This window comes from Lampris incognitus, chromosome 21, assembly GCF_029633865.1.
Source record: "Lampris incognitus isolate fLamInc1 chromosome 21, fLamInc1.hap2, whole genome shotgun sequence".
In the NCBI taxonomy this organism is placed as follows: Eukaryota; Metazoa; Chordata; class Actinopteri; order Lampriformes; family Lampridae; genus Lampris; species Lampris incognitus.
In genome coordinates, this window is record NC_079231.1 from 14625278 (window position 1) to 14697366 (window position 72089).

General features: G+C 45.7%; 1 protein-coding gene across 1 annotated transcript; it reads right to left on the bottom strand.

The window, feature by feature from the left end:
• Nucleotides 1-7069: 7069 nt before the first annotated feature.
• Nucleotides 7070-46177, bottom strand: pudp (pseudouridine 5'-phosphatase). Its single transcript, XM_056301381.1, has 5 exons — nucleotides 45882-46177; nucleotides 44344-44562; nucleotides 43338-43567; nucleotides 10020-10267; nucleotides 7070-7657 (listed from the first exon to the last, which is right to left on the bottom strand). The coding sequence occupies exons 1-4, from the start codon at nucleotides 45949-45951 to the stop codon at nucleotides 10091-10093; spliced, it is 696 nt and encodes a 231-aa protein (XP_056157356.1). The 5' UTR covers nucleotides 45952-46177; the 3' UTR covers nucleotides 7070-7657; nucleotides 10020-10090.
• Between the last annotated feature and the right edge of the window lie 25912 nt (nucleotides 46178-72089).

Genomic DNA, 72089 nt, shown 5'->3' on the forward strand with positions numbered 1-72089 from the left:
CTTTTCCCGGATACTCAGCAAAAGCCCTGACATGCAGATTTGGCTTGGAAAAGACAAGGGGCATCCCTCACTGTCCGTTAGATACCCCCCCCCTCCCCCATCAACGGGCCATGGAGCTCCGGTTGTTAAATGCTTCTGTTCAAAGATATAAAACAGGGTCTTTTAATCACATGGACCTTCTGCTGGTCAGGAGGAGAAGTCACGGATTCAACGACTCGTCATTAATCCTATTGTAGTTAAACGGGTGGGTGTTTGGGAGCCGAGATGGAAATAATATGTGTACAGTAACCTGATCATGTTTACGGCGGCTTGTGTTTAATTACCCCTGAAGGTTACTCCTACGTCACCACCCCAGTCAGGAAGAAGCGTCTTCCCCTGTACGATTCATCAGGACTGTTAGCATGGTTCTCCGTTGACTGGGAGCAGCATGGTGGCCCAGTGGCTAGCACTGTCGCCTCACAGCAAGACGGTCCTGGGTTCGAACCCCAGTCCGTCCCAGATCCTTTCTGTGTGGAGTTTGCATGTTCACCCCGTGTCTGCGTGGGTGTCCTCCGGGTGCTCCGGTTTCCTCCCACAGTCCGAAGACATGCATGTTAGGGTTAATACTCCTGCCTGTGCCCCCGAGCAAGGCAGTGGAAAGAAGAAGTGGAGTTGGTCCCCGTGCGCTGCAGCTACCCACTGCTCCTACACAATAGGACGGGTTACATGCACACGACACATTCACTGCAACTGTACCACGGCAAAATAAAGCTGCTCTCTTCTTCTTCTTCTTCTTCTTCTTCTTCTTCTTCTTCTTCTGCTTCATCCTCTTATATCTGCTCATTGTTATTTCGTGTCTGATTATTAGTGTGAGCGACTGAAATGTCACGTGCTTTCCATCTGCATAATTGTCATGGCGACAGGAAGTTGCGCTTCATCCCTCATGGATGCTACACGTACTCAAAGCGGCACCAGGTAATTACATTCAGTAATGCACCAGATCTGACGTTACATCCCTCGTGCTGGCGTTCAGGGGGCCCACACAAACCAAAATGCAACACTGACGTCACTACCAAACTAAATTCATCGCATTTATTTGGGTTGCGTACTGCGATGACTATGGGGGGGGGGGGGATGACAACCGACCTTGTTTTCACTGCGCATTTTGTCTCGCCGGACATGAAACACCACAGGAAATACAGGGATGGTTTTAACACACAGCCATTTTCCTTCCCCCGCCTGCGAGCATCGCTCCTCTTCCTCTATGCAACTCTTTGGCGCCATGTCTCAGAATTAAAGGCTCCCATCTCGTCTCGTTGCCATGGTGTAAGGCTGTCTTCGTGACATTTGATGTGAAAAAGACATCGCCAAGATCCAGAAGGTTACCTGGTGCCGGTCTAAGCAGCACGTCTACCGAGTCTGGGCTGCCTGAGCATCAATTTCTACCTTTACAAATTTTTTGGGGGGGGGGGGAATTTCACAATGGCGCGAGACTGTGGAAGAAAAGGGGGAGCGTGCGCGCGCGCGCGTATTGTCGGATGGGAGAGTTGCTCCTGGCAACTCCAGCTCGGGTCCATACATAATGCAGAGAATCAGAGGCACCCGGCTCTCCTGTCACTCTTCACAAGGCCAGGCAGGGGCCACTTCTGCGGAGGCCCCTGGAGCCGTTACGGCGGGTAAACGCGTTCGTTTTTGTCCACCTCCCTTCATCACAGCTCGGAATAGGGAAGGCGTCTTTAACGCTGGCTGGCAACGTGTCTGCGAGTGTTCTCATTCATCCAGGTCACGGTTCTCCAAAGGAGTTGGATCAAGTGCAACCGGACTTGGTATATATCCGTCAAGTCCAGCTGCACTTGCTTCAGCTCCTTTGGATGGACGGCAAAATGTGGCCCAGCTCTCTTTTCGGTGCTCGAGAAATTCGAGGTGTTCTTTTGTTTTCTCTACAAAAGCCCGCTTGTCTGTATCTTAAGTGTCCCCGGAGTAAGAAAACAGATAGAGATGAAGAGAAAGAGAAAATGCTGTGATGACTACAGAGGAGCCATATTAAAGCTATGCTCGCGGTTTAGGCATTGTTCTGGTTGACGAGAGAGTCTCGGAGGCAGTCGCGGGTTCATGAATACTTTACATTTTCCCTTTCTCCTCGGATCACTACAGAAGAGAATATTCTTTATTAGCCAGTTTGTACATACACGCAAATTAAAGTTATTCTCATCCTCCTATTGTGCAGGAGCAGAGGGCGGCTGCAGCACCCCGGGCACCAACTCCAGTTCTTCTTTCAATTACCTTGCTCAGGGGCACAGGCAGCAGTATTAACCCTAACATGCATGTCTTTTTGATGGTGGGAGGAAACCGGAGCACCCGGCCCAGACAGGAAAATTGCTGTGGCCCAGACCCGTCCCACACCCGACACTCTATCCGGCCCACATAGCGCGTGGAATGATGGCACTTGGGCGGTCCGCTCCTGTTTGCCAGATCTGGGCCAGAACCAAGCCATAGCAATGCCGCACGTGCTCAGAAGTGTAAAAACCAGGTCCAGGAAGTAAAAGTCCAAACCATGTATTTGCTCCACTCATGCACTACACCAGCAGGTTCTAGTCAACACCACTCCTCAACTGGGTAGGGGAAACTAGCTAATGAAATCAGCTGGTTTAGTGACATGGTTGGAGCAAATACATTTACTTTCTGGACCTGGTTTTTACAACTCTGCATGTGCCACATAGTATTTGCCAAAGGTGGCCCATATTTGTTTTGTGATATTTGGGCCATATTCACCGTTTACCACACGGGCCACTTCAGGGTCACATCCAGATGACATGTTGCCGAGACCACCGCATCTTTGCCAAAAAAAGGCCCACATTTGATTTGGCATATTTGGGCCATGTGGGCCGCTTCAGACTCACATCCTTGTTGTCAGGGCCAGAAGAAGGCCATCAGTGCCGCATCACTGCCCAAATCCGGACACACATCCGGATGCTGTCTGGGGGAGGGAACCCACGCAGACACGGGGAGAACATGCAAACTCCGCACAGAAAGGATCTGGGACGTCCCGGGGTTCGAACCCACGACCTTCTTGCTGTGAGGCGACAGTGCTGACCACTGGGCCACCGTGCCGCCCATTGACTCCACCAGTGTCGGAGTGAGCAATACGACGGCACCAGCGGGTGCATCTGATCCCTTCCTGCAATAGCTGCCGTGTAGTAAACATGGCCGGACTGATCCAAATCTCAATTCAATTCAAATTTAATCCAGCAGCGCGCATTATGTATTATTCATTAGACCGGTGCAGGCTTAAATTAAGTACACGCGGCTATATTAAATGTTGATAGTGTGATACAGAGAACGGTGTGGGCACGTGTAAAAGTAAACGCCACCGCTCCATGATCTCAAACTCCCCAAACAGGAGAAGACAAGAGACGTCGTTTTTTTCCTGTAATTTCACGAAGCGTTATTGCAAAAACATGTTGTTCTTTCTCAACTGCGCATCAAAGCCCTTCTCGCACGCACGGATGGGCCTGCACACGCCCTCCTCTACTGCACCTGCGACTGTAATCGAATTTACCCTCATCACTATGAACCTGAATAAAACATGAAGTCCTCTGACGGGGTCTCGAGTCTTGCAGCGGGGGGCAACACGCCCCGTCTCAGCACCGCATTGCGTAACGGATAAGATGCTCCTCGCGGTCAGCGCGGGCCGTCTATTCCGTTGCCCACCAACGCGGGGATCGCCGGTTCGAATCCCCGCGTTACCTCCGGCTCGGTCTGGCGTCCCTACAGACACAATTGGCCGTGTCTGCAGGTGGGAAGCCGGATGTGGGTATGTGTCCTGGTCGCTGCACTAGCGCCTCCTCTGGTCAGTCGGGGCGCCTGGAACTGGGGGAATAGCGTGATCCTCCCACGCGCTACGTCCCCCTGGCGAAACTCCTCACTGTCAGGTGAAAAGAGACAGCTGGTGACTCCACATGTATCGGAGGAAGCATGTTGTAGTCCACAGCGCCCCCCGCCCCCCCCCCCCCCCGGATGGGCAGAGGGGCTGGAGCAGCGACCGGGACGACTCGGAAGAGTGGGGTAATTGGCAGGGACAAAGGGGGAGGGGCGGCACGGTGGTGCAGTGGTTAGCGCGGTCGCCTCACAGCAAGAAGGTCCTGGGTTCGAACCCAGGGGTTGTCAAACCTTGGGGGTCATCCCACAGTCCAAAGACATGTAGGTCAGGTGAATGTGTGTGTGTGTGTGTGTGTGTGTGTGTGTGTGTGTGTGTGGGCCCTGTGATGGCCTGGCACCCTGTCCAGGGTGTCTCCCCGCCTGCCACCCAATGACCGCTGGGATAGGCTCCAGCATCCCCGTGACCCTAATTAGGAAAAGCGGCTTGGATAATGGATGGATGGACAAGTGGGGAGAAAAAAGGGGGAAAATAAATCCCAAAAAAAGAAAAAGCTTCTTTATCTTCATCTCCACGAGACCCTTTTTCTTTCGGTGAGTCAAGGCTGCGAACGTTGGCAGCGGAATCTGCAGCAAGTTCTGCAGTCAGACCCGGGTGCTGTTCTGTGGCTTTGCCCTCCCTGCTAACGCAGACGCAGCCTGTGTCTGGGAGATAGGCTGGCTCCAGACGTCCTTCCCTCCGCCTCGTCTTGCAAGACGGCGAAATCTGCCTTTAAGTTCCTCCACCTTGCACACACACAGACCGGCCATTTGTTTTGCTTAAGTCCACACCGAGCGCAAACAAAGAGGCTTTCGTTAAGACTATTTACAATCTACCAAAGAACTTGGCGGAGACGGGAAGGGGGAGGGGGAGGGGGGGGTTGTCCAACGCACACTTTTGGGAGTTGGGCAGCCGCTGTTTTCAAATGTCTTTTTTTTTTTTAATGGCTAATCACCATCGTTTCGATCCTTCCGGAAAGTAAAAACACACGAGTTTTGCTTAATTCCTCGTTTCCTGCACCGAGGTGTCGTTTTCTCTCACGCGAGACTTATAAATCCCCAAACGCCAACCCCCCAACCCCCCCCCCTTAAAACTGATCCCTGTCTTCTCAAAGATATGACACTGGATCGATACCTTTCCATAAAACCCATCTGAATGTCATGGGAATCATGATGGAAATGCAAAAGAAGAAAAGGGGGGGGAGGGAGGGGGGGGCTGCCTCTGTCATTATGTTATCTGATGAGCGCCCTGGCTCCACAGTCATGGCAGGGATGGCTCGGCAGCCCCTTAAGACGACCGGAGTGGGGAAAAAAGGCTTTAATGTCTGAATTGAGGTCACTCATACAATGTCTCTCCCTCTTACCCAGCGTGTTTTTTTAAAACTTCGCCTGTAGAGCACCGGCTTGTCTGGGCGCTGATAAAATCTGGATATAAAACCTGACGTTGAAGATGAATGGGTCCCACAGCCATTCCTGCCTATCAGTCCTGAGCACAAGCGAGGGACCGAGGCCCGGGAAACATGTTGCAGAGCTATCTCCTCTCTCGCTCTTTGGCAGAATTGGAGTTGAATAGGTTTGCAAGAAGGATAAAAGAGAAGGATGACTGGCAGAGATTGAAGAGAATACTAATTTCTTTTTCTCTTTTTGATTTGAAAAGATTGACAGGTTGCAGGGTTTAGCCATACGGCGCTCATGGGAACTCGTGTATAACAGGGGTGTTTATAAGAGCGATGTCTTTTTTCGCATCTGGTGTGGGAAGATGGTGGTGCGAACTCAGGTTTGCGGCGGCCTCACCCAGTACCGGCAATGCAGCGTCTTTGTCCACGTCTGCGTCTAAGTTTGTGTCTTCGTTTGATGGCTGGGAGAGCTGGCGCTGGATCGGCCTGGAGAGCTTGGTCTGCTGTGTCCTGTGGGCCCAGGGACCACGGCCCTGCCTGGAGCTGCGCCTGAAGAGGAAGCACTGAGGGTGGTCTGACAGGACGCAGAAGTGGGGCAGGCTATGCTAACTGCTAGCCTATGCAGACCGGCAGTTCCGATAACACCGAGGGCGGTCTGGTGGCAGCCTCGCCTGGCGTTGACTGTGATTTTGGTGTTGTCGTGTGGAGTGCGGGGAGGTGTGTCGAGGGTGTCTGGCTTGGACAGCTGGCGTTGGATCGGCTGAGGGAGCTTAGTCTGCTGCGTCCGGTGGGCCCAAGGACCACGGCCCTGCCCAGAGCTGTACCCGAAGAGGAAGCACCGAGGGCGGTCTGACAGGACACGGAAGCGGGGCAGGCTAAGCTAACTGCTAGCCCATGCAGACCGGCAGTTCCGACTGTCATTCTAGCTGGTGTTCGCTCTCTTGGACAGTCAATATATATATATATATATATATATTTGTTATGTTGGATGTATGTGTTTTTGTAGTTTGGATTGTGTTTTTGTCTTTGTGTTGCACTGCTGTGGGCTGGGGGAGAAATGAAATGACAAATAAATGTTCCTAGTTCCTGATGAGGTTTGAAGCGATGGGCCGGTTTGGTGGTGGGTACTGTGCAAGCTATATGCTGGTCACCGTCACAGAGCTAGCCGCCGGCCCGCCTATTGGCCAAATCCACATGTCCTGACAGCTATTTGAAGAATTCCAACAATCTAGATGGTGGGAAAACAACATTTGGTGCAGAACCAGTGTCTCTCAACAGGCCTGAGATTGCAGGAATAAGAGGACACGGGAGGCTCTGCAGCATCTTCATAAGCTGCATTTTAATTTCAGATGCATGCCAGAAAATTCAAGCAGCATGACCTTAGTGACGCTTTCGTAGGCGACGCAACTCGTTTTAAACCCCTACAGGGAATCCAAGCAGCAGGGTAAAAAGTTCAAATACTGTGGCAAAATTACTCTAGCACAAGAGAAAGTATCAGTCACATATTTTGCTTGAGTAAAAGTATCTAAGTACTTTCAAATGTACTTAAAACATCAGAAGTAAAAGTACTTGTCATATTCACTGCACAGATATGACGGAGTTGAGTGTCAACTGCACAGATATGACGGCATTGACAGGGTCCGGCTAAAACTATGCCGACCGTACCTCTTTTTCTGCAGATGAGTGCCAATGCATACCCCAGTTATAACTTGCACAAAATAGTATACCAGTACAACATATACACCATAAATTACAAGGATAGAGACACGGTGGTTCACTGAATGAGCAAGGCTAAATCAGCAGTCACTTCAGATATTTAATAAATCCAGGCCCTGATCTTGTTCACCCAATGTGAGCCAGATATAATAAAACAAAAATCAAATTTCCACTTGTGAACACTGAAGATTGGATTAATCAGATTGGGGCGTTTTTCAAACTGATGCGAACAGTGAATTGCAGTCAAGCGAAAGAGAATATTGCAAACTTAAAAAAACAATGATTCAATTTAAGATTTGATCTTACGTCTCGGCCATTTTAATGAACTGATCTGTTCAATGGGTCGGTTCCTCTTGCCTTTGGTATATAAAGAAACCCTGATTTTTATTTTATTTTTTTCCTCTATAAAGTAAGGGTTGTTAGAAAAAGTAGCGAGGTTAAAAAGCATAGATACACGCTTTGAAATTTAGCATCATGAAAATCATGCAGTTTTAATGAAATTAATACACTTAAATGAGTGCAGATACTTGAAAAATGTACTAAGTACATTAATTACTTTCCATCACTACAAAACAGCAGCATGGATGGCAACACGCAAGTCCAACAGCTGAAGAACAGAAACAGTAACAACCATACTGTGATGTTGAAATCTGTTGAAAAAAAAAATCAAAATAATGCTTTAGCTGCAGATAAAACACAAAACTGGAAAACATAAAGTAACCAGCTTACAACTGTACCACGGTTAGTGAGAAAATTACTGAGTCAAACCTTAATTTCCCAAGATCCTTCATTCTTGTGGGGAAAATTAATTATCCTTTTTTTTGTTGATTGTTTTTGGATTCCCCGCCTTTTTCTCCCCAATTGTACTTGACCAATTACCCCACTCTTCAGAGCTGTCCTGGTCGCTGCTCCACCCCCTCTGCCGATCCGGGGAGGGCTGCAGACTACCACATGCCTCCTCCCATACATGTGGATCCAGCCGGGAGGGGGGGGGGGGCGTAGCACGTAGGTTTTTTTGTTTATTGTTTTTGGATTTCCCCCCCTTTTTCTCCCCAATTGTACTTGGCCAATTACCCCACTCTTCGTAGCTGTCTTGGTCGCTGCTCCACCCCCTCTGCCGATCTGGGGAGGGCTGCAGACTACCACATGCCTCCTCCCATACATGTGGATCCAGCCGGGGGGGGGGGGCGTAGCGCGTAGGAGGATCACGCTATTCCCCCCAGTTCCCCCTCCCCCCTGAACAGGTGCCCCGACCGACCAGAGGAGGCACTAGTGCAGCGACCAGGACACATACCCACATCCGGCTTCCCACCCACAGACACAGCCAATTTTGTCTGTAGGGATGCCCAACCAAGCTGGAGGTAACACGGGGATTCGAACTGGTGATCCCCGTGTTGGTGGGCAATGGAATAGACCGCCACGCTACCCGGATGCCCAATTATAGTTTTTGACACTTGTAAAATACTCACACTATTACGGTTATGAAACCCATTACTATTTCTGCTGTCTTCGTTGGCTTCATTAATGCTGCACGATTTCACAGTATCACCTGGTGGGTTTCTCTTCCACCAGGTGGTTCACCTGTTGTCCCAGGTCTCACATCTCTTTCACTGGAGGCAGAAATACCCGGAACAACAGGTGAATGTGATGAACTACCTGGTGGAACAGAAAAGCAGCAGTGCTGGTGATACCTGAGGACCCGATTGAGGACCACAGCTTTAAATTGTTCTTTTCGTGATACCACCACCATACAGTGATTGAGTGTAATTGGCCCCGCTGGTGACTTATAGCCAACTGTTTGTAAAAGGTTGTTAGAGACAAGTCAAATTACGACCAGGACTGGAAAAAAGTACAAGTAACGAGAAAAAGAAAAAAACTTAAAGAAATACAGCAAAAAAGAAAAAGTAAACCTTAATTTGCACAAGAAGGTTGGGCAGCTGACGCAGCCTGCTGATGCAGTGCAGAGATAATTATCTGAAATAAGGTTCCACGCCGACTGTTATTCTTGTAAAAAGGCTTTGCAAAATGAAAGAAAGCTATATTGGCTCACCAAAAAACAAAAAAACCCCAAAAAACAAAAAAAACCTGATGCAAATAACAAAACCAAATGTGTTTTTATTTGATTAAAGTTGTAATCAGACGGAGTAGGTAGACACATTCTGAGGTTTTCATTCAGCGCCATTCTCATGCGGCTTTCAGTACCTAAATCAAAGACACGGCTTTTAACGCACAAATCCCTCACACGGCAACGCAAGTCGGGGAAGCAAACGCATGCACGCAACTGCACATGCATGCAAATGCGCACACGTGCACACGCAAAGACAGGAGACCCACTTTAGGGCAGGGGAGGGTAAATGACACGTAAAAAGGGCGAGTGATGAGCGGGAGCGTGCGAGTGGGATGAGAAGCAGAAAAGACGAGGAGATTACCCCTCCTTGAGGATGAAAGGCCAGGGAGGCATGGAGGGGAAGTGGATGGGAGCGGAGTAAAATCCTATTTCAGCAGCCCGAGGGAGCCACAGCGCGAAGTTTCTCCCCCCTCTCTCTTCCAGTGGGCCCTCTGTTAAAGCCTTTTTTTTTGGTTGCGAGGGGAGGGAATGTGTGAATCCTAGCGAGTGCAGAGGCAGACGTGAGCAGAGATGAAAGGGTGAGGATGACTGGCAACCTCTTTACTGGATTACACTACGTGGCGAGGTAATGTCTTTGGCATTTCAATAGGCCCGCTCATACGCGCAGGGGTAAAACGCGACAGCCGCACTTTCCGAGAGCACACTCCCCTGAACATTAAGACAGAGACACGCGACGAGAGAAGCCCGACAAATGCACCCGCAAGAGTGGATGCTAAAAAGCTCGTCCGAGGGACAAACACTAAAAGGGCTCAACCAGAGATTTGACATCTCATTATGATCCGATATAAACAATTCCCTCTCATTAACTGGTGTGAGTGGAGGCATCAATATCTATTCATGACTTGATCAGGCATCAATTTACACAATCAAACTTATTTTCTCACTGAGGCATCGTAGGAAGGGTTTTCTTTTGCCAAACTCCTGTTTTTCAAAGGCCTGGTTACAGTGTGAGGGCTCAGTCAAAGGCCGGCAAGCCGAAGAGTTGGGGCTGGAAGTCCTCCATGCTCCTCAGCCGCAGCGTGGCCTCCTGGGTGAGTCTGGGGTCCAGGTTGTCGTCGGGAATCATCACCACCTGCATGCCCGCCGCCAGTCCCGCCTTCACCCCATTGGGAGCGTCCTCGAACACCAAACACTGGACAAGGACAACACACAGGAAACAAAACGACATTATCTCATAAGCCTATTAGGCCGACAGGGTTTCACCCCTCTGCAGAGCCCCAAACACTTCCCCGAACAGCACAGACGAAAAGCTGAGAAGAAAAACAAGCAGGCACGGGTGCATGATTTCCATTTTCGATGTCTAGAAGGAGCTTTGGTTTTCCAAGGGGTGCAAGTATTTTCCACTCTCTCTCAAAGCCCTGATCCATAGTCGTGGTTAGGCGCCCCCTGCTGGAATATATTCACCCCAGTATTACTTTGCTTATGCTTTGAATCAGGGGTGAAGAGACATTTTTCGCAACCGCGTGGGCACGCGCCATCTAAATCTCAAGCTGGCACACCCAGCATAACCATAAAAATGTACGATTTAGCTGCAAATGTAAAAAATTAATATTACTTCTTATTATTCGTATTGTTTTTATAGCTTATTATTTCTTACACTATTGAAATTAATTGGGAAAAAATGAAAATGAAAATACTTGTTTCTTGCTTCTCGTTTACCATATGATGATGATGGGTCAGATTTCCCCCCTCCTTCCCCCCCCCAATTGTACTACCCAGCCAATTACCCCGCTCTTCCGAGCCGTCCTGGTCGCTGCTCCACCCCCTCTGCCCATCCGGGGAGGGCTGCAGACTACCACATGCCTCCTCTGATACATGTGGAGTCACCAGCCGCTTCTTTTCACCTGACAGTGAGGAGTTTCTCCAGGGGGATGTAGCGCGTGGGAGGATCACGCTATTCCCCCCCACCCCCCCAACAGGTGTCCCGACCGACCAGAGGAGGCACCAGTGCAGCGACCAGGACACATACCCACATCCGGTTTTCCACCCGCAGACACGGCCAATTGTGTCTGTAGGGACGCCCGACCAAGCCGGAGGTAACATGGGGATTTGAACCGGTGATCCCCGTGTTGGTAGGCAACGGAATAGACCGCCACGCTAGCCGGACGCCCTTTAGGTCAGATTGCGAGCAGCCCACACGCACTGCAGAGAGGAACAGAAGCCTACCTTCCACTAGCTAGCTGCTTTTAATGTAGCTTAAGAAAAACATCATGGCAAAACAAAGCAGTTTGCCTAAAGGAAGAGACCAGCCATCATGCTAAACCCAGACACCTCCTCCTGCGCCACTTACGTGTGGTGGCTAATTCAGCCTTTCCCCATCAGCAGCTGCACCGTTGAAAGACTCTTTTCAACTGTCAGTCGGATAAAAACCGGTATCAGGGCATCAGTGATGACATGAAATACATACTGAACCCTTTGTCCCCGCTCTCCTTTGAAAGAGAACTGACTGAATTGTTGGACTATAATGAAATAATTTCAGTGTTCAACACAGAACTCCGTCGTCTCTTGCTGTAATCCTCAAAAGTAAGCTAATTTACAATTTCCGACTGTAGCAGCCTTTTGCCTAGTTCATAATTATTGTTTAATTATTATGTGTGTGTGTGTGTGTGTGTGTGTGTGTGTGTGTGTGTGTGTGTGTGTGTGTGTGTGTGTGTGTGTGTGTGTGTGTGTGTTGGGCACTACAACCGCGACCTCCACTGTGCTGCTGAAAACAAGCGCGGACTCAGAAAGGAGTAAGTTCCCAGAAAGGCCCAAACCACATCCTCAACCACTTCTTCACACCCTTGCCCACTCTGCCCCAAAATACACGGCTCCAGGATCCGCCTCTACACCCACCCGAAGACCCACAGGGACCTAGAAGGAGGAGAGTCATACTCAACTCCGAGTGACCGCCAGTGATGATGGTGTATGTGTGCATGCCACGTGTGTGTGGTTTATTTTGCCGCCATGCCAGGCTATGTTCAAGTGTCATTTTTAATGTTACTGAGCATGTTGGTGCTGTACGCTTGAGATGGCGCTGTTCCATCTGTCCGCTGTGTGTGTGTGTGTGTGAATATGTAGCCGCCATGCCAGGCTATGCGATACTATGAATGATGTGTGCCTGTAACATTACCTCTAAAGATGTATAAGGCCTGTATGATTAAACTGTGGTGCATTCAAGAAAGAACAGTTGTAATGGTTTATTATGGTTCACATATGCATTTGAGAACCTATTAAAGAGTAACGTCTCCCCCAGGTCTGAGCCTAACTCCACCCACTGCATCATTTTGAAAACTGCTAAAATGTGGGCAAGGTGCTGAGAGGAGGGGCGGGGAGAAGCTGAGGAGGGGGGGGGCACGGATGTGAGGCAGGAGCATCGGCAGGAGCATCGGCAGGAGTAGCTGGGGAGATTCGTGAGAAAGACCCGGCACAAGTCACCGGCTCGCTGCCGTACCCAGTCCCCTCCACTAGCCCGCCTTCCAGCACGGCGTCATTTTTCACCCCTGCAAAGAACCTCCGACCACTGTGATGCAGATGCCCCTCAGATGGAAGGGGGGGGGGCTCTTTCTGTGGCAGAAAGAGGCCGGAGCGAGCCCAGCCCAACCGACCCAGTTGTCCGGGGGTGCTTCTACAGCCGTCAAAAGGACAAGTCTGAACCACTGTGCCAAAATTGAAAATGATGAAATAATATAACTATAATTAACTGTAAATTGAGAGAAATTCAAATGGTTGGTTGAAAATTTAATGAAGGTGCAAGGTTAGCGAGTAAATGCCTGTGAATGATGAGTCTCAATCAGCATATATTTGAAAATGAGCGCGGTTTCACAGACTCATGCGCAAGGGCGGGGGCTGAGGGAGGCGAGTCGCCCATCTCTGACGAGAGGGTGATAACATTCTCTTTTTTATTTCATTACCTGGATAAGTCCCAACCAGTCGACTCTTTGTCAGCATTGGCCTTGCAAAGTTCAGGGCGGATTTAAAGCAGTAGACAGCGTGTTGAGCCATTTTCAACACATGAAATGTTGATTTTTATGAATTTGGTAGGAAAAGTCAATATTAACACCAGCATTGATGTGTTCCATCACCGTACAGTCATATCATCTACTAGTTTACAGCTTCAAAAACAGGCGTAAGTGTGTAGTGCCTCTTTAGGTATGATTGGTCTTGGACGACCTAGGCCCACCTGTTTTCTCTGTGTACAACAACACCGTGATTTCTTTTTTTTTGTGGATATTTCCCTCCTTTTCTCCCCAGTTGTACCCATCCGATTACCCCACTCTTCCGAGCTGTCCCGGTCGCTGCTCCACCCCCTCTGCCGATCTGGGGAGGGCTGCAGATTACCACATGCCTCCTCCGATACATGTGGAGTCGCCAGCCGCTTCTTTTCACCTGACAGGAGTTTCACCAGGGGGACGTAGCACGTGGGAGGATCACGCTATTCCCCCCAGTCCCCCCCCCCGAACAGGCGCCCCAACCGACCAGAGGAGGCGCTAGTGCAGCGACCAAGACACATACCCACATCTAGCTTCCCACCTGCAGACACGGCCAATTACGTCTGTAGGGACACCCGACCAAGCTGGAAGAAACACGGGGATTCAAACCGGCGATCCCCGTGCTGGTAGACAACAGAATAGTCTGCTACACGACGCCCTACACTGTGCTTTCTACATACGCTGTTGATTTTACAATCTAAAATTTTCAATTTTGACAGCTGCTACAACAAAAATTTTAGGGTTTGGATGAAATGAAAAGGTTCATTCACCACAATAATATCTTTACGCTGAAGTGAAACAGAGCTAAAATACACCAGTAATGTTAGAGCATAGTTTCAACGAGGCAAGTCCTTTGAAGAATTTGTGCAAATGTACGTTGACAAAATAACTTCGGTACAGGCGGTTTAAAGAGGTATGCTCCGAATCTGTCTCTCTCTGTACAGCACAAAGTTAGAAGATGCAGATATGTCCAAGGCGTGGGTAAACAGAGTGTCTACAGAGTGGCATGGGGATATGTCTCATTACACCGCCTGAATAAAACACAGACTGGTGCAGTATCACTGTATACCTTTGATCCCAGAGGAGTTGGCCAAAAATTGTATAAGGGTAGTAAAATTTCACAGTTCGCTACGTGTTGGTTTGGTGTGATTTAACCAGGGTTGATGAATTTTGCCAAAGGACAGGATCTGCTCTGAAGTCAAACAATGTGCCTATAGTATGCAATTTCCCTGTGAAGGTGGAATTTTAGTTCAGGAAACCCTCGTCTAACCCCAACACTTCAGCAGAAAAAGATACAATCTAAGAGACTGACTCCCCCCCCCCCTTAAGCGTTAATGAAATGTCCGGGCGACTGAAAATATAAAAATCGTAGCGTGTTAAAATGCTTTACACGACACACATGAACATGAGCATCTCAACAACTGCTGTTAATTAATACTGTTGAACCTTGAACTTGGAGTTAATCATCTGCTAACATGCCATAATCACACACGCCGTTGTGCAGGCACGCCACAGGAAGTGGGGAAGAGAGCAATGACTTGACTCACTGCGTGCAGTTTAGAACAAGTCTGATGCCCTACTTTTTCCGGAAGGAAAGACGGAGTGAGGAAACAAACTGATGTTTACCAAGACATGGGATGCAATGCAATTGTGTGTTGGTAAAAATTTATGTCTCTTTGTGTTTAATGTCCAATGCATCACTCCATCTCAGAGAGACATCAAACACACAGACGTGGAGAGAGAGAGAGAAATGGTTCTTCCCCCGTCATTAATCATACATGGCATTACACTAAGGGAGGGCTTCATAACCTAGATATTCAAATCAGGTACAATTAAGATGTGAACTTTCTAACAGAACACAGAATTTGGCGTGATACTTCTGCGATACCGCGGCTCGTGTTCAGCTCTAGCCTTGTGTGTTCTGAACAGACCTAGTTCACTCAGGTCTAGCTCCTATAGCCAAACTAGTTTCCTCGCCACTTTTAGTGTGGATGCGTGCTACAAAATGGTCTTGAGATAATTCCGGATACATCAGGAAACCACCCAGTCTCCGTCTTAGCTAACTCCCCTCCCCTCCATTAATGCAGAGAAACTATAAAAACAACTTAGCTCTCAAAATTTGACCTAAATCCTCAGATGTTTGTGGGGGGGGGGGGGGGGGAATAGAGCCGAAGAATTAACGCTTTAGCTTTGAGAATACATACTGTACAACTGCAATGTCTTGTATTCCCACCGAGCCAAAGGCCCATCTAGGTCAAGGTCACACTGAGAACACTCAGTTTTTTTTCTTTCTATGATTGAATGGTAAGAAAAGCATCCATCTAAAGGTTTATACCAAGAAGGGAAGCCTGGTCTGCTGCATCCGGTGGGCCCAGGGACCACGGCCCTGCCTGGAGCTGCACCCGAGGAGGAACACCGAGAGCGGTCTGACAGGACACGGAAGCGGGGCAGCCTAGCCCATGCAGACCGGCAGTTCCCACAGTCATCCTGGCGTTTGTTCTCTCGGACAGTGATTTTATTTATTTATTTATTTATTGGCAGTTTGATATATGTGTTCTTGTAGTTTTTAGATGTGTTTTGTCTTTGTGTTGCACTGCTGTGGGCTGGGGGAAAAGATATTTCATAAAGTGTTCCTGATTCCCGATTCTTATATAGGTTTTTGAGAATGCATGTTGGTTTCAAAAAGCTGATCAAAAACCGGACTGCGGTCCGCAGTGGTGTAGCGGTCTAAGCATCGGCTTTGTGTCGATGCAGTTGCCCACTGGGGACCGGGGTACGTACCCCGGTCTCATCAGATCCAACTATGGCCAGACTCGATGAAGCAGCAATAATTGGCAACGCTGTCTTCGGGAGGGGGGTGGAGTCGGCTTGTGTTCGTCACATGAATGCGTCTCTGTGTGTGTCGGAAAAAGCAGTGGTTCGGCCTGGATTCGCGTTGTCACGAAAGTGGCGAGGCATCTCCTTCGAGACTGCCAGCCGGAGAGATGCAGTTGGCAAACGCATGCAGTACGAGGGTGGGTGTTTGAACTAAAATAGGGATCGACTGGCCAGTAAATTGGGAGAAAAAGGGAAAAATCAGAAATAAAATTTAGAAAAAAACTGGACTGCATCAAATCAGATTTAAAAATCAACACTAACTACACTAATAGGCTAAAAAAAAGTCTGACTAGCTGTCTTGAAAAGACACACTCAGCGGGTCAGGTTATCACCTCAGATTAAGAATCAGACCTCATTGAAGCAAGTTAGAGCTATTTACTTGCACCACAACACCGCTATAAGGTTCATCCATGCACATGCTATACCCATTCTAGAAACAGCAAATATGGGGCTGCTGAACTAATACAGACACAGCACTATGAAACAAATATTAGCCAATGCCAACCAGCAATTAACTGCTACCTATTGCTGCAAGTCCTAGCAACCAAGCAAACTTGAACCAAATACAGATATCAAGCTACTAATCTAGTATGTTAATGTATCAGGAAGCACAGTGCTTGCCAAGGAATTGCATAACTCAATTTACTCTTATTTTGATCCCATTCAGTATTATCCATTCTCAACCGCAGCCACTCAACTGTTTCCATGGCAGCCTCTGAAAGAGACTTTACTCCTTGTTTCAAGTTTTGTTCACGATTCCCTACTTCACAGTAGAAATGAAAGTTGGTGAAAAGGTTAATAGAAGGTCTGTGAAGTCTCCTCCTCAGCATCCTCAGCGTGTAACCTGCTCAATGATGGAGTAGTGAAGTGTAGTGATGGGGTGGAAATAGCTGTCCCAAGTGATATGCAACAGGTGATTCCTTTGCCTTCCTGCTAATGGTGCTCTTGTGTTCTCTGACTGGTTTTGAGCAGTCTGCTGGTTTTGCCCAAAAAACCTTGACCAAAAAGACAGATAGGAAGTCACTGACTTGGAGGCTACATAGGTGAGCTGTTGTATGAGAATTGTGTGTCCGTTAAAGAGTGAGAAAAGGCAGAGGTACTTGCGATGAGTGTCGCACTGTGCAAAGCTGAGGCGGGGGAAGCAGTCAGGTGTTGGAGTAAAAAAAGAAGGTAGGGTGTGATAATACTGCAGTATTGCCAGACTGTGTCTGATGTTGCCTCAGCATTTAAATGAAAAGAGTGCTGAGTCATGGAAAGTAGTGCCAAACTGTATACCCATGTACAGGTTGTGTCAATGATGTTTAATGTCAAGAATGATGCTGGAGCAGGGACAGCAGGTGTTGGAGAAAACGACTGAGAATTCATCCATTTTCGTGTTGAGAAAACTAATATTGGCGTTGATCTGTCTCTTATAAAGGGAATGTCAACCGGCTCTGCTGTGTAGGCATTCTGTTTGGCTTGTGGTCTTGTCTTGGGGTAGCACAGTGGCCCAGCGGTTAGCACTGTTGCCTCACAGCAAGAAGGTCCTGGATTCGAACCCCAGGCTGTTCCAGGTCCTTTCTGTGTAGAGTTTGCATGTTCTCCCCATGTCTGCGTGGGTTTCCTCCGGGTGCTCCGGTTTCCTCCCACCATCAAAAAGACATGCATGTTAGGGTTAATACTCCTGCCTGTGCCCCTGAGCACGGCAATGGAAAGAAGAATTGGAGTTGGTCCCTGGGCGCTGCACCGCTGCTGCTATGCAATAATAGGATGGGTTAAATGCAGAAGAAAAATGTCATTGTAACAAACAACTGTACAATGACAAAAATGAAGTGGCTTTCTTGTTTGCAGTTGTAATGTCCACCAGCAGTATCAAACAGAAACGAGAGAGGAGAAGGATTTTGATTTACTCCAGCCAGACTGGGTAGTGATCTAAAAGGTTTTTGTGTCAATCTCTAAATACGGATACATACATCCATCCATTATCCCAACCGCTGATCCTGCTCTCAGGGTTGTGAGGATGCTGGTGCCTATCCCAGCAGTCATTGGGCGGCAGATGGGGAGACACCCTGGACAGTTCGCCAGGCCAACACACACACACACACACACACACACACACACACACACACACACACCTAGGATCAATTTAGTACAGCCGACTCACCTGACGTGCATGTCTTTGGACTGTGGGAGAAAACCGGAGCACCCGGAGAAAACCCACGCAAACATGGGAAGAACATACAAACTCCACACAGAGGACGACCCGCGACAACCCCCAAGGTTGGACTACCCCGGGGCTCGAACCCAGGACCTTCCTGCTGTGAGGCGACCACGCTAACCACTGCGCCACCGTGCCACTGGGATACATATTCCCTCCACATACGGATAGACAAAGCTGACAAGGTAGAAAAACTAGGCTACAAAAAAATCTATCCACAGGGGAATATGAATTAATAATATAGCAGTCATCTCTGGCTGAAAAGCCACATTTTGACTCAGGGGATAAATATGACACATTATTTAACATGTAAAACGTCTTGGTAGTGAGAAATATGGGATGTATTAACATCCACAAGCGTATTTCAACACCTCACTGATCCATGCCAGCCTACAAAAACAGGCCAGCAGCAGGAAGAGCAGACTGAAAAAAAAAATGCTGTGTGTGTCCTGTCCAGCACCCATGTGTCACCCTCACCTTGTGGACAAAACAACACTGGATAAAATGGTTGTGTGTCGGCTTGGACGGACACACACACACACACACACACACACACACACACACACACACACACACACACACACACACACACACATACATATCAAAACTGCTTCCAGTGGACATTGGCCTCTATCCTGGAAACAGCACTGGCCAGCCAAATGCTGGTGATCGCAGCGCTGTTATAACCACTCTGTCTTCACCCCAAATTACACCTCAAAGTTTTGCTCATCACTGCAGAGCCTCCATATACTGCAGATGCCAACTTTGTGAGAGCCCTCCCTTCAAATGCATTGGGTGAAAGCTATTAGCATGTTGAAGTGTTCACTGATGTGTCCTTTCTTAAGAGCACTTACAAATTTTTCTCTGTGTTTTTAACAGGTACATGGAAAAATAACTGACTTTCAATGTAGATGAATGATAGAGATAGGACACAAATTTTCTCTGAACAAATTGCATCAACTCAGCTTTGGTAGATGGTAGATGAGGAATATTTCATTTACGAAGCAGTAGGAGATCATAAAAGCACTGTATCAGTTATTTTTGAGTAAGTGCTACTGCTCAAAACGCTTGGCGCCATTGCAGAGCCCATGGATGTTCCCTGAATCTGGAGGTAGCACTATCCAGTACCCACATTCACTTGGGTCAATGGTATGACGCAAAGCTCAAGGATACTGAGTTTGAACAACTCAAAAAGGATACCGTCACATAAATAGCGTGCATAAAAAAAATTGCTGCCAGGAAAATTCAAGCTGTGGTGCTTAAAGTTTGGCATACGCCCAAGACTCATGTGGCCTTTAACAGTGCATGAAATCCCCATCAACAAAGTGGAAAAGCAGGAAAGAGTGATCAGCACACATGTGAAACAGTAGCTTGGACTTCCGTAATGCTTGAGTCCTGCCGGACTGGACAGGAAGAGCAAATTTGATTACCAATGGCAAGTCTTGTGGAAGAATTCAAATGCATCAAAGCAAGGTTGGTCATGAACTTCACTGAATCTGAAGATATTGTTATTCGAACAGTACAAACATCAGCAGGAAATGTCCACTTTGCACCATTTGTACAAGTAGGCCAGCCTCCAGAGCACCATATGACATCAAGGATGCAAGCATTCTGCAGGCTGCTTGGAATTGGAAAATGGAAATGGACTTTGGGGAAAAAAAGCTTGTGTTTTCCCCAGACATTGAGCCTACAACAGTCTTGCCAGACATGGTCCTGTGGTCCACAACAGCCAAGCTGGCATACATTGTGGAATTGACAGTACCATGGGAAGATGGTGTTGAAGAACCCTACAAAGGGAAAAAGACCAAGTACTCTGAACTGGCAACTGAAGCTGCCTAGAACGGCTGGAAGACCAAGATTTTCCCTGTAGAAGTGGGATGCAGGGGATTCGATGCTAAATCTACAACCAGTCTATTGAAGAAGATGTGGGTCAGGGGTCGGTCCCTCCAACAAGCAATCAAACGCAGCAGAAAAAAGCAACAATTGGCTTTGGACAACAACTTGGCTCAAAGATGAAGACAGGAGGGTATGGAACTGAGGGGGGTGTACCTGGGACGCCAGGAATCCCCGTCGAGCCCTCTGGAGATGTTGTGGGCTTATCAACGGAACGTCAAAGAAGAAGAGTGCCCATCTGATGACCCTGATGACGACTCTACCTCTCTCTTTCACCACTCCAATCCCACTGCCAATATCAAGTGGCAATCCCTATGGTAAATCGTGCTGACTTACCACAGGGATTGAAAAATCAAGTCCTATTAGCTCTACAAGGAAAGTAATTTTAGTTGAAAATCAGCTCTGCACGTTGTTAAATGGGATCTGTGAAGGGGCCTGGATTTTGTCTGTGATTAAGTTAGAACCTACCATTCCTGCGACACAATTTATTTTATTGTGGACCTCCTTCCTTTTTACCTCTTCATCCCTTGTTTTGCCCATTTTCCCTTACATACCACAATCCATGTCTCAATTGTCTCAAGCCTTAAAAATCCTTCTTTAAACCTGTCTTCTCCTCTTCATCTAGACTGATTAAAGTGGCTTTAACAATGGAAATCAACTAGGGATCACTACTTTCATTTGGATCCACCTAGTCAGGTCGGTTTCAGGGAAAGAAAAGAGCAGGCATCCCAAAATGTTTTGTATGCTCAGGGTACATTATCTTTCAAACCTTGATGGTTGATGTTTCATTTGATAGAGAACTTAATTTAATTGTAATTACAACTATTCTAATTATCTGTTAACGTCCCCTCCTATTTCATCCATTTCTATCCGTGGGCATCTCTTGTTTTTCTAAGGTCGACTCCATTCTCCATTGTATGGGCTTGGGATCTTGTGAACGCTGCGCTTTTCTATACTACAGTGACAACATAAATGTCGCGTAGTTGATGATGCTAGTGTATTCTTCTCTTTGTGTTTATTGGTAGACTGCAAACCAACTAGGTGCACACTGCCACCTACTGTTATCGGAGTGTGTCGATACACAAGTGTAGGCGGGTACGGAACAAAATTACTAATGTGAAAGCTAAGTGGCAGGCAATCGTACTCAGGCACGGTATGAAGCAATCGTACCTAAAATGAAAACGCTGCAAGACTCACTCCGTATTGAGTGTTCTGTCAGTGTGATTGTTATTTGGGGTGCTTTAACTGAGCTCTCTCCCTCATGCCTCTCGGCGCATGGAGAGCTGTTTTCTCTCCTACGTTTTGTCAGAGTGATTGTTATTTGGGGTGCTTTAGTAACTGTGCGCTCTCCCTCATGCCTCTCGGCGCATGGAGATCCGTTTTCTCTCCTACTCTGCTTAATGCCGGACTGTTACAGTGCACAACCAGATGTGGAAATAGCAGCAAAATATTCTGTTCTTAGCGTTTCAGTAGAGCAGCAATACGTTCCATTCATTAGCGTGCGATGAATCTGGCATGAGCTGGAACTGCTGCACCAATTCATTTTGAAAGAGCAACGGCCAAAAGGGAAACTCCCAGTTCCATGTTTACCAGTGATGTCATTGGTCAGCCGACCAATCGTGCGACACCTTTTGTCACCTGATCCAGTGGCCCAATCATGTAACTTGATCACTCAGTCACTCTAAACATGATCACTCAGTCATGGACATTCGCGTTTGTAGGGCTGGCCCACTGGTGCGGTCCAGCCAAAGACTCTCAGAGCTAAAGACCAAAGAGGAAATATAAACCACAGAGTTGAAACAAAAGCCCCCAAAGGACTTATACCGTATAGAATAGTAAAAAAAAGAAAAGAAAGAAAGATAAAAACTACTCCCATAGCCAAGACACAGTGAAAGCAAATCAGGAAACTCGCCTAAACGCCTTAAGCAGAATTTCTCATGTTATCACCAAAGGTTTTTTTTTAAGTCCTTAGCAAATTGAAAATAAATGACCTTTTTGAATGTCGGATGAATTAATTCATTCCTTTAGATTTTGGTTCAGATATATCAGTCACCGAGCAGTTTCCCCCTCCCGTCTGCTTTTGAATCTCTCTTCGCTTTAATTCTTTTTTCTTTTTTGACAAAATAGTCCATCAGTAGTGGCCCATACTATCCTTGAATAACTTTCAGTACTGGGTTAAAATGAAGCTTTGATAGGAATAGCAAGGGACTGCAGTACTTCTACAGATCTGAATTGTGCTGTATTACAAACTAAGCCCTTGAGTAAGCCTTAGGAGAGCCTTTGTTCACTTCCAACTCTAATGCTCAGGTAGAACAAAGAGGCCTGCTTGAGTGATCTCCAAACCCTAATTGACTGTTGTGATGTTACTAAGCCTCAAAACAGGGGGTGGCGGACAATAATGTCGGCTATACTGAGAGCCTGCAACAGAGGAGTCCCCGCTAATTCCCTTGATTAGGAGCAAATAAAACTGGTAATTGTCCAATGAGCTGGCGAAGTGACCCTTTAATCGGCTTCAAATACATTGCATTTGAAATGGATGAAAAACACGGCTCACGCTCGGCCGATAGCTCTGGTGGGTGATGAATGGAGGAGGTCACCAATGAGAGAGGAAGTGATTAGTTTTATATGTGCCTTTACCTCGCATGTACATCTGCCTATCCGTGCACAAATCCGCTTCCATCATATAGAGCATGGATTTCTGAGTTCAACATTTTAGACATGCTATTAGGTTGATAACTGAACTTCTGCAAAATAATGACTGACACTGCAATCCACCGATAGGAACTTAGCAATGGTCTGGACTACAGTACCTCCAACATCCGACACTGCTGTGACACCTTTCCTAAGAGCAACAGAGAACACCTTGGATGCAACACATTTGTAAAAAGGCATATCTCAGGTGTCACTGGGGGTAACTATAAATCATATTTATATTATCCCAAGTGAATGAGGGCAATGCATTTTTTAATTCTTTCCCCAAATCCAAATCCGACCACCATGAAGGGATTAGGCATTACATTTTGTGGAAGACCGCACTTTGAAGAATGAAGAAACCTTCAACAGATGCACTTACATCTGCTCAAAGGTAAATTAACTGCTGTTTAGCTAAGATCATCTTGAAAATATTCATTTTTACATATAAGCCACAAGGAAGGGAGGCGGGACTTGGAGAAATTTTGTTGACAGTCATTTTATCCTCATTATACAGAAAAGTACATTTTCAGAGTGGGTGACCCCTGCAGGAAACTGTATTATCCTGATAAAGATTAGTACAGTGAGTTTTGTGGGGAATTGCACAATGCAATTTTCATGCAGACACCATGCCTCTTTCTAATTACAACATATGGATGAAGACCAAGTTTATGGAGACCATGCAAAATAATTATGAGGAAAAATGTAGGGGGAACAAGTCGATGAGAGCCATACAACCAAAAGGTGAATAAACAGAGAAGCTGACTATCAAATTTTAAAGCTCATTCCTGCCGGTGCAGACTGGTCCCGACTCCACCCGCCTGCGGGTATAATGGTGAAAAAGAAACGGCTCCCACCTCAAACGTTGCCATGGAAGATTTACAACCTGTCCTCAGGCATACACCCTAAAACATGCAAAATTCATCAGGGCCAATTGAATCTCGATTCATTGTGTATCCAAGTCTGCGGCGCCAAATAAGATAAGACAAGGGAGGTGTGGTAACACTGCTGTGCATGACCGAGTACTCGCACGCACGCACGCACACATGCACGGTATCATTTGACAGCCTTCTCCTCTTAAATCCCCTCTTTCTTCTCCTATCTCACATAAGAACTCAAAACACACACGCACACACACACAGTACACACCAGCTAACCCTTCATACCCTTTACAGAAGTGTGTTTTGGTGCTTGTATGCTGCCATTTGGATCATATCCAAGCCTTGCTTGGCTGCAGACAACACTGCTTGGCTGAAGACAGCAGTTCAACAAGAGGGCCTCTAAAACGAGAGCCCCCCCCCCCCCATGAGAGGAACCTGATTGAGTGGTGTGTTGCTACATTTGAGCCGCTTTTACAGTCGGTTTGAGCAGATAATCTGTTCATAAGCAAGGACCAGGTGTCCAATTCAGCCCAAAAGGACTGCATTCGTAGTGGGGTCCGATCCAGCTGCACACTGGAGTGTGGTCAGACTATCAAATCGTAGATGAGAATGAAAAGGGGGAGTCCCACTGCTCCAAACCGTTTTTTATTTAGACTATAGTCAGCATGATCAGCCCGACTTTCTCTATGCCGGTCCGTTCTTTGCCATTTATTTCTGTTTGATTTACTGCAAGGGACTGCTGTGTGGATCCATGGCACAGCGTTGGGGGAAATAATACCGATAGCAAATCACCCCCACCCCCCACACAGACACACATCCTCTGGTTCACACCATCAACAACAAGCAGATCCTCCCTGCCTGCCCTAGCCTGCTCCACTTAGTGACTTTGTCAGCATGTGACACGAGGCGGGCGAAAGAGACGTGTCAATGTCTGCCAGTCTGTCCGCCCGACAACGTTAACATGGCTTTGGAATGGATCTGTCACAACACAGCTATTCGCCAGTGCAAACCTTTCCCACATTTTGGGCTGTGCACTAAACAGAACTGATGCCATTTTCTTAACCGATAAAAAAAAAAAAACGGAAGTACGGGCCCCTTGCCATGCACACACGGCCGCCCACCTGCTGTCCCTTTAACGGTTTTCCAAGTTTATGTACTGTACTATGCTGAAATAAATTGAAATGATGGATCGTTAGACATGACTTGAATGCACGGGTTTTATTGACTCCAACACCACGTAGACTTAAACCACTCACAGGCCGCCTTATCAACGCCTCTCTGAATAAATACTAAGAGGTCGTGTCTGACTCCACATGCTACCCGTACTGACAGTGATGTGAGATGAGTATACTATATTGTATATTTCCTGAGCACGCTGCCAATGTCACTAGATGGACACAGATGCTCTATAGTGCACAGCCCCAGAGAATAATATAGCTCCATATGGAAGACAGTCTCTGTGTTGTTCAGGCAGTGACTATATATATATATATATTTATATATTTATATGTATTATATGAAGAAAGAAAGAAGCCATGTCATTATTGTCATTGTACAGGTTGTAATGAATTTGTTCTCTGCACTTAACCTATCCTATTGTACAGGAGCAGTGGGTAGCTGCAGAGCCCGGGAACCAACTCCAGCTCTTCTTTCCATTGCCTTGCTCAGGGGCACGGAAAGGAGTATTAACCCTAACATGCATGTCTTTTTTGATGGTGGGAGGAAAGCGGAGTACCCGGAGGAAACCCATGCAGACATGGGGAGAACATGCAAACTCCACACAGAAAGGACCTGGGGACGGCCTGGGGTTCGAACTCAGGACCTTCTTGCTGTGAGGCAACAGTGCTAACCAGTGGGCCACCATGCTGCCCTGTTGTGTGTGTGTGTGTGTGTGTGTGTGTGTGTGTGTGTGTGTGTGTGTGTGTGTGTGTGTGTGTGTGTGTGTGTGTGTGTGTGTATATATATAATCCAGTTAGTCAAGTAAATTCCTTATGAGACAGTACAAGCCTGTTTCATGCCATAAGCAATCATCAGCTGTCAATCAAATCATCAGATTGACAGCTGATGATTGCTTATGGCATGAAACAAGTTTGTACTGTCTCATAAAGAATTTACTTGACTAACTGGATTTTATATATACTAAATTCAGTAGCACCTATACTTCTTTGTCATTATACCCACAAGAATGGCCCCACACAAACAACAATCTTTCACCCAGTTAAGCTAACATGTACCTGATCACGTATTGTAGAAATCCATCTACTATTCATAAATTAGTTACTTAGTGTGTTAGTGTATCTGTGTATTATCTACAATCACCTTGGTCTTTCAAAAAGTTGCTTTTTTTTCCCCAAACCAAGTTAAGATACGAAATTATGAAACAGCTCATTAAACCAATTATGTATTCATGTAATTATGAGAGGAAAGGTACATTTAATGCAGATTTGATTTTGATAGAAAGCGATCACTGGTAGCGACTCTGGCGATCACATGAGACGTGAAAAGCACATAACTGGCTACTAACGTTTACCTCAGGCAAAATTCACAACAAAAAAAGCAGACTTGCCTCTGCTCTTCTTGATATATTTGCCGTTGTTAGAGCTCGGTAAGGGACGCGGGTTAGACACGTGGGAAGTTTTTGTTTGTAAGTGGGATGAAACAGCCACTAGGACGCATGATGTACCATTTGAGTATACCACAAACGCCCTTTTGATGATAAAATGCTGAATTTCTACACGGGTGTGCAGGATGTTGGTTTGTGGTTTCAGACACAGCCGTCGAGTCGATGCCAGTATTATCTATAGCCACGGCTTGTGTTGCTCTCGGCCCCCTGTGCGTCTACTATATATCAGGTCCCAGCCTCACCGCAGGGAGGAACATGTATAGGGGGTTAATCAGCCACACACACAAGTGCAGCTAGCTGTATGATTGTTAACCCCCTGCATGTGTGTTGCTGATGCCACAGTCTGCGACAGATATGCCACAGCTCTTAGTGCATGTTGAAGCTTTAAATGGCTCAATGATATTTGGACTGATTGCTGCGAAAGAGGATTAGGGTCACCTGCCGGTTGAAAAAAAAATAATATTGGGACTTCTGGGATTAAAATCAGAATTCTGAAATTAATCTCACAGAGTTCTGATTTTATTCTAGAACTCTAATCTCAGAACTCCCAAGTTTTGCACGTGGCCCTAATCCTCTTCCATAGATTGCAAACTGTGAAGCCGAAAATACTTGTATTATGAGCTACAGTCACATGAAAGCTGCAGAGATCATTTAGCAGAGGCAGGTATTTTCTTTCATACAACTGTGTTTGAGAGAGCGTGTGAGCGAGACAGAGAAAGCATGTGCATGTGTGTGTGTGTGCATATATTTTTTTCTATTTTGAGATACTTTACTGTTCCCCGTAGGGAAATTCTACTCTGCATTTAACCCATCCTAGCTGTGCAGCTACGAGCAGCGGGCAGCCGCCGTGCAGCACCCGGGGACCAACTCCAGTTCTTCTTGCCATGCCTCGGTGAGGGGTACCAACCCTAACATGCCTGTCTTTTTGATGGTGGAAGGGAACCGAAGCACCCGCAGAAAACCCTCCGCAGACATGGGGAGAACATGTAAACTCCACAGAGGACGACCTGGGATGACCCCAAGGCTGGACAACCCAGGGGTTCAAACCCAGGACGTTCTTGCTGTGAGGCAACAGCGCTGACCACTGGGCCACTGTGCCGCCCAAATATAAATGAATGTGTGTGTGTGTGTGTGTGTGTGTATGTGTGTGTGTGTGTGTGTGTATTGCACCATAATCAATACAGATTGTAGTTTATGAATTATATTAGTAAAAAAGAGGATTCCATGTTCTTCTCCTTGTGAAACTTGCAGCAGAAATAGGGAATTCACAGACAATTCATACACATACTATACAGTATGTGTACAAAAAAAACAAAAAACCCTCACAGCAAATAGAAGACACGATGGTCCATAAAACATGACCTTTACTTCTGAAGTCGATGCACTGGTAAAGCAGGAAGATACGCGGTTGATAAATGAAATAAGGCCAGGCTGTAACTGCTTGGCAGACAAAAAAACAAAAAACAAAAAAACCCAACAACACATGCACCAGTATGGGTGCATTTATTTCTGTGAGCGTCTGTTCTTGTTACTGTGCAATCGAATGCGCGCCCTGCGCACGAGTGCTTGTGTTACCGCGTGCATTGGCGAGTGAATAAGCGACAGTGACAGATTGCCTGCCACATCTTCAAAGCGATCCCAGGACTCAGGGCAGCTTGAGTGAAGGATGTGTAACGTTTCATCATCTCTGCTATGGAGCTGAGAAGTACCACATATAGACAGACCTATGGAAAGGAGAAGCACGGATTCGGAAGATTCTTTGTGTTGTGGGTGTGCATGTGCGTGTGTGTTACATCATGCAATCCCACACTTCCCACAGTGCATACACACCACATGGTTCCAAGGTCAGTCGTGTGCCCTTACAAGGCCAAAGGTCAGGCTTTAATCTCTGGGCAAGTAAACCACCCAAAGGACATCGGGTGATTGGTGGGTGTGAAGAGGCTCTATAAATGTCAGATGTTAACCTGCTAATGTCTTAAGCCTAACTGTCTCCGAGCCTCGCAAATCAAACAATGGCGTCCATGAGGACTAAAATACAGCAGAAACTGTTTTAATCCTCTATGTGCTAAGATTTAACCTCAGGTCCTCGGCACATCACTAGTTGTTCCTATAGCATGTCCAGGTTAGTGACTCGTGAGTGGCCATTCATCATCAGGATCCCCCAGCTCTTCAAGCCCCCCCTTTTTTAACATAGCCTTTGTTTCCATATGTAGTCATATAGAAGTGAACATACAGTGCTGCTTGAAAGTATGTGAACCCCTTGTGCAGTTTAGATGTTTCTGTTGTTTTACCATGATTTTCTTATTTTATCATCACCAGTTTTTATGTATGAAATGTCGGATATATGTTTATCAATTGCATGTACTCGTTTAGTGGGACTTGTTTAAGTAGCCCAAAAACTACATGAAACATGGAATTAGTGTATGTGCAAAAGTAAGTGAACCCCCAGCTGCATTGGTTAAGTCAAGCAGGTAACAGACTGTGGTGAAACACATTTGGGTGCTTAATTAATCATTTAAGCAGACCAATGAAATGAGACATCCTTGGGAAAGGGTTTGGCCTGCACTAATTAAAAGAGAGAGGAAACCAACCAAACCAATGTGGTCCCATACAAATCAACAATACCGAGAGCAAAGGAGATATCCGAGGACATGAAGAAGAGGGTAGTGACAGCCCATCAGTCTGGGGAGGGCTATAAGACCATCTCCAAAAGATTCCAGCTCCATCCATCCACTGTAAGACAAATAATTTACAAAAGAAGGGCCTTCAACATGACAGCAACTCTGCCTAGAAGTGGACGCCCATCAAAACTATCACCCAGAAGCACCAGAAAAATAATAAATCAGGTAAAGGCCAACCCACACATCACCTCTAGAGAGTTGCAGACCTCTCTGGTAGCATCTGGGACAAATGTGCATGCGTCTACAATCAGACGAAAATTGAATCGCCATGACATTCATGGGAGGGTTGCTAGAAGGAAGCCTCTGCTCTCAAAAAGAACAAAGCTGCCCGTTTCAACTTTGCCAGAGAGCACTTGGACAAACCAGAGGCCTTCTGGAAGTCCATTCTCTGGACAGATGAGTCCAAAATAGAATTATTTGGTCATAATCAAAACCAACAAGTTTGGAGAAAAGCCAACACCGCATATGAAGAAAAGAACCTCCTCCCAACAGTGAAGCATGGTGGTGGAAATGTGAAGGTCTGGGGCTGCTTTTCTGCTTCTGGACGACTCCATATTATCCAAGGAACCATGAATTCTCCGGCATATCAACAAATTCTTGACCAGAATCTCCTGCCATCAGTCAGGGAGTTGAAGCTGGGATGAAAATTGATTATGCAACAAGACAATGGCCCTAAGCATTCCAGCAAAACTACAAAGGAATGGCTTCAGAGAAAGAGGATTCGTACTCTGGATAGGCCCAGTCAAAGTCCGGACCTTAATCCAATTGAAATGTTGTGGCGAGACCTGAAGAAGTTGGTACATACCAGATGTCCCTCCAACCTCTCCCAACTGGCTGAGTTCTGCAAGGAGGATTGGGCAAAAATCCCCATAAGCAGATGCGAGAGACTGGCTAGTAGTTACAGAAGACATTTGGTTGAAGTAATGGCCTCAAAAGCAGGAGCCACAAGCTACTAATACAAGGGTTCACATACTTTTGCACATGTTAAATTTTCAGTTTTTGTGAAATAAACCACCTTCGTTGAACTAAATAATGAAAATATATCTCTTTTTGTGTGTGTGTCCATTATTTGGAAGGTGTGCTTTACAAATTGGGATTTGGATGTATGTGTAATAAGTAGGGCCCTACCAAATTCACGGTACATTTCGCTCAATTTCACGGACCTAGTTTCTCGAAAATCACAGATTTCACGGAATCTATAAGAAAAATGCGACATTTCACGGCAATTATTAAATTACACTTTTTATTCACACAGGGCCTGAATAGCCCAGCCTACTGTACACAGCATAACCGTACTGGTGGTTTAATGTAAGCATTGAGCATCCTGCGATGGTGCTTGGCTTCATGCTCTGTCTCTGCGATGAAAATACTTGTCCATGTTTTGACACGGCCCTCTCCGCGTCCAAAGAGTTCGTCGGGATTGACAGACAGCGCCACGCTACTTTAGCAAGGTGTGGTAGCCTAGATTCGGAGGATTTCCAAAAAGCTAGCGCTAGTAAAGTTGTGTCCACCTCTTGTGCGATGTATTTGTAGTTCGGCAATTCCAGCCTACAGTTTTTGTCAAATCCAGGAATGTCCGTGCGGAGTGAGTTTAAATCCACCGTCAAAATAAGTGTTTGTGCAGGGTCAAAAATGCGCACTGCTTTCAGGAATTCGGCCGCTGGTTGTTTAAATCTACTTTGCGTAATGTTCTCGTTTGACTCGTCTCCGAACCACCTTGTGGTTCTTTTTCGGCAGCCCTCTTTTTGTGGAGATGAGTTTCACTTTCCAAGTGACGCTGAATCGTTGCTCGTCGACTGTGATCTAAGGAGATATTACAACTCGTACAAAATAATTTCCCGCCATCAGCGTGTAAAATATGTTTTCCAAACTCAATTACTCTGTCGTCTGCAGTCGTGTTTTTTGAGGCTTTAGATTTCGACATCTTCAGCACGTTAGGGCCTAAGCTAACATGCTGGCGACAGCTAACTCAAACTATGCTAGTAACAACTATGATCATTGCGACCACCCCGGATGCTCATTTAACCAATCAATGTCTTAGACACGTGAATGCTTTTATTCGCGCATCCAAAATGTCAATCATGTCAGCACAGTATTTTCTCAAACTGGTTGCGCACTTAAATTCTGCATTTCACTGCATTTCACGGCAAATGGTCAATTACACGGGAAGAGGCTGATTTCACGGTCCGTGACGCGATTTTCACGGCCGTGAATTTGGTAGGGCCCTAGTAATAAGCTTATTTTAATGTTTTTTACAAAAACAGTGACCATGTCTGGAGGGTTCACAAACTTTCAAGCAGCACTGTATAGTGTTACCCCCGGCTTGGTCGGGCATCCCTACAGACACAATTGACTGTGTATGTGGGTGGGAAGCTGGATGTGAGTATGTGTCCTGGTCACTGCACTAGCGCCTCCTCTCATCAGTCAGGGTGCCTGTTCAGGGGGGAGGGGGAACTGGGTGAATAGCGGGATCCTCCCACGCGCTACTTCCCCCTGGTGAAACTCCTCACTGTCAGGAGAAAAGAAGCAGCTGGCGACTCCACATGTATTGGAGGAGGCATGTGGTAGTCTGCAGCCCTCCCCGGATCAGCAGAGGGGGTGGAGCAGCAACCAGGACGGTTCAGAAGAGTTGGGTAATTGGCCAAGAGCAACTGGGGTGAAAGGGGGGGGGGGGTCCCAAAATAATAATAATTTAAAAAAAAGAAGTGAACATATAAGCATGATACATGAATCACATATCGAATGTAAGCATCGCATCGACTTATTCATCTTCTGTTCATAGAGGCTTCACAGGCATAGACCCCCAATTAACCTCATTCTGACCAATATGTAATCACCCATATGTTTAAGCATACACTTCTTCATATGCCCATTAGGAAACTCTGGAGCTTAAAGAAGAGAGGGTCAGGAGACATCTCAGTTAGCTTGTCACTGTACCATCACTATATATATGCACCTATACACAATCACATTCACATCTGTATACATGGCTCCAATTACATATAGACTGCACCAGTCGAACTCTTCCGCTCCACTGAGATTACACAGAAGTTCTGTCCTTAATCAGTCTCAGTAGCTGTAGTATTACTGGTGCCCACTTATTGCTGAAAACATCAGTCTTTAGCTGGAATTTGGCTATTGTGCTTTCCATCAAATATACACTTTTTGAACTTTCCGTCCCGTTGGACAGCTGGTGGCTTTACACTTCTCTGCAACACTATAATTATCTTCTTTGCAATCAGCAGCAACACTCCAAGTAAATATGTCTGATTTTTGATATCTATATCTTCTAGAGTCTCTCTCAATATAAAGAATGTTGGCTCTAGAGGTAGGTCTACCCCCATGATTTCCTTAATCTCTGCCTGAAGATCTCTCCAGTATTGATACAATTTGGGACAATCCCAAAAAATTTGGGTATGGCCCCAATCTTCACACATTCTCTCCAGCATAATTCTGAGGTGTCGCTGTATCTCGCTAACAAAAGAGGATTCTTAAATACTCTCATTCTAGTTTTTTAATTAACCCCCCCCCCTCCGGTAAGACTGCTTGTTAGCGTGTGACCATCAAGGAGCATCTTTTTATGGCTTTTTATTTTGACATCAGAATTTTGATATTCATTTGTCAAGAGGGTCGAATGCTACCATAGGGACATCTACCGACAAAGATCAAAATAGAAAAAGCAGTCTCGGCAAAACATTAATTCGCACCGTTTCAATTCTGCCAATTAGTGATAAGGGGAGAATTTCCCATCTGAGCATATCCACCTTTATCTCCTTCAGTAACTTTCCATAGTTGGCTTAAACACAGTTTTGAAGTGGAGGAGTGACGACAATGCCTAAGTATCCAAAGCCCTCCCTGGACCAATGAAACCTGACCTGGTTATCTAGTTGTGGTGGCCAAATACGCGACAGCATCATTTCTTCTGATTTTGAGTCATTCATTTTATAACCAGATATTAGTCCATAATCATGAAATGTTGACAAGTGACCTGCGCTGGACTCAGCTTTACAACTGTGTCTCATCAGGCAACCGAACACAAACATCAGACATGTTTCAAAAAGTCGAATTTTCCCTATTGTATTTGAAAATGAAAAACGAAAAGTTACTGCCCTTTTAACATTCAATATTATCAATGGCCGATCACACTACTACTTCCTGGTCCAACTTGCAGGAACGAACAGCCTATACTTTCTGTAAGTAGTAGGAACCATCCATAAACTACCTGGCCAGCAAAATAGAGAAGTCGTAGATGATGGAAAATCATGTACACAGTCTGAGACACTAGATTTTATTTTTGTCGTTGTTGTTGAGAGGACAAGTTAAAGGCTCATGTTCAGTCGGCCATAAGAAGCCATTGTAAAGTAGACCCGGAGGCTGGTAAGGAAAATAATATCATTACTGATATGCACGATGGCAAAAGCTACAGAAACAAGACACAGGTTGTAAAAACAAATGGAAATTTCCTTTAAGAGTTTAAATCAAGGCTATGCTTGATATACGTACCCTTAAAATACTATGTTGTCTGAGACTGGGTTATCTCAGTTAGTGAGTGAAGAGACAAGTCCTCTTTGGAAAAACAGAGGATATGATAAAGCAGCCTGTTATATAATGTGCAACCACTGCAACAAAGGCAGCCATCACAGACCAAACCACATTTTTATTAGAAGATAACCAACCACTATACCAAGTGTACAGGGACTGCAACTTAGTCAGAAAGAAAAGCTTGCAGACAGCCCAAGGACTAAATAAAAACTACTGTTGAGCCAAAAGGAGTATCTTCAATTCTCACAGCCCACCCTGTTTCCTTTTTCCCCTGCTTGTAATCTGAGGAGAGCCCTACAGTGGGCTCACCCCTGCGCATCTGAAGTCTGTCGATGGAGTATCCAGCAAGGCAAATATAAACAGGCAGGAGAAACAGAGTTGTGTATCCACACGCAGGTCGAGCCAGTCACATGCAACACAAGATCAGGAAAGTGCAAAGAACTGCCGAGAAACGCGCTGGGCACTTTTAAATCTACTCAGCCATCAAAAGCATTCAGCAGCCCCATAATATTTTGTCAGAGTTTACTCCAAAAGCATAACTTCCTGCATATTTCATGGAATATCTTAAAAAAAAAGAAGAAGTCCACTTTCTCATACTCTTAAGTGAGCCTTTCAACCTCATCACCTTTTCAAGCCTCAAGAGACTGTTTCAGAGCAATCCTCTGAGCATTTTAAATGCTTGTACATCCATCTCACAGCTTCTCTACAATGCTGGATGCAATCACCTTCTTATCCGTTCCACCCTCTACATAAGCCACATTCAAGCCACGAAGTACAAATATCTGAAAAGTACTACAGCGAAAGGTGTGCACCTGTTTGTGTGTGTGTGTGTGTGTGGGGGGGGGGGGGCATCCATAGACTACCGTACACACCGCAGAGAAAGAGTGGAACATTCTTGTGCTGGATCAGAGTGGTGCAATTACTCTTTATTATCTGGATTCTTGTTTGTGTGCGGCACAAAATCCTGATCGTTTCTGAGAGCTGAAAGCTAATATAAAAAGGGAAGGGGGGGCTGAATCAGCGTTGCCTTGTTGTTGCAGCATCATTATCTGTGAAGCCAAAGCCCCTGCGGCCGAGAGGGAATTCACTGACTCTATCCAGCCTGAGAGAGAGCCGCTCCCTCTCCATCTCCAGCCTCTGCGCTGTTGTGATGCAGCAGGCTCTCCTTAATGCTTATACCCCTTAACCAGACTGCCTGCCTTCACACAGCAGCATTACGGGGTTATTTCTGCCAATGTTAAATTGCAGAAATTTTTTTTCCCCCTTAGTTGGGCTAATTAACTTCTGCGGATCGCTTCATTTTCGTCTAACTCATTCCTTCTCTGTGAAATGTAACATTAAATAATTGCCTACACTGAATCTGCCCTATAAACGTAAGCTAAATAAGAGCTGCGTAGGCTGGGTCAGCATATAAACTAAGTCTGTGTTTAATGCAGGGCTCCGGCTGGGCATCATCCAGCTGCATCGCAGAATTATTCGGCTAATTTCGTGTTCCGAGAGAAAAGTCCATGTCTTAATTGTACCTGATTCTAACATCTAGGTTATAAAGCCCTACTCTGGTGTAATGCCATGTATGATTAATGATGGAGGAAGGACCATTTCTTTCTCTTGCTCTCCCCCTATCTATGTGAACCCATGCTGCCGCTCTTTCATGTTTCATTAATCTTATTCGGGCTGCCAAGTGCACCTTTAGTAAAATCTTCTCTCTCATCAGTAGAGTTCCTTTGGACCTGGTGAAAAATGTCCCCCGCTCTCAATGGGGGGGAAGGGAGGAGAGAGAGACAGAGAGAGAGAGACAGAGAGAAGCACTTCTCCTTTGTCTTCTGGTTGCCCCGACAGACAGTTGGCTCCACATCACTCACCAGCGAGGGCGCTGAACTGTGCAGCAGTTCACACTTAAGATATGCAAGCCATTCTCTGGTGCACCCCCTGGCATTAGTCATATCATATTAGATCACATCATGCCGTGCATTCCTTTCCTGCACTGCAAATTTAGATTAAAAGAAAAAAAAAGCATCCTAAAGTATCTTAAATACACTATAGAATAATTACACAAGTCTGAGCAGCTTGCCCTCAGCAATACTTTTCATGTATAGTTGAATCTCGGTCCAGATTCGTTTGGGGGGTGGGGGGGGGTCACATCAGTATTCATTTCAAATATGATAAAACAGTTTTTAGGCATAACATTCTGTGACACACACTTATCTACATTTCACCACAGGAAGGAGAAAACGGGGTTGCTGTTGGCTGTACCCAGAGCAGGGAGCTGTTCAAGAACACTCTGATAGGGATGGACAAATTTGCCATGGAGGCAAATGAAACAAGTTTCACAGTTAAAAAAAAAATCTCACCAACAAGTAAATCAGCCAACTCTGGTTATGTTAAACTGTAATCCACCGCACAAGTAATTAACTATGACCTGCATGCAAGCCTGAAAACCTCTGCGTCGGATGATGTGTGTGTAAATGAGTAAAATATTGTTGAGCCCCGAGTCTTTGCATGTACATAAACTCAGCTGTGCACTGCGTCTGTCTGACCGGACCACGCCAAGCCCGGCGTGTGGCTGAAAACAAGCAGGTGAGTGATTTGCACATTCCGCTCATTTAGCACAAGCCCATCAAAGTGAACTCAACTGTGTGACATGGGCTGGTCTCTCTACCCATTTCTGTCACGCATCACAGCGACTAAAATAAATAAATAAATAAATAAAATATATATATATATATATATATGTGTGTATATAAATTAAAAAAATAAAAACCTCAAAAACAACACGCCTGTGAATCATTTAACCCCCGAGTCCTGATTAGAGTATGGAGAGTTGAAAACCGGCACTTGGATGCGTGTTGGATGTGTGTTATTAACACAACCTTGCTATTCCTGTAGACCCCGTTTCTGCTGATTCCCATCTGCCCACCTCTCCACACACACACACACACACACACACACGCTCACCCCACTCTCTCTCTGTCACAGAGCGGGAGCGAGAGTGACGCATCTTCATTCGTTATTCCACTGAACACTCTGTCGATTCCCTCCCTGAGCCGCAGTTTCATATCTCATCAAGAAAAATGCCGGCTCTAACCACTCCTGGCTCCAGATTTAAAAAGAAGAAGAAGAAAAAAGAAATCAGCCGCACCATGCCACAGGCAGACTTAGTATTTGAAGCGGGGATGAAAATGCAGCCTTTAAAAGCAAGAGGGGAGTGAGTACAAATTTTTCAGCTGGACACCTTTGATTTCACTGTTAAATTAGGCTGCGAGTGTCCACGCGTAGTAAAAAAATTGAAAATACCATCATTCCTCACTCCTTGGATCATCCGCTTAAACTGCGTTGTGTTTTTTCTTCTTCTTTACACTTCAGCTAGAGGTGATTTACGACTGCATGGCTCCGTAGTTTAATAATATGATGAAAGGTCCTTTAAACTTTCCATCAAGGTGAGAGGTTATCATAAAGTGACTGCTGACCCACTGCATGCTAAACACTTGCTGTTAGTTACGTAATGAAAGAGGGGGAAAAAAGTAGAAAATCGAAAGCTATCATTTTCAGCACAAAACTTTCTATTCTTACTACCGCACATATTTATTGAAAAATGCAGACCCTTAGTCCCCAGAGCTGCTGCCTGAAATAAGTAACAGAGATTTGTCCCACCGGAGGACGTTTGTGCTGCTTGATTCCCAGAGACAGATGTCTGGAGTTTTAGACAAGGGATTCGAGCTAAATGAGATCCAATCAACATAACAAACAAAGGTACAAAGCTAATGCTACATTCACTTACACCTCTAACAATGACTTAGCTTGCAAACATTTATCCAGATGCGTCCGAGTCTGCAGAATACCGCTATTCTACGGTACCGCTTTGCATTGTGGGACCCCACATTTAAGAACGACATGCATGTGTGCCTCAGTAAGCCTCCAGAGTTAAGAAAATATACTGCTGGATTTTCTGCAAACACTAAAAAATAATTACCTGGGGTGTCCGGGTGGCGTGGTGGTCTATTCCGTTGCCTACCAGCACGGGGACTGCCGGTTTGAATCCCCGTGTTACCTCCAGCTTGGTCAGGTGTCCCTACAGACACAATTGGCCGTGTCTGCGGGTGGGAAGCTGGATGTGGGTACGTGCTCTGGTCACTGCACTAACGCCTTCTCTGGTCGGTCGGGGCACCTGGAACTGGGGGAATAGTGTGATCCTCCCACGTGCTACGTTCCCCTGGTGAAACTCCTCACTGTCAGGTGAAAAGAAGCAGCTGGTGATCCCACGTGTATCGGAGGAGGCATGTGGTAAGTCTGCAGCCCTCCCCGGCTCGGCAGAGGAGGTAAAGCAGCGACCGGGATGGCTCAGAAGACTGGGGTAATTGGCCAAATACAATTGGGGAGAAAAAAGGGGGAAAATCCCCCCCCCCAAAAAAAACTAATAATAATAATTACCTGGCTTGGACAGACAACTGATCAGATCTACTGTCAAAAATCGTGGACGGCAATCACATTGATGCGACTGTTTGTGGATTCTCCTCTCTCCTGGCCTACCTGCACACTCAGGTGAATCAGATTTCCACCATGGAGCTGAAAAAAGCCAACCAAGAGGAGGATTCCTATTCATTATCTATGATCCATTAACTGCTTGATCAGCAGAACTCTTTTTTTTAAAGATGTGATTGAGCAACAGGAAAGAAGCTTCAAAAACCTTGTGGACTCTACTAACCAAAGGATGGATAATATCATGAAAGATGTGCAGGACATTAAGATCAGTTTACAATTCTCACAAAAGGATGTAGATGATCTTATCAATAGACTCTTGACCTTGCCCTCGCACTTGAGAGCATTTCAAGTGAGTCTGCATCTGTCCTAGCTGCTTTTGGCAAACTTTCTGGAAAATCAGGGTGTCTGGTGAGTAAGTCAAAGAGGAACAACACCATCACTGATGGAGTCCCTGAAGAAAGGAGTGAATAATGGCAAGTCACAGAATCCAAAGTCGAACAAAACAACTGCTGGTCGACAAATTGGAGCTTGACGCCAAATTAATCGAGGTTGAATATGTACATCACAAGGGAACATTTACAGAGCAAGCTAATATGCCAAGTTTAATTGTGATGAAGCTGCTCAGATTCAAGGATAAGGAGGAAATCCTAAAGAGAGGAAAAAACTTTAAGCCCCACCAAGATCTTCTTCAATGAAGATTTTACAGACAACGTGAGACAGAAGACAACGGAGCTGCGGCTTAAAGTTGAGGAAGCATGTGACAAGGGACAGACTGCATATCTACGATATGATCACCAACCATGCTCTTCATGAATGATGATCTGGTAATGCTCACACTTTTCCTTAGTAACTATCTCAGTACTCATTCTGTAGTGTTATGAATCAAAATAACACATCATCTCATCTCATCTCACCATTAGCTGCTTCTCCGGGGTCGGGTCGCGGTGGCAGCAAGCTACGTAGGGCACTCAAGACGTCCCTCTCCCCAGCAACGCCCTCCAGCTCCTCCTGGGGGATTCCAAGGCCTTCCCAGGCCAGATTGGACATGTAGTCCCTCCAGCGAGTTCTGGGTCTACCCGGGGTCTCCTCCCAGCTGAACGTGCCCGGAAAACCTCCAAAGGAAGGAGCCCAGGAGGCATCCTAATCAGATGCCTGAACCACCTCAACTGGCTCCTTTCGACATGAAGGAGCAGCGGCTCTACTCCCGAGCTCCCTACGGATGTCCGAGCTCCTCACTAAATCTCTAAGGCTGAGCCCAGACACCCTACGGAAGAAACTCATTTCATCTGCTTGTATCCGCGATCTCACCCTTTCGATCACTACCCAAAGCTCATGACCATAGGTGAGGACTGGAATGAAGACTGACTGGTAAATTGAGAGCTTTGCCTTCCGGCTCACACAACACATCAAACATAGTATATTCCCAAAACATCTACAGTGCATGTAATAAAAGTATAAAAAGTTCAGTACATGAATGTGGTATCTGTAAAAGTGGTTATCACCTTAAAGGTACACCTCTAAATTTTCCAAATGTAGCAGAGTGAGTTGGTAAGATGTACATCAGAGTTTCCTCTCCATGGTCTGGATAATAATTATTCAGTTTTGGTAAAAGAAGGCAAAACACAGTATTGTAACGTGCATGGATAAGTAGACACGTTGGTCCTTGACTAACGGGTCGGACCCTTTAGTCGACTGGTTAACGTTGTCGCTTGCGGAGTGGGAGATACGGGTTCACATCCCGGCTGTGGTGGTACCCGGACTGCCCCCCGAATTCGCTACAGTATGTTAAAGACAGAACTTCTATTTTTTGTCCACTAGAATCAGCGACACAAGTTCTAGATAAAATGAACATGATCCCGATTCGAATTTTCTAACCTTTTTTTGCAGATATTAAAGTCAAATTTCATAGCATTTGCAGGAAGGGGCAGGAGGTATGTTAGGGATTATGCCAGAGTGTCAGTAGATGGAAAAGAAATTTCTGAAAGTCTCTCACACTCGTTTCTTAGGCATTTTAGCTGAGAAATTAAATGGGAAAAAAATTGGTAATTATATTCATAATAAAACTGTGAAGTCATTGGGGATCATCAGCAAACTACGAAGTTTCATAAATGTCTCTTGTTTATTAAACTTTATATCATTCCGTGATGTATGCCTTTTTGACTTGTGGTAGTATTGTTTGGGCAAATACATGCACCTGCAAGATTCATAAACTTTATTTTCTGCGGAAACGATTTGTAAGATTGACAACTTTCTCAAACTCTAACAAGGCCTCTGACTCCCTGTTCAGAAAACTCAACACTGTTTCAGTATATGACACAAATATTCAACAGATATGTGTTTATATATATATAAATATATGTTCTTGCCTTGTTCCCTACCATCATCGTTCAGCAACTTCTTCAAATTTAATTCCCAAATTCATTCATATAATACTAGACGGGGTCAATCGTCTTCACCTTCCTTTATACAAAACCAAACATGGCCAGTGCTCCGTTAGATATCTTGGTACAGATATGGATCACCAAAGTATAAGTCATTTAGAGCTCGTTATCTTTGGAAAATGGTAAAAAGGAAATTTTCATCACATTTAATTCATGATGTCTAATTATTTCTTGACATATGTGTATGTGTGTGTGTGTGTGTATATATATATATATATATATATATATATATATATATATACATACGTATCTCAACATAGATACAGGATTTTTTTTTTTATACATTGCAGCATTATTTTTTTCCTTTATCTGTGTTGATATTCCGCTCCTCATTAGTTGAGCACTTATAACACCATTGACGGTTTCGGGAAAAAACCGATATATATATATATATATATATATATATATATATATATATATATATATAAAATCCAGTGAGTCAAATAAATTCTTTATGAGACTTGACTCAGTGGATTATTTTGCTCCTTATTTGTTGAGCACTTTCCCTACCATTGAGTGTTCCTTTTAATAAAGTTATGTATGTATGTGTGTGTGTGTGTATAAGCGCTATATAAAATGCAACTTGATTGATATATATATTTTTTTCTTCTTCTTCTTTTTCCCTGCATTGATGTTCATGAATTTCTTGCTTTTTTATTGGATTGTTGTCTACTGATTGGTTAGTTTTTCTGCTCATTTTGCGTGCTTCTTGTCATTTATATTTTCGGTCGCATTTTCCTAAATTATGTTAGCTCTGACAGATCTCTTATTTTTTTTCCCATTATTTGGATTCTATGCAGGCTTACATGTGTGCAAATAAATAAATTAATGCATAAATAAATAAACAGTATGGGGCCCGGGGCACACCTGGACCACTGCTTTAACTGGACAAGCAAAACTGTCAATTAAAAACCTACGGCTCGAACCCACACTTTTGAACTTAAAAAAAAAAAAGGCGATTCAGCATCATGATTACCATCACAGCCAGATTTTCAGGATCGATCGATTCACCCCCCCCCCCGAAAAAAAAAAAGCTAGCCAGGAAGGCTTTGATCCAGCACATTTACCCCAATCATGATGAATCTTGTGGGGGAGCCTAATAGGGACTAAATCTGGCCAACGTTTTACTTCTAACATTACTCAGCCTCAATAAGACTAATAACCTCAAAACCACAAAAGATCAATCAGAACTGACCTTGGATAATCTGAACCGTGTGTATATATAGTCTATGTAGGTCTTGGTTTTTTTGGGGGGGATGTCCTTGTGTCCTTTGCGTTAAGACAGAGAGATCCAGAGCACAAGAATTCCATTGTATTCCAATACACATGACATTAAACTTGAACTTTAACTCACCAAACATAGTGGACGGAAACAGGATTTGGATATTTTGGTGCCGACGCATTTCAACAAAATTAAACATTATAGACGAGAACCTGAAGATATAACCGAATTTAGTGTACAGCCCCGGGGGTTTAATGCCAATTATATAGGAGAAAAAGGAGGAGGAAAGGCAACTACAGATCTATTGATTCTGATACATTTCTAACTGTTGGTAGTGCTGACATGATTTGACAGTTGCCTATCAGCACAGACAAACAGGCTATGACACCTGTCCCCTCACCAACTCATTTTCCTATGCTATTGTCTTGAGAGAACTTGAGAGGAGCAAGAGGTAAGACATAAGCATGAACAAGAGGGAGGACAGCAGAATGATGAGGACACAAGGAGTAGAGGTGACGAAGGTGGATGAGTTTAAATGTTTGGGATCAACTAACTAAAGTAACGGGGAGTGCAGAAGAGAGGTGAAGAAGAGAGTGCAGGCTGGGTGGAGTGGGTGGAGAAGAATGTCAGGAGTGATTTGTGACAGAAGGGTACCAGCAAGAGTTAAAGGGAAGGTTTACAAGATGGTTGAGACCAGCTATGTTGTATGGTTTGGAGACAGTGGCACTGATGAAAAGACAAGGAGGCGGAGCTGGAGGTGGCAGAGTTGAAGATGCTAAGATTTTCATTGGGAGTGACAAAGAAGGACAGGATTAGGAACCAGTATATTAGAGGGACAGCTCAGGTTGGACTGTTTGGAGACAAAGCAAGAGAGACACAAGATTGAGATGGTTTGGACATTGTGGAGGAGAGATGCTGGGTATACTGGGAGAAGGATGCTGAAGATGGAGCTGCCAAGGAAGAGGAAAAGAGGAAGGCCAAAGAGGAGGTTTATGGATGTGGTGAGAGAGGAAATGTGGGTGACTGGTGTAACAGAGGAAGATGCAGAGGACAGGAAGAGATGGAAATCCGCTATGGCGACCCCTAATGGGAGCAGCCAAATGTAGTAGCAGTACTAGTAGTAGTAGATAATCTTGAGAGAACTACCAAGCGATTGTTACAGCAATGTCCTTTTCTCGAAGCTTTCAGTTTTAGTCAATGTTGGCTTTCAGCCATGTAAAAGCTAGGGAAATTGCCAATTTTCTATCATAGTGAATAAAAAGGTCACCCCACTCATTAACCTAGTATCGCTACCCAGCATGTATTGCAACAGATCCTGGAATCAGGTCAAAAGCAGGTTAATAAGTGAATACTACAGCATCAGTTCTCCCTTTGATAAAATCCCATGAAAAAAAATTAATCAACTTGATTTACATTTATCATAAACAGAATAATGATCTAACTTAGACAAACAGATTGTATTACCATTCCACACATTACAATACCCCAAACTGATGGTCGAAGTCGACAATTAAAAGCGACTGCTCGGACCTGTATGAGTAGAAATTTCTATTTTGTCTTTCTACGTGCTCATTTTTAAATTGCATTTGCCATATGCTTTTGGTAATCTGTGAAGCACTTTGTGACAAACTTGTTTTTTTCTAAAATCCCTTCATGAATAAATTTGACTTGCCAACTGATGCATCGCTAATCTCCACTTCTTACCATCTCTGGGGAGGCCGGAGGGTCAAACCTACTGGCACAGATCAGGAAAGAGTCCGGCTGGGGCTTGCTGTTCTTCACTTCCGGGTCGTCGCCGAGGACGATGTGGCTGAACAGGTCAAAGAAGGCTTTGTGGCGACCCGTCTTCATTTCGAACATCTGGCCCGCCGAGCTGGTGGCCACTGCCATCGGGACCTTGTGCTTTCGCAGGTGACTGACCAGTTTTTCCACGCCTGGTGGCACACATACGTTGAGGTAACACACACACACACACACACACACACACACACACACACACACACACACACACACACACACACACACACACACATATATATATATTATACCCACCCATAAAAAACACAGACCCAGATGCCGAGGCATAACATAACACATGCATATAATAAACCATTCATCCATCCATTATCCAAGCTGCTTATCCCAATCGGGGTCGCAGGATGCTGGAGCCTATCCCAGCAGTCATTGGGCAGCAGGCCAGGGGACAACCTGGACAGGCTGCCAGTCCATCACAGGGCCGACACATTCACACCTAGGGACAATTTAGTATGGCCCATTCACCTGACCTACACGTCTTTGGCCTGTGGGAATAAACCAGAGCACCCAGAGGAAACCCACGCAGACACGGGGAGAACATGCAAACTCCACACAGAGGATGACCCAGGACAACCCTCAAGGGTGGATAACCTGGGGCTTGAACCCAGGAGCTTCTTGCTGTGAGGCAACAGCGCTAACCACTGTGCCACCCCATAATAAACCCAATGGAAAAAATAAGATTCCCTCAGATGTAACAGGGAACAGCAGGCCTACTAAGGGTGAATACATTCTCATTATTGGAGAACAAACCCAGTCATTAATACAAAAACCATTGACTTGTATAAGCGAGTTTACACGTGCATGAGCAGCATTGTGTTTGTAGGCGTTACCCACAGTTTAGTGAGCCTAACGTGACATTTACAGAAATTAATACACAGAAATCAAGCACACCTACCTGGCATCAGTTCGGCAGAGGGAAATATCCTCTCTTGTATTCGTCTGCTTTCAGCAAGGAGTTCTTCAGCTGTCATTGGTAGCTCAAGGGCGTCACAAATAATCTGGGAAGCCTCTATAGCCTTTTTACCCATCACTGATGACTTCACGTCCCACGTGTATTGTTTTCCGAAGCGGTCACATATTTCCTGAAAGGAAACGGTGTACAGCCGTTCTGTATCTAGAATAAGAAAACACTGTAGGAATTAGAACCTGGAATCAAAAAGGATGCACCCATTAAGCTATCATTTCTGATAAAACAGTGGCTCTCAATCAGGTCTCCAGGTTCCACCAGCACTGTTGGTTTTCTATACTGATGAACCAAAACATTATCACCACTCGCAGGTGGACTGAATAACATGGATCATCTCCAAACAAGGGCACATGTAAAGGTCTGGATAGATGGTATGCGAATAATCAGTTCTCGTAGTCGACGTGTTGGATGCAGGAGAAATGGGCAGGAGTAAAGACCTGAGAGACTTTGACAAGGGCCAAATTGTTATGGCCCGATGACGCGTTCAGAGCATCTCTGAAACAGCAAGGCCGCAAACCAGCGACAGGGTGTTGGGTGTCCAAGGCTCGTGAATGGGTTAAGGCAATGAAGGCTATCCTGTCTGGTCCAGACAGACAGGAGGTCCACTGTGCCACAAGCCACAGAAAATTTTATGGATGGTTACGGGAGGAAATGTGTCACAACACAGAGTGCGTCGCACCCTGCTCCACATGGGGCTATGTAGCTGCAGACCAGTCAAAGTGCCATGATGGCCCCTGTCCACCGTTGAAAGCGCTTACAATGGGCACACCAGCGTCGAAACTGGACCTTGGAGCAGTGGAAGAAGGTCACCTGGTGCCATGAGTCCCGATTCCTTGTATTCTGCCAGGTGGTTCATCACATTCACCTGTTGTTCCGATTATTCCAGCCTCCAATCAGGGAGGTTTAACGCCCGGAACAACAGGTGACTCTAATAAACTACCTGGCAGAACAGAATAACGCCATGTGCTGTCAGTATGGGAGGACCTAAGTGAGAACCACTGTCATTAAGTATTAAAATTACATCTGATCGGAGATTGCAACAAAAATCAAACATGTAAATATTTGATGTACCAAAAAGCAATAGCTTTCATACTACAATAACATCAATGAAATGTTTAAGAAACGACCATTAGCAATGGGCATGCGAGTACCAAGCAGGAAGCGATTTCCTCTTTAACGTTACACCGCTCTCTATAATGCCCCCTATCGGACGGCGCACGCCAACAACCCAAGCCGTTAATTGCAAGTACTTCAATGGACGCCAACATATATTAGAGGCAGACGTGACCCCAAAGTGCACGTCTAATACAAACCACGCGAAACCAGCCGATGACAAAGTTTAGCTGTCGACACCAGTTTGCGCTAGCTAGTAACTGTGACTGACATGACAAACTCGGCTTTTCCAACAAAATCGACAAACGTCAGCTTAGTTGCGGCGATATTTGATGTATAGCGGATGTTATAACCTAATAGTAATCCGTCCATGTCGAAAAGCACATGGCTCACGGGTTGGTGCGTCTTGCTCGGCAGAGACATGTTCACGTTGGTCGCCGGCCGGAGAACTCGCTGCGAATCGGGACAACCAAAAACGAACACCGTCAAATCGGGGGCGCGCCTAAAAGTTACGCTAACGATGTGCGTTATCCGGCGATGTCTACTGATGTTTGAACCGCTTAATATTTCCAGGAAGAATATCCCGTGATTAAGACGGCAGACTCAGTATAAACTAAAGTGAAACGTCTAAAAGGTGCCGCGGGTGAGCTTTTTGGTCGTCCGGTTACACAGGCTCATGGGAAATGAAGTCATTTAGTCCACACACACCGGAGAGACACGAGCTACATGGTCTGAAGTGGCACTGCCGCAAATGTCTGTGCTCTTTATTGTGCACGACACCTTCTGACACCTTGACATACATGCTATATTACCACAAAAGAACAAGATGGGATATGACATGACGTGATTATGTAAACAAGGTATTTTTTCCGCGTGTAGATTGTAATGACCAAATCTGAGACAACGAAATCAGCCACGTCAGCCTAACAAGTGTACACGTCTGTGACATGGCCAGTCTCTCAGTTTGCAAGCCAGAAAAGAAGCCGCCTGGCACACAATGGGTTATGGGCTTATCCTTGAAAATCTTTAGACTTTGTACATGTAGATGTGTGTATAGCCGCCCCTTAAATGGAGTATCTAGAGGGTGTGTGTGTGTGTGTGTGTGTGTGTGTGTGTGTGTGTGTGTGTGTCTGCCCTGTAAATTAAGTATCTAGAAGGCGTGTGTGTGTGTGAGACAGACAGACAGGAAGACAGACAGACAGACAGAGAGAATGAGTTGATGTTTGTGTATATGTGTGTGTCTGTGTGTATATCTGCCCCGTAAATGGAGTATGTAGAAGGTGTGTGTGTGTGTGTGTGTGTGTGTGTGTGTGTGTGTGTGTGTGTGTGTGTGTGTGTGTATCTGCCCCGTAAATGGAGTATCTAGAAGGTGTGTGTGTGTGAGAGAGAGAGACAGACAGACAGACAGACAGAAATAGTTGTGTGTGTGTGTGTGTGTGTGTGTGTGTGTGTGTGTGTGTGTGTGTGTGTGTGTGTGTGTGTGTGTGTGTGTGTGTGTGTGCCCCCTTAAATGGGGCATCTAGAAGGTGCAAGGCACACTGCTTTAAGCTTGTCAGAACCTGCAACGCTGTTGGGTTTTTCCATGGTCAACAAAGCCCCATATTTACCTGCAACAGCAGGCCAGTGGTGCAAAACGTCTCATTGACAGAGAAGGTCAAAGGAGGCTGCTGAATTTTGCGGAACAACAGCAGGTCTACATTTGGTCGTCTGACAGTTCAAATATGACTGCCAGTTTTAGATGACGGCCAAAAGATCCATAAAAGACTAAATGGTAAATGGACTGCATTTATACAGTGCTTTTCTAGTCCGACCACTTAAAGCACTTTACAGCGTATGCCTCACCTTCACCCATTCACACACTGATGGAGGAAGCTGCCATGCAAGGTGCCAGCCTGCTCATCAGGAGCAGTTAAAGGTTCAGTGTCTTGTTCAAGAACACTTCGACACGCTCTCGGCAGGAGCCGGGGATCGAACCAGCGACCTTCCGATTACTAGACAACCCGTGCTACCTCCTCAGCCATGCCGCCCCATGCTGAATAAACAGCACTACTTGTCGCACCTTGACATAAATGGGGTATGGAAGCCAAGGACTTCCTGAATCCCACTTCTTTCAGCCAAAAAAACAAAACAAAAACAAGAAACAAGAAACGGTGGTTGGAGGGAGCCATGCAGCAAAATCACTGACCACTGGAAGAGGAAAAAAGCTGCCTAACCTGATGAATCCCAGTAACTACCATCTTTGATGCTTGATGAGAGCACTGAGGTGTGGAGAAGACACCGTGTACCATCGACCCACCTGTCAACATGACAGGCTGGTGCTGGTGGCGTGATGGTGTGAGGTGGCATTTTCACAGCACACACTGGCTTTGACAGAAGACGAGCGGCATTTTGCATTATGGATGCCATCACTACTGATCAGGCACATCCCTTCATGGCAGCGGTTTATCCACACCCAAACTGACCAGCTGGAAATCTTTGGGACGAGACGAAACGGGTTTTTTCGAGAGCCACTTCCGGTCAAGTCAGCACGACTGCACGAAGCCCTGGAGTCAGCGAGGGCCTCCATCCCCGCGGACCGCTTTAAAAATCTCGCCGCGTTCGCACCCTGAGGAACTGAGGCTGTTCCGACGAAACGAGTTGCAACACCACATCGAGAAGTCGGTCTCGATGTTCTGTCCACTCATTATACTGAGTCGCTGCATTCCCACAGCTTTTCAACATCCTCCCAGGGCTGGGAACTTCCAAAACTAGCGGCCTTACTTATAAGCCCACAAGATAACAAACCTAATTTTTACTATGTTAAAATCCTGTCTGTGTTTCCCGTGTACTCTTGAGCATGTCACTGAGATGGGATGTTGCAAATTATCAACAAAAGACTGCTCAAAACCACTGCTGCCACCGGTGCCTTATTTTTTTTCTTTCTGGAATAATTGGAATCTGGACGTTAACAGAGTTGGTCTTGTTAGTGTGAAAGAGATGTCAGGGGAACGAGCGAGCTCTCCAACCTGGGCGGTTTAATGAGCCTATGGATTTCAGGTTTAATTGGGGGACGGTGAGAGTGAAACACAGGCTTCCAGTACTGTCATGTGCATTGTGCCAAACTGCATTGCTTAGGGAATCGCTCAGACTGCCTGCAACACCAAGTAGAAACAAAAGCCTAATGTCTTTCCTCACCTGCAAAATAGAAGGAAACAAGTCACTGATAGAAGACTTGTTGCAAATTTGTTGTTGTTTTTTTATGCTAAGGAGGGGTGGGAGGGGTTGAGTTCACAAATGTTAAGTATACTCATTTAATTTCACTGAGCTCTTACCCATAGAGGCAGAAAAAAGGCAGGAGCATCATCCTGATGATGCCTCCAATCTCCCAGATAGACACAACGAGCGAAGATGACAGTCTGGGAGGAGTGGTGTGAGGTAGTTGTGAAGCTAGCCTGGAGCGAAACCGGTTAGCGTCAAACACTGTGTCTGCAGATATAAATAATAAAGTGTTCGCATCAGGACCAGAGATGGAGTTTTGCTTTCGGCTCAGAGTCGGGGAAACCACAAAGCTCCCCCGTCAGATCTGAAACGGTGCGAAGTGTTTGGATTTCAAAGCTACAATCCTGAAGATTTACACACAAACAAACGCTAATGTTGATGCTTTCTAATGCTGCCGTATTTAAGATGATGCTTCATGCGCAAATAACCAAATGATGAATGCTTTTGTAGGCGGTAATTGTAGTGATTGTTGACGGGTAAGGACTTTACCGGGAAAAATACATGCGGTGCGAAGCATTTTACAGCTTCAGCATTTCTGTATTTAGCGATGATGCTGACATAAAAGCACTGGCTGGATTGTGTTTAACTGCAAACGGGTTTCTGGGATTTGGAGGGGTCAAACACCAATGTTATTTCTAGTCTCATCGTAGGCAACAATAAATGAAATACAATGGACAGTCTTCAGTACTGAATGATGGGATTAAAGACATTAATATATTAGCTGCAGAACCTTTTTAACAATGGAACCATGATCAAAAATGCCGACATGTTCAAATATATACATTGTGTGTGTGTAGTGTATACATAGATAGATGGCTGGATGGCTGGACAGATTGATAGATAGAAAGATAGATATCAAGTGTACTTAATGCTGTTTCTTGAAGTTTCTTTACTCTGAGATCTTAAAAAATTGTAAAGCAAAGGCAATGAGCCAAAAAAGAAATAAGGAAATACATCCACATTAGGCAATACGACTGATGAGACTGATGACGAGACTGATGATGAGACTGATGACAAGATGGATGACGAAACTAATGATGAAACTGATGATGAAACTAATGATGAGACTGACAAGACTGATGATGAGACTGGTGACGAGACTGACAAGACTGATGACGAGACTGATGACAAGACTGACGGTGAGACTGATGATGAGAGTGATGATGAGCCTGACAATAAGACTGATGATGAGACTGATAATGAGAGTAATGATGAGATTGACGACTGATTGTGAGACTAATGATGAGACAAAATGCAGATTAAGTACTGGAAAATATTGCGTGGGGAATTATACCCCCGTGCACATACATAACAAGGAAGCTTAAGGCAATGCATTTGTGTGATTCATGAAAAAAAAACAGGGTTGTTTTTTATGTTTTATTATTAAAACATGAACAGTATACATTCATATAGACAGGAAACATTCAAGCAGGCTTTTAGGCTATGAAGCCTGTTATTTCTCATAACGTCTAAGAACAGGACAGAGGTATCCCCACCACCACCCCTGGAAAATCACATCCATGTCTTAGCCATATAAACCACAGGAAGGACACTGATAAATAGGAATTACACACCTGCCCTTATCTGATACTCATCACTAATGTAGTACATAGGTATCCAATCCAAGCTTTTCTTCATGCGGGACAAATGGCTCCGCCTTGCCATCTACAGTTCAATGCACTGAATGGGGGAAACATCTGCAACATTCAGTGCAAAAAAAAAAGAAGCTTGTTGAGCCAAAGCTAACATGCTGTATCATAGCGAAATGGAGTGGTCATTTCAAAAATATTAAGTCTTTTTTATTGTTAATAATTTATTGTCTCAGAGTTTGCATTGCTGCACCGCGGTGGAGTAACTCCTGCTGTTAATGGCTTGTAGGCTGCATTGTTGAAGGTAATGCAGTAGGAAAACGCCCATAACTGACAGTAGAAAACAACTTTCCGCTTTTGGTGTGGGAAGATGGCGGCGCAAATTCACATTTGCGGTGGCCTCACCCAGTATCGTCCACGCAGTGTCTTTTTGTCCATGTCTGCGTCTAAGTTTGTCTTTGTTTGAAGGCTGAGAGAGCTGGTGCTGGATCGACTGGGACAGCTGGGTCTGCTGCGTCCTGTTGGCCCAGGGACCACGGCCCTGCCCGGAGCTGTGCCCGAAGAGGAAACACCGAGGGTGGTCTGACAGGATGCGGAAGCAGGGGAGGCTAAGCTAAGTGCTAGCCCATGCAGACCAGCAGTTCTGATAACACCGAGGGCAGTCTGGCGGCGGCCTCACCTAGCCTTGACTGTGTTTTTAGTGTTGTCGTATGGAGTGCAGGAAGGTTTGTCAAAGGTGTCTGGCTGAGGGGTGTCCAGGTAGCATAATGGTCTATTCCGTTGCCTACCAACACGGGGATTGCCAGTTTGAATCCCCATGTTACCTCCACTTGGTCGGGCGTCCATACAGACACAATTGGCCGTGTCTGCAGGTGGGAAGCCAGATGTGGGTATGTTTCCTGGTCGCTGAACTAGCACCTCCTCTGGTCGGTCGGAGCGCCTGTTCAGGGGGGGAGGGGGAACTGGGGGGAATAGCGTGAGCCTCCCACGTGCTACGCCCCCCCCGGTGAAACCCCTCACTGTCAGGTGAAAAGAAGCAGCTGGCGACCCCACATGTATCGGAGGAGGCATGTGGTAGTCTGCAGTCCACCCCGGATTGGCAGAGGGGGTGGAGCAGCAACCGGGACAGCTCAGAAAAGTGAGGTAATTGGCCAAAAATACAATTGATGAGAAAAAGGGAGGAACCCCCCCCCCCCAAAATGGTGTCTGGCTGGGAGAGCTAGCGTTGGATCAGCTGGGCAACCTGGTCTGCTGCATCTGGTGGGCCCAAGGACCATGGCCCTGCCCAGAGCTGCGCCCAAAGAGGAAACACCGAGGGTAGTCTGACAGGATGAGGAAGCGGGGCAGGCTAAGCTAACTGCTAGACCATGCAGACCGGCAGTTCCAACAGTCCTCCTGGCTGGACAGTATTTTTTTTTTTAGCTTGGATATATGTGTTCGTTTGGATATATGTGTTCTTGCAGTTCTTTGTGTTTCACTTCTGTGGGCTGGGGAAACGATGTTTCGTTTTGTTTCGTGTGTGCAAGTGCATGAAATGAAATGACAAAGTGCTCCTGATCCCTGAACTGTACATTTCTAAGATGACAACTCCACCTGGCTACGATAGACTGCTGTAGCATCATGTTAGCTTTGGGTGAACCGCGGAGTGTGTCTTCTTGATGCTGAATAACCATCATGGATTCGTTCCCCATTGTTTGCACTGAACTGTGGATGGCAAGCTGGAGTTGTGTGTCCAGTATGAAGAAAACGATGGATGATTGTCAAAATGAAACATACATGAGTACAATTTAGAGACAGACTTCAAAAAAGTGTGTTCTACTCCTTTAAGAAGTCCATTCCCAGTCTCATTTATACTGGAATCAAACAGCTAGGGAGCTAATGTTTTCCACTCTTCTCAGCATGAGTGTTGATGGGCTCATTAAACTTCAGGTCTCCACGATATCTGTATTCACTTTGATTTTTTTTCCCTTTAAAAAGGATTCTTTAGATCAATACCTCTCGTCTCCATTACTACAACATCATTAGAAATCTGTTTGATAAATCACATCTGCTTATGACAGCCATCCAGCCAGAATATACTTTAAAGTCAACACCGTCCCATCAGGAGTCGATATAGTCATTTGTGATTCTCCTCCGGTTCATCCTTTGATTTCCGACCGTGACACTTCCACAGAGGGGGACGGGCCCTAAAGCAATCAACACACACCACTATTTACATTGTGATGATAAGCTCGTTTACTCTGCGCGGCTGATCAGTATCGCCCTCAGCCACAATTCCCCGGCCAACCATTTGTCCTGGGTGAGATATCGGCAATCACCATTTTAAATGAGGAAAAGTGATATGAAATGCAAATTCAGCAACTAAGATCAATACTGTTTGCCCCAGGGATGGGGAGTGAAGCAGGGCGCCACCAGTGGGCCTACACGCTGGTGTCCTTGAGCGCTCGGTGAGAGGCGTGACATTAAAGTACAAAAGAGAGGGAAAAAAATCCCATCGCTCACAGATGAAGTGTCGTTTCTCGTGTATTTCCTGCAGCCATCCCTTCAGTGCATCCTATTGAACGGATTAAACAGGGACTCTGCTATGTTTATTGATGCTCTTAATAGACTGATGACGTCCGTACAACACAAGTGGACGAACACACACACACACACACAAATTTTTGCACTTATATCTTCTTGAGGGCCCCTCATTGGGTACACTCATTCCCTAGCCCCCTTAACCCTAACCTTAACTATCAGAACTACACCAACCAGCCAAAACATTAAAACCACTGACAGGTACGTGAATAACATTGGTTATCTCGTTGCAATGGCACCTGTCAAGGAGGGGATATACTAGGCAGCAAGTGAACAGTCAGTTCTTGAAGTTGATGTGCTGGAAGCAGGAAAAATGGGCAAGTGTAAGGATCTGAGCGACTCTGACAAAGGCCAAATTGTGATGGCTAGACGACTGGGTCAGAGCATCTCCAAAATGGCAGGTCTTGTGAGGTGTTCTAAATATGCAGTGGTCAGTACCTCCCAAATGTGGTCCAAGGAAGGACAACCGGTGAACCGATGACAGGGTCATGGGCGCCAAAGGCTCATTAATACGTGTGGGGAGCGAAGGCTAGCCCATCTGGTCTGATCCCACAGAAGAGCTACTGTAGCTCAAATTGCTGAAAAAGTTAATGCTGGCTATGGTAGGCAGGTGTCACAACACACAGTGCATCACAGCTTGCTGTGTATGTGGCTGCGTAGCTGCAGACTGGTTAGAGTGCCCATGATGACCCCTGTCCACCGCCAAAAGCTCCTACAATGGGCATGTGAGCATCAGAACTGGACCATGGAGCAATGGAAGAAGGTGGTCTGGTCTGATGAGTCACGTTTTCTTTTACATCATGTGGCTGGCCGGGTGTATGTGCGCCATTTACCTAGGGAAGAGATGGCACCAGGACGCACTATGGGAAGAAGGCAAGCCGGTGGAGGCAGGGTTCTGCTCTGGGCAATGTTCTGCTGGGAAACCCTGGGTCCTGGCATTCATGTGGATGTTACTTTGACATGTACCACCTACCTAAACATTGTTGTAGACCAAGTACAGCCCTTCATGGCAATGGTATTCCCTGATGGCAGTGGTCTCAGGTGGTTTTAATGTTTTGGCTGATCGGTGTATATGCCTTACCCTAAACTTAACCTTATCCTTATGCTAACTTTAACCCTAAACCGAAGTCCTAACCCTGAAATAGACCCTTTAAGAAGTGACGACCGGCCAAAATGTCTTCACTTTGCAAAAATGTCTGATGGTTAAAAACTCAAAGTGATCCCCACAAGTACACCCCCACCCCCCCCTCCCACACACACACATCCGCTCCTTCCCTTTCCCGATTATTCTCCTCAAGATGCTGACAAACAAGACATGAGGAACCATTTCCAGCTTTTTCTAATTTTATTTTATTTTTTAGGAGGGCTCTTAACATGATGGATATGTCCTGGAACGGGGAATAGGTTAGTGCTGCTATCTTTTTTTTTTAATCATCCAACAAAACGCCACATCCCTCTCGAACGGGTACAAATTATTCAACTTCAGCACACCTCATGCAGCAGGACGGCGAGAGTGATGATGATGATGACGGTGATGAGGATTATGGGATCGACGGCAACAGCAGCGACTAGTGAACACCGCCCTCCCCGCCTGCCAGGGCTATGGTCCAATTACTCACAGGGAGGCTGTATGCACTTGAAAGTGGAGTGGGTTGTAAAGCGGTTTCCCCTCGTTGATGATGATGGCAATTATAGCCCTCATTTGGAGGCATCTCGATTTTCAATTATAAGGTGTGATTACAGGATGAGTGAGTTTGTGTGAAGAAGTTTATATTTTGATCCTCGGAAGTAGTTAAATTACTGAGTGGATCACTTACCTAAAATGTATTTTGCTTTCTATGTAAATGGCACTACACACACACCATATTGCCCTGCTTTCTTGATTGTTTTGGGGGCCTACTCTACTCCAACAGCAGGGACATTTTGCTTCATCTGGAGGTCCCTTCCAGGTGGAGGTCAACAGATGGAGACCTATTACAAGTTAAGCCATGACCCCCTTGTACCATTGAGGCCATCCTAGGTGTTTACTGTGAGTCACATTTTGCAACGGGAAAACGGTGACAATCTCAAAACCCTTGCCAGACTGTGGGTTTGGTTTAATGACGGATCTATGAGCGATGGCAGCCGACGGCACGCAGGGGTTAAAGTGGGATTTGGTAAGTGGGGGATCTCTGTATTGGAGAGGTGGGAAAAAGTGCAGGAGTGATAGGTAGCTAGCTAACGTTAGGCTAGCTAACCACTGGTCCAGTAGTCCCGACGTTAGCATTGTTAGCTAATAATAGCTACCGGTAGCTAACGTTTGCTAGCTAGTTAGTCATTTGAATGAAAATATTGCATGGCCAGAGCTAAGGTTGGACAAACATAACTAGCTAGCTACCGGTAACGTTACCGGACGCTACCGATAGTTAGCTTGCCTAGCAGCATTCAAACAACTAGCCAGCAACGTCAGCAACTAGCTAGCAACGTTACCGGGTGGAAGATAGCTAGTTAGCTAGTTAGCTAACGTTACGTTCGCTAACGTTAGTTGCTTGAATGAAAACCACAGCAGAGCTAGACAAAACTATTGGAAATACTATTGGAAATACACTGAAGATACTCACTCTTTGTGCCCCCCAATCCAAGATAATAGCGCAGGTAGCAGGTTGACGCTCTCCCGAGTCTCGTCTGCCTGGTGCGGTGAACTGACCCTGACCCGTGAGCGTGAAGCCAGCCTCTTTTGATGTCAAGTCTGGTAAGCCACACAGCAGGCAGGTGCGGGTCACGTGAGGACGCGACGTCGTTCAAACTTTTAGAAAAAGTAAAGTAGTATAAAAATAGAAGAACGACTTTATTTGCGATTTATTTTGTAATGCTTGTGAATTGGCTGCATCATGTTTTTTTTTTAAATTTTACTGTGACAAAAAGTTTGAAATTATTCCTGTCTACAGAGTGCCGCCGGATCTCAGCTCCGGTTGACTCGGGGGAGGAGGAGGGGAAGTGCCGGTGTCGGGATCCGGGGAGCTCCGGCCCACTTTAATCACTGACGGCACGCCGTCCATGTCCTTCAAAATGGTCTCACGGGCAGCTGCATTAGCGACGGCCAGGGTTTGGCCTGTAGAAACAAAAATAGCAAAACAAAAGGATGACAGAAAGAGAAGGATTTGGATCGATTCAACAAGCTCATGTTCTGTCCACTAGGGGCACACCGGGTTGTCGTCCATGACCACGACCATGTGTGTGTGTGTGTGTCGGTCCTGTGATGGACTGGCGGCCTGCACAGGGTGTTTCCCTGCCTGCCGCCCAATGACTGCTGGGATTGGCTCCAGCATCCCCGCGACCCCAGTTGGGATAAGCGGCTTGGGTGATGGATGGATGGATACCCCTATCGGTGATTCTCCTGGATGGTGAATAGTGGTCATTTCTATCGTCTCACATCTTCTGTCAGGCTTCACGATCACTCACGGCCCCAATTTTCTTGACGGTGCCAGAACTTGATCTCAGCCTATACTGACGCTTAATCCTGTCATAGTAAACGACCTAAGATGGCCAACCATCGACTTGAAGAATGCGTCCAGGCGGCCCTGAGATGGCCAAAATCACAGTGCATTGGAGCTTCCACATAAATAAACGATATTTTTTACCATTACCTTAGGTAGTATGCTTCTTTTGCACTCTTTCATTTTGGGGAAAATTGAAAATTGATTCAGCTCTGCCTCGTGAACGCCGAGTATCCTCGTCTGAAGCACGGTATGAAGGAGAGTCCTCCTCCCCGGTGTGATGAAAAGTTTGGCATCGTGATGCCGCAGTAGCGTCGCGTCAGGTCCTCTGGAAAAAGCGTGACATTAAATCGCGTCTGCGTGTTATTATTGCGGCGGCTTTGCTGTCGGTGCACATCGCCGCGGTCGTGATCGTCATCTTCATCGCCTTAGCCATCACCATCCTCACAGAGCCTCGCCGGGTTTCTTGATCGTTTCCAGTGCATCACACATAATGAGAAGTGGAGGGAGTCTGTGAGATTGCATCGGGAGGGTAAATGATATTCTGATCTAATCTATTCATATGATATACAAACACTGCCTGAAAAGATCTGGTTTTCCCGACCATCAAATATGATTTGTTTGGATTCAAAGATCGAGTCAGAGATGTATAACTATGCAAAGAGACCTGGCATGCCTAATGTGGAATCTAAATGCTTTTGAAGACAAGGTCTGACGGGTTCGTTGTTTCACTCTTGAGTGGTTAAAGGAAAGGAGGCAGCAAATTGGATTTAAATGTTTTGGGTTTCTTTTTTCTTCTTCTCCAAGATTAATTCCTTTTAAAAGATATACCCAACAAAGCTCCAAACAAATATGATAGCATCCCCGGTGTGTGTGTGTGTGTGTGTGTGTGTGTGTGTGTGTGTGTGTGTGTGTGTGTGTGTGTGTGTGTATGGCGTGCCTGCATGTGAAGGCACATGTGTGCGTGCGTGTGTGTGTGCGTGCGTGCGTGTGATTGATCGCCAGGTCAGTTGGTATCTCTGTGTTATTCAAGGAATTCAGCTGTGAAGTTTAAAGCTGCTGGATCCTGCATTAAGAGGCGGTGTTCGGTTCAAACGCACTTTAAATGTGACTGCAGGGCAGAGTCGGCGGAGAGAGGCAGCGGCGCTGGGTTTTAGTCATGCACTTTTCATTGCAGTTGAATCGCCAGTAAATTTTCTTTGAATAAGGAAACATGAGCTGCATTTTAGATAAGACCGAGCTGAAAAGACAAAAAAATAAAAAAGCTAGTTTAACGATCACGTAGAACTAGACTCGCTAGCCCTTGGGCTGACGGGTCGGACCCTTTAGTCGACTGGTTAACGTAGTCACCCGTGGGGCGGGAGACCTGGGTTTGCGTCCCGGCTGCGGCGGTTCCCGGCTGTCCCCCTGAATTCGCTACACTGGTGTCAGAAAGTGGGATGGTGAGACCGTGAGGTCACCGGAAGCGCGTGCGCCCAGAGGCGTGAGAGGCGTGAGGGAGCTGGTATGCCGAAGCTTCCCAGGGGAGGGAGGAAGAGAGGTGGTGTAACGATCACGTATAAGCAGACTCGGTAGCCCTTTACTGGTGGGTCGGACCCTTGAGTCGACCGGTTAACGTAGTCGCCCGTGGTGTGGAAGACCCGGGTTCGAGTCCCAGCTGCGGAGGCTCCCGGCCGCCCCCTGATTTAGCTACACTAGCAACTGATGTCATTCTTTCATATAACTGTCAAGACTGAGATGGTTAAAGGTATCATGACACTGAAGGTAGAATGATTTATTTAATCTGAACAAATCAACCTAAAAATCACCTTTGAAAGGGAAGATAACCCCCAAGGTCTTCTTCTAACTTGGTGTGTGGGCACTTGTGGTTGAGTTTGTGTGCACAATGCTCGCACATGCATGTGTGTATGCATGCGTGTGTGCATGTGTGCACGTGCCTGTGTGTGCGTGTGTGTGTGTGTGTGTGCATGCATCACAAAGGCAGAGAGGGTCACCGTAGCCGCGCATTAACAGTCCGCTGTGCCACAAAAACATCTTCCTGCTTGATATGCCACTTGATTTATGTGCCTGTCATGGCTGACGTGCAGTGACCCCTAAGCAGCCCAATAAAATATTCATATCTGCGACTGGCACACCGCAGCCCTCCCGATCATCCACGTTATTTGCAGCAGAAGAAACCCCCCCCGCCTTCCCCCCTCCAATCATTAAGGGTAAACAGTATAAAACACCCTTTCATACAACGCCGAAGTCTTTGTGAGGTAGAGAATTACTATGGCCTCGGGGTTTTGGACACACCATAATCATTTGTGTAAATTGAACCCTGTGGAAAGCTGGAAATAATGTGTGACTAATTGGACGTGACTAACAAGGCCTCAAGGTAGTGCTATGCATTGTGTTTACAGCAAGAAATCAGTAAACCCCCTACTAAAAGTCAAGGGGGTCCACAAGAGCACTAGAAAACTATATCAATATAACACCATTCATTTTGAGGGATAATCCGCTCAACTGCAGGATCCACACAGTGTTATTCCCGCTATATAGGACTTTAGAGCCCCACGATATGAAAATGAAAACTATAAGATGTGAAAGGTAGAATGCAAAGTGACTAAGTCGCTAATCCTTGCTGTGTCCAAGAGACACACCTGAACAGGGCCGTTGCAACTATTTTCAGGGGGGGGGGGAGTATGGACTACTTCACCTCTCGCACCGTTATCACTTCTTTCGTGGTGCCCAGCAGCCTCACCCTGGATAGCGCTGTCTGACACAGCGGTGCTGATTAGACCAAGTTATTAATGAGCCCGACCCAAGGCTTTAATTTCAACTCATTTGAGAAGCATACGGCTATTAAGAAAACTAGAAAGTAAGGTTCAAATGTTCACAAAGCATCTTTATTATTATGACGGTAAAAAATGGTCCATATGAAAGAGGCAGAGCCCACGTCACGCTTGCTCATATCAATCATGACGCCTTGATAAGATCCATTAATAAAAAATGGAAAATCGAAAGTCATTAGGCAAATCATGGGCTCTCGAAGGTACAAATATTAGTAGCCTAATTTGACGAGAGACTACTTCTGAATGAAGGCTGGCTATCCCATAAAGTCATATATCTCTAAAATAAATTGCATGAAGCAGAACACGAGGCCAAATGAAAACAGGCAAAAATAGAAAAATAGGTACCAGCAGTTACCTCAGCTCTCCCTCTCTCTCTCTCTCGTCCTCAAGCACTTAGCTGGCTCAGAGGGAGAGTTTGAAAAGAAATTGAATGTCTGCTTTTGTGACTTTACCTGGACTTGAACTGCTAGCCTGATTTGACCTCACTGGCTAGCTAACCAGGTCAACGTGCACATGCATCAGAAGTTCAGACATGTAGCAATTGCTGCGTGTGGACACGTCTACATTGCCTCATCAGACTGCATATGTGTGCACATCATGTTAGCACGTACCATTTATTGACTGCAGACATTTTCGTTCATTACGCCATATTTTATGAATGCACTTAAAAGCTAGAGCATATGTTGTATTAAACTTTGACGTGGGTCAGCAGTTTTACTCGCTAGGTTGCTAAGGAGCCCTTCTTGGCTCAACATGATGTGATGCATGAACTGCTTTGAGCAGGAGACAGGCTTATCATTTCTATTTTGGAAAATGTTCCCTCTTTTTCTCCCCAACTGTACTTGGCCAATTACCTCACTCTCCTGAGCTGTTCCGGTCATTGCCTCATGCCCCCCCCCCCCCCCCGCACAGATCTGGAGAGGGCTGCAGACTACAACATGCCTCCTCCGATACATGTGGAGTCGCCAGCCGCTTCTTTTCACCTGACATTGAGGAGTTTCGCCAGGGGGACTTAGCGCGTGGGAGGACCATGCTATGACCCCCAGTTCCTGCCCCCCCCCCGGAAAAGGCGCCCCGACCAACCAGAGAAGGCGCTAGTGTAGTGAGCAGGACACATACCCACATCCAGCCTCCCACCAATAGACACAGCCAATTGTGTCTTTAGGGACACCCGATCAAGCCGGAGGTAACACGGGGATTCGAACCAGCGATCACCGTGTTGGTAGGCGACGGAATAGACTGCAAATTTAAGCACCAGTTCTTTATTTACAAATTTTTTGTTTGATGCAGTAAAGGGAAGCTGTCGACAGGGTGATATACCCCTTTTTCCAACATCTATGCACCAAGAAGCTGTCAGTTATGTAATAGAGTGCTTATGTCGTAAACCCACGAAATGTTTGCCTGAATATCCTCAGCCAAATGAGCTGAATTTATTCATTCATATTGCATTTAGTTATTTATTCATATTGTATTTATTTATTTTCTGGTGTAAATCGCTCGGAACTACAAAATGTATGCAGCACACGCTGCAGGAAAATCAGCTTTGGGTATTGTCACTGCTTTAAAGTGGAACCGAAATGGAAACTGACACTAACGCCAATATTTCCGAACATCACTTGCTACTTTAATCGTCAAACATTTGGTTTTTGGAAAGGTCAAATTCAGTTCCTCTATTTTTCTCTTTTTAAAAGCTTCCCCCTAGTTCAGCTCGTCTCAGCCAGTCTTCCGTCCGATACCCATGATGTCATCAGACACCCTCATTTACATACAGCCAATCAGATCAAATCGTCAAATTATGAAACCACGCCCACCCACACTAACAACCTGCGCGTGTACTTGTCACTAAAAGGTCAGCTCATGAATATTAACGAGGATGTATTAGCATGATCATCACAGGGTATTTTACACATTATCAATACGTATCATTACATCGGTTTAAATATGCAAAAACACCATTTTTAAGAATCCAACTGACGTTCATCACATTCAAGTGGTTGGCAATATAAAAGCTGTATAACGAACCGTTATTAGTTTTGAAATAATACTGCCTCAAATATTTCAAGACCTAATTTTGTGAGAAATTTTATGTAATAGATTCTCATCATCATTATATTCGCCGGCGAGACTGTGTATCACAATATGACAATGATATAATTCCACCCCAGCCCGAAATGGACCCTTCCCTCACAGCCCTTGAGATAATTCAGAGCAGTTATGGATAAAGGTCTAAAAAAAACACATTAGCCATTTAGAGATAATATTTTTAAAAAAAACATTGCTGCTGAATGTTTTATTATGCCATGTTCAAGGCTTTTAGACATGAAAAGACTTTTGTGCACTCTGTTCCTTTGTCGCTGCCAATGGTAGGACTCCAGATAACCTGTAGAGCTGCTCGGTGATATGAGAGAAATGACCCTTGGCTATCGTGTTGACTTTTGACTTAACTGCTCAAGATCCTGTGCACATCCTTGAAACAACTGCACACAAAAAATACAGCATGTGTTACTACGTGATGTCTGCTGAACTCATGACTATCAAGCAATTCGAATATTCTTTGTGACGACTACACTTCGAGGTTGTCACATCCCAGATAGCAAAATTGCTGCGGCCCAGCCCACGTGGAATGATGGCACTTGGGTGGTCCGCTCCTGTTTGATGCCCAACAAAGTCGGAGATAACATGGGGATTCGAACCGGCGAGCCCCGTGTTGGTAGGCAATGGAATAGACCACTACGCTACCCAGACACCTCTATTAAACATCAAATGTTAATCTGATGTCCACCTACCTTATTAGAGTTCCCACTGAGAAATGGACCAGTCTATTAACACCAGTTCACCACAGTAATTAAAAACTGCACAGCCATATCTACATTGCCGCATCCTTTATCAAGGAGATTAATTGTTGCAAGTCTTGTCACAAGTGCATGATTTCATTGGCTAAGTCAGCGGGGGCATGAGAACAATCATAAAGGATGCGAAAAGGGGCAATTAAATCACCCTGTTGTTGTTGATCTGACTCATATAAAGCCCTTCAATCATTACAATAAATTATTAAATATAAGAAATTGGTGCACACAACATATTAAAAATGTATAACCACCAACGCATGGAGCGAAGATCATTTTGAAACGATTACAAGAGGAACAAAATGCACGGTTTTTCAGAACGCATTGGCCGATCAGCTGGTCCACACAATGGGATATTGTGTGGCACACAAAACAGGGAAGATTTCAGTTTTAATTATTTACGGGTTGCCTCACATAAAAAAAAATGTGCTTACACTGGGCGAGTATTTTAATCAGAAATCAAACGGTGGCGTAGGTTTCGGAACGTAAATCCAGGCGCGTTTCATCTGCTGAACAAGTTTCTGGTTCTTGATCTCCAGACATTACATTTTGTTCTCCTGAACATCTTTTCATCTCTGAGGGGTTTGGACAAAAAATCCGGCTCCGCGGAGAGCAAGTTAGCACCCACACATCAGACAGAATAAACATGTCTCATGCTGCAGCTGAGTCTAACTACGCTACGGCTGGGTTTCTGCTGCACATATAGCCAGAGGAGTTCTCTGTTCCTCCTCATGACCCTCTCATATGGCCATTTCCACAGACGCATTAAGTGATATATATATATACGGTATGTATAGATCACACCACTGAGTGAGATGTTTGCCTGAAATCAAACCAGTGTCACAAGGCCTTCATATGTTGGTGGGCTTTCAGGGTGCCGGGGCTTAACACACAGCCGTGATATTAAATATAACAGGGTTGCCCTCACTGATGGCATTAGTTGCTATATGTGCAGTATAACCCCCGTCACTGTCAGCGTCCCCACCCACACCTGCAGTCACATGTAATCAGGAGCAGAGGTTCGTTCTGCCTGCGGGGATATTTACCCATCATAAACGACCTGCGCTCATAACGTGTGCATGGGAGTATTGTGTGCACGCACTGGGAAATATGTGTGTGCACGCGTGGCCTGGCATATATATGCATGTGTGTGTGTGTGTGTGTGTGAGTGGGTGTGTGTGTACGCATGTGTGCATGTGTATATGTGCGTGTGTGTGTGTGAGATGTGTGTGTATGTGCTCCTGTACGTGTGATTAATAGAGAAAGAAGAGAAAGAGCAGTGACGAATATCACCACAACATAAACTCAAGGGGAATACTGAGTGGTGTGGAGGAGGCTCCCCTGTGAAAAATGCTGTGAAATGAACAGGCAGACAACAACAACAACAAGCTATCAACATAACATCATCGCCATGGGGACAGTTTTATATATATATAGAGAGAGAGAAAGAGAGAGAGAGAGAGAGAGAGAGAGAGAGCGAGAGAGACAGACAGACAGACAGACAGAGAGAGAGAGAGAGAGACAGACAGAGAGAGACGGAGACAGAGACAGAGACAGAGTTAGTGCAGAGGTGAAATGAAAGTTACCTGGATACTTTGCTTCTATATCTGAGTTGGTACAACTGGCCAAACTCCGAATTGTATTTGGCCAATTACCCCACTTTTCCGAGCCATCCCGGTCACTGCTCCACCTCCTCTGCTGATCCGGGGAGGGCTGCAGACTGCCACATGCCTCCCCTGATACACGTGGAGTCACCAGCTGCTTCTTTTCACCTGGCAGTGAGGAGTTTCACCAGGGGGACGTAGCGCGTGGGAGGATCACGCTATTCCCCCAGTCCCCCTCCCCCCCCGAATAGGCGCGCTGACCGACCAGAGGGGGCGCTAGTGCAGTGACCAGGACACATACCCGCATCTGGCTTCCCACCCACAGACACGGCCAATTGCAGACACCAAGCCGGAGGTAACACGGGGATTCGAACCGGCGATCCCTGTGTTGGTAGGCAACGGAATAGACCACCACGCCACCCGGACCCCTCTGAACACTTTTCTGTACATGTGTCTGACAATGTGAATAGCAGACAATAGGCAATAGCACAGCCGGGCAGATTTCTCTGCACCCATGCTTTAGTCTGCATACCAGGTGAGATGAGTAGCTGATGCTGCTAACTGGCCCGCCTTCCCTCTCCAACTGATGTGTGGCGCTGACCTGGTTCATCTGCATTCCCTGCACACTTGCGGGTCGGTAAACTGGAAACAGTCTGAGCCGATGGGAATTCTGTGCCACCTGAGAAAGACAGTGAATCTTCATCAGCTGTATATTTTCTATTTGATGCGTTATCCCCACTATATCCCCCGTTTGCTCTGTTCTTGTCTACGTTCCACTCCTCTCCACAATGCAACGATGCAATCTTCCTACAGGAATTATTAAAGTGTCACCTAATGCTTGATGTTTATTTTCCATTGCTGAAAAAGAAAATAAAATCGTAATGCATTTTTGATAAGCGTTGTGCCTTTAGAGATATTCAAATGGTTTTCATATTTGAGCCGTCATTTTGGTGAGAGGACACACTCCTAATCTGGCAGAAAAAAAATCTCACTTTATGTAAGATCAGCCTTTATGCATGTTGCATTGGGTTAGAGTATGATAGATACTGTAGGGTACAATGAGTAAAGTTATGTGATGCAAAGACCGTAGACTTTTCTGCTGTGCTTAACTGCCAGGCACATGTGTTACTGCTGGATTCCCTTTGGTGATGCAACTAATGGTATTTTAATTGCAACGCTGATTATGCACAAAATGCTGGCGTACATGTTACCTCAGCCAAGGGCCCCCAAATAACCACACGCCTCTCACTGGTCATGTCAGTAGAAATTATGCATTACAGTAAGTATTTCCAAAAACATCTCACAATTTATATTATGTTGTGTGAGTTTTTCTAGACATATAATTCAGCATTGCTGGTGCGTCATATTTATGCTAACTCTGTTATTTTGCTGCCAATGTGGTCAGGTCAACAACCTTGACATGGCCACATACTATATAGAAGGCCTCCAGTACAAACTAGATATATAGCGAGTGGGGAAAAAAATGAAAGTAAATAAATGCACAATAAACAAGGTGTGTGTGTGTGTGTGTGTGTGTGTGTGTGTGTGTGTGTGTGGACTTGTGCAAGCTCGCAGTCTTGCATATGATGCTGTATGTACTGCATGGCGGGTCGGTTTCTGTCTCGAGCGGCACGGTGGCGCAGTGGTTAGCCCTGTCGCCTCACAGCAAGAAGGTCCTGGGTTCGAACCCCAGGGTTGTCCAACCTTGGGGGGGGGGTCATCCTCTGTGCGGAGTTTGCATGTTCCCCCCGTGTCTGCAGTGGGTTTTCTCCGGGTGCTCCAGTTTCTCCCACCATCAAACAGACATGCATGTTAAGGTTAATACGCCTGTCTGTGCCCCTGACTGAGGCACTGGAAAGAAGGACTGGACTTGGTCCCCGGGTGCTGCACGGCGGCTGCCCACTTCTACTAGCTACACAGCTAGGATGGGTTAAATGCAGAGCAGAATTTCCCTACGGGGATCAATAAAGTATATCAAAATTAAAAAATTAAAAAAATCAAGCACTGTTATGCAGATGAGATTATAGCGTATAGATTATTGACTATTGCAAACTGTTCTTCTCTCTCTCTGAATGTCTTCCCCTTTCTCTTCTTCTGTGTATGTGGATGGTGTGATGTGAGTCTCCCTTGTGTTTACATGCAGTCTGTCCTCCTCCCAGGTCTCCATGGCGATGCTGGTCACCACCTGGACACTGCTTGGCATCCTCTTCATCACGTTTTATTTTTACATATCTTATAATTTTGTTATCCTGTTTCAATGTTGTATCCTTCTCTCACTCAGATGGGGGGCTAATGTGGGTTTTTTTCTCTCGTCTCTTCTCCCACATATGTGAATGGTGTGATGTGAGTCTGCCCCGTGTGCTGTGTAGTCTGTCCTCTCGTCAGGTCTCCATGGTGATGGTGGTCACGTGGCTCGGGTCCTGGGCTGTTCCGGTGGCATCTGGACACCGCTTGGCATCCTCCTCATCATATTCTTCATATATTTTATACTTCCATTATAATTCTGTTGTCCTCTTTCACTGTTGTATTGTGTAAATTGTGTAAACACAACATCCATTGCATGTTGTCTGTCTTGGGGGAGAGGTCCCTCCTCTGTTGCTCTCCCTGAGGTTTCTTCCTATTTTTGCTCCCTGTTAAAGGGTTTTTTAGGGAGTTGATCCTTATCCGATGCGAGGGTCTAAGGACAGGATGTTGTGTTGCTGTAAAGCCCCCTGAGGCAAATTTGTAATTTCTGATATTGGGCTATACAAATAAAATTGACTTGACTGTAAAAACTTTGAAATGTGTGAACTTTTCCCTACCAGGAGAAACACGTCACTCAAACAAACGTGGGATTGTGCGTTTGTCCATGAAATTTTTGGGGTTGTGCAATTCCCCCCCCCCTTTTCTCCCACTTGGCCAATTACCCTACTCTTCACATCCGGCTTCCCACCCGCAGACACTGCCAATTGTGTCTGTAGAGACGCCCGACCAAGCTGGAGGTAACACGGGGATTCGAACCGCCGACCCCCCTGTGTTGGTAGGCAACAGAAGGGGGTTGTGCAATTACCAACAAAACATTCTCTACTCTCTGACATGTAACGCTGCCGGTGTGCGTGATTAAAAACATTTTTTTTGGATCTTCATCATCATCACCATCAACACCACCTCGTCCTGTTCCTCTTCCTCCTGCCTGTCCAGGGCTTCACTTGTGGCTGTGTTCATACCAAGCCATTTCAGTAGTATCCATGGCAGTAAACAGATGAGTGCATCCCTTCCCATCACACCACTTTTATATGTTGTGTTTGGCCTCTTTATCATATGAATATCTGGCCTTTGTGCGTGGGTTTCATGCATATGCATGTGTGGGGGGGGGCAGAGGGGGAAAGAAAGTGTGTGTAGGCGTTTTTGTGTATGTTTTTGTGTGTCTTTGCATATCTACGTTTAAGAAACAAGCACTTGCAGCAGCACTGACACCAACATCAGACCGGTCAGACACATGAAATTCGCCCGCCTCCCTTCCGTCCTCGAGTCCGTCTTTTCCACTAAGTCCTGTAAAGTGTGGCGCGTGGTGACTTTCGCCAGGAAGAAACGTTTCCAGCTCGCTCTCTCTCACTCTCACTCGTTCATCTGGCTTTCCAGAGACTAGGCCTCTCTCTCTGTGAGCGAAAACGATCGACAGCAGATAACGGAGACCGGGCCTCGCATTTTCAGAGTCGCTGATGGTTGTCGTCATGCTCACAGACACTTCACAATCGGAGGGATTCTTTCTCAAACAAGCCGTTCACCATCTGCGAAAAGATACGACACAAACTCTCGCGAGGAAATACGAGCTGTCACGAAACGAGATTCACCATCAGATAGCCCTGAAGCTACGTTGAGGTCTTTGTATATACGTACAGTGTGCAATTACTTGTACTCTTTACCCCCCCCCTTTTTGTCCCCAGTTGTACCCAGCCAATTACCCCACTTTTCCGAGCCGTCCCGGTTGCTGCTCCACCCCCTCTGCCGATCCGGGGAGGGCTGCGGACTACCACATGTCTCCTCCAATACATGTGGAGTTGCCAGCCGCTTCTTTTCACCTGACAATGAGGAGTTTCGCCAGGGGAACGTAGCACATGGGACGATCACACTATTCCCCCCAGTTGCCCCCTCCCCCGAACAGGCGCCCCGACCGACCAGAGGAGGCACTAGTGCAGCGACCAGGTCACATACCCACATCCGGCTTCCCACCCGCAGACACTGCCAATTGTGTCTGTAGAGACGCCCGACCAAACCGGAGGTAACTAGGGAATTCGACCTGGCGATCCCCGTGTTGGCATACTTGTACTCGTTGACTTTAGTTACAGTCATTCATTCGTTCATTATCCAAACCGTTTACCAGGGTCTGACTCAGGGTCGCGGAGATGCTGGAGCCTATCCCAGCAGTCACTGGGTGGCAGGCGGGGAAACACCCTGGACAGGCCGCCAGTCCATCACAGGGCCGACACACAAACACACACCCACAGACACACATTCACACCTAGGGACAATTTAGTATGGCCGGTTCACCTGACCTGCATGTCTCCACACAGACAAGTGGAGAACATGCAAATTCCATACAGAGGACGACCCGGGATGACCCCCAAGGTTGGACTATCCCGGGGCTCAAACCTTCTAGCTGTGAGGTGACTGCGCTAACCACTGCGCCACCATGCTGCCCATGTAGTTACATGTTTAAGGTAAAACGTTTTAGTCCAAATGAACATATCTATAGGGTTTTGAAATGAAAAAGACTAATAACGCTGTCAGGCATGATGATTGAATGAATATAGAGGTTTTGTATTGATTTACGGTCAGAGAAGGCTTTTTTCCCACCAAGCTGTAAACTACCAACATCTAAGCCATGTTATCTCCCAAACAGATTACATCGATCTTTTTTTTTTCTTTCGAAGTCCAGACCATGAAGCTGAAAAACGGACTGGTCTCTGTGACATCATGCCGTGCCGGAGTGAGAATTAATAGCAACTATTTTGAAAAGTGTTATGACAAGTAATTTGTTTTGACATCGACAGTTATTGACAACCGTACTGCTAAGGAGGCCAGTCCTTTTTTTTGTCTCCAGTAAATTTATGTGCGAGTCTGTTTTCTGTGAGAACACACAGCCACCACACATTCTCCCGGGATGCCCTCTTAGTCAGTACTTATTAATATCATACAGGAAGACTTCTAGCACTCCAAAATGATCAGAAAGCTCAGCAATTGCTACCCGACAGCATGGCTTAAAGGCCATCAGCCCTATGTTCCCTCATGAATTGATATAGTTAGGTGAGAGCTAGGGTGAGAGTGAGGGTGAGTGTTAGGGTTAGGATGAGGGTTATGGTGAGGGTGAGGGTTAGGATGAGGGTGAGTGTTAGGATGCGGGTTAGGGTGAGAGTTGGGGTTACGGCTGGATGAGGGTTAGAATGAGGGTTAGGTTTACGGTTAGGGTTAAGATTAGGGTTATGGTGAGGGGTGAGTGTTAGGATGAGGGTTAGGTTTTGGGATAGGGTTAGGATGAGGCTTAGGGTAAGGGTTAAGGTGAGAGTTGGGGTTAGGGTTAGGGCTAGGATGAGGGTTATGGTGAGGGTGTGCGTTAGGATGAGGGTTAGGGTTAGGATGAGGTTTAGGGTTAGAGTTAGAGTTAGGATGAGGGTTATGGTGAGGGTGAGTATTAAAATGAGGGTTAGGGTTAGGATGAAGGTTAGGTTTAGGATGAGGATTAGAATGAGGGAACATAGGGCTGAGGGGACATAGACACGTTCCCGCATAAAGGGTACTGCAAGGTTTTTGATTTTCCACAGATGGCCTAGAAGCAAATTAGAAAATGGATCATTCGGTTTTTTGGCTTTTTGTTTTGTTTCTTGACAACTTACTTTTGTAGTTTTTGCTGTTGATCGTATCGTTTTTCTCACCAGCTTCGTTGTGGAGATTTTAGCCACAACAACTTACTTTTGTAGTTTTTGCTGTTGATCGTATCGTTTTTCTCACCAGCTTCGTTGTGGAGATTTTAGCCACAGGACCACCGCTGGGCTCAGCTTTGCAACAACATTTTTTGCAGCTTCTCAAAGACATGTTTCAACAAGTCCAATTCAACCCAATTATCCTTGTAACAGTCAGTTAAATATTCAGCCATTTAAGGTTTACTCGAATTTGGATTTCACACAATAGCTTATTCAAAAGTGAGCCATATACACTATAAATAAAACTGCACGTGCACGTGGATATCTACACTCAGTATAGGCTGGTCATTGCTGCAAGTTGAACCAGGAAGTAGCTCAGCAACGCAATTGACCATTGATAACATTGGACATTTCAGGTAATTACATTTAACTTGAGCAAATATTACTTAATGATATTGAACATTATAAATATTTAGGGCGGCACGGTGGCCCAGTGGTTAACAATGTCGTGTCACAGCGAGAAGGTCCTGGGTTCGAACCCCGAGGTTGCCCAACCTTGGGGGGGGTTATCCCAGGTCGTCCTCTGTGTGGAGTTTGTATGTTCCCCCTGTGTCTGCGGTGGGTTTTCCCCTGGTGCTCGGGTTTCCCCCACCATCAAAGGAAACATGCATGTTGGATTAACCCCCCCCCGACTGTACCCCTGACGAAGGCAATGGGAAAACAACTGGAGTTGGTGCCCGGGCACAGTATGAAGTCGGCAGCCCACTGCTCCTAGCTACACAGATCACAGCTAGGATGGGTTAATTTGCAGTAACTGAATTTCCCCAAGGGATTAAAACAGAAAACTTAAAACTTAAACTTTCATTGTCGTTTTCACTTGCAAATACATGGTTTGAATAATTGGGTTGAATTTTGAAACATTTGAAACATGCCTGACGCTCATGTTCAAGTTGCCCCATAAGACGCTATCATAAAGCCGTGTCCAGCGGAGTTGCCGCCCCCAAAGTCGCCAAAATGAAGCTTTATACGTAATTCTCTTAAACAATTTTTGCATAATCTGCAAATTCTCCATCCCCTCTTAGTCATCCATCAAACAAGATTCGGGAAAAGAGATTTGACAAGTTCAACAAAGCGGCCCCGCTCATCAGCCAGCGCCACGTAAGCACCGTGTTCATTTTACTGCTGTCCTACTGCTGCTGCTGTTCAGATGAGCTCGCTGAGCACGTTTCCACGAGATAAGAAAAGGGAGTGACAATATTGGTACCCCCCCCCCCCCCGTAATACAATCCTCTAAGGCCGTAAATACACTGGCGGAGACTCCTTTGCAAGTGAAATGTTAGCATGATGACGACGCTTTGATATCAGCCATGCAAGTTGAACAAAGAGGTCACGATAGTGTGCGTGTGTGCATTTCAAAGGGCGACACGAGAAGTCCCCCCCCTCATTATGCTTCCCCGTCTCCTCACACAAACAGCAACTGTTTACTTCTCATATCTCCACCTGTGCAGGAGTTTATCGTCACCTTTATCTTGCTAGTTTATCCCCTTTTTGCTAACTTTCTTGTTTACGGATCAAACGGTGGAAATATTATAGCCGTGACTTTTTATATGATATGATAGGCCAGTCCTTTTAATATTTTTGTGTCTGTTTCACTCATTCTAACCAGTGTGTGAGCTGCACCGATTACATTATTTTTATATGAGGCTGTGTACGAGATCTTTGATGTGTCTTTGATGTGTCCAGCTTGCTGCCTTTGGTGTGCAGCCCCGTTATATCAGTTATGTATGTATGTATATATATATGTGTGTGCGTGTGTGTGTGTGTGTGTGTCCATGTTGTGCATATTTACTCTATTTTTTTACCCTTCCAGTCTGAAACACATAAGGTTCTGCATACATTTCTTTTTTTTCTCACATCACTCTCTGGGAGAAAGATCATCATTTTCATCTTTACTCCGTGTTTTTTGATCAAATCAAGAGAGAAAACAAGAACTTGTCGAGACCAACACTTGCGGCATGAAAGACGGTACTTTGCGGCGGAGGGTGCACATATTCATCTTGTAACAATGAAGAGGAATCAGTGCGTTCGAGTTTCAGTAGAGGAGGAAGATGCTTTTTCTTGCACGGGCAGTTTATTATTAAACGTGTAGTAAAGGCACTTTGATTACCGTCTCACACTAAAAAGTAATCAAATCGGATCGCTCTCGCTGACTGATGCAACTTATATTACTCGCCATCAAATTGCTAATTATTTCATTTGTACTAAACCGCTCGGATGTGCCGGGTTCGGAAATGTGCCGGAGGTGAGATGAATGTAGGACAGAGATGCATATCTCCTGCTCGCTCCGTGGGTCAGAACAGTGGCTGAGAGCAGACATTAGATCTGACTGAGGTGAAATACAAACAAAAAAAAACGGGTGTAGAGTTAATCGGGCGAAAGTCGGGTGAAACAACAAACTAAATTGGTCTCTGAAG

Excerpts from the sequence above, each read along its gene's own strand:
- pudp (XM_056301381.1), bottom strand. The coding sequence starts at position 45,951 with ATGTCTCTGCCGAGCAAGACGCACCAACCCGTGAGCCATGTGCTTTTC. Across the intron at positions 43,568-44,343 it reads CTCTGCCGAACTGATGCCAG|GCGTGGAAAAACTGGTCAGT; the intron begins GTAGGTGTGCTT and ends GTGTGCCACCAG. Across the intron at positions 10,268-43,337 it reads CTCCGGCCTCCCCAGAGATG|TGTTTGGTGTTCGAGGACGC; the intron begins GTAAGAAGTGGA and ends GTCCTTGTCCAG.